Source organism: Juglans microcarpa x Juglans regia, chromosome 7D, assembly GCF_004785595.1.
Source record: "Juglans microcarpa x Juglans regia isolate MS1-56 chromosome 7D, Jm3101_v1.0, whole genome shotgun sequence".
In the NCBI taxonomy this organism is placed as follows: Eukaryota; Viridiplantae; Streptophyta; class Magnoliopsida; order Fagales; family Juglandaceae; genus Juglans; species Juglans microcarpa x Juglans regia.
Window position 1 is genome coordinate 22,231,725 of NC_054606.1, and position 72,089 is coordinate 22,303,813.

Consider the following 72,089-nt stretch of genomic DNA (forward strand, 5'->3'; position numbering starts at 1 on the left):
CTACTTTAATGCAAACTCGTGTGGAGAGTCACAGAAGAAAATTGGAACAAAGAGTACTATAGTGGATCATTTTTACTAAACTTAGGTTCATAGTGCTCAGATTGTAGTCACCTTGTATGTCGATTATGTACAATATTGAATATTCTAGGTTTTAGATGTCAAAAGATAAACAAACACACCTCCAAATAGTAATGAACATTCGCATCTCAAAACATGTCAACATTCTATTATAAATGTCAGCCAACGTAGATAGATTATACAAACCACTTACAATATACTAGTACTCCAACAATAACGAAGCAAGAAGATGATGAAGTAAAGAGGGGGGACCAACAAAAATAAATAATCCAAAACTGAAAGATAAAATACTGTTGATGAGTTGAGCCGATTGAAGATCTCTGTGTGAAGAAGAGAAGAGGGGAAGACCGATGGACTGGTACATCGTGAAGAGCTCTGTGAAGAAGAGCTTTGAGTTGAGCCGATTGAAAAGCTTTGTGTGAGGACGTCAATGGCCTGGGACTCCGTGAGCGTCTGAGACAGAGAGAGCTCTGGGACACCGATTGAAGAGCTCATAGTGAGGCTACTACTCGTGAGTCATGACTGAGGTGGCTAGTTGATGGGTACCTAGGGCGTAGGTTAGGGTTTTTTTTAATCTGAGATTTGAATGAGGGGGGTGGTGTGGGCAAAGTTTTGAATACCGTACTAAACACCGTACTAGTCAAGGTACTGGAACAAAATATTTCAGTACCTGTACCATTTCGTATATCGTTTCAGGATAGTCAATATATGAATAAATTATATATATAAATATATATATAAATTATATTCCAAAATAATAGTCTATATATAAATAAATTATATATAAATACATATATATATATTATAAATAGCCTAGTCTGAATTTTGGATAAAAAAATGAGCTTGTAGTTTAAAAAAATGAAAAAAATATATATTAAAGGCCGAAATATCTACCGGTACGAGCCAAAATACGGGCCAGTACAAGCCGAAATATCAGCCGATATGGCTGGTACGAAATATATGTAATACTTATATTGGACTAGTGGCCGACACGGCGTATATCGACCGTACTGGCCAGTATGGTATGGTATTTAAAACAATAGGCATGGGTGAAGAGTGAAGATTGAATTGGGAGTGGCTGTGTGTGGCCCATGCGACATGGGTTAGGATTTTTCAGTTTTAGATATAAGGGTATAAACGTAATTTTAAATTTTTCAACGGGTCAAAACGGGTGGACCCGTTATCGACCCGTTAAGTAATCGTGTTTTAACGGATCAACCCGTTTTGACCCGAATCCGTTAAGACTACAACCAAAACTGTTATTATCATATCGTGTTTATATTAGGTTAACAAGTCGTGTCACATATTGTCACCCCTAAGATTGATATTCCTTGTTCTAAAAAAAATTAGGACCTATTGGATCCACTTGAAAAAGCTCCTCTGTCTCTCCTTTCCCTTATTTTGTCCTGAAAAATGTTGCAACTGCTATCCATTTTTGTCTCTTGGTACATTTTCTCTCAATTAAATGTATAACAAAACCCAGCAATCTTTTACCCTTATTCACTCATTCTCGTTGATAGTTGATCTTTGGCAATTAAAATAGTTTTCTTTTTAATCGTAGTTCATGAGCAATGTAGGAGTAATTGAACCAACCTAATTGATGATTGATACAACAAAAACCAAGACTGTTGCTCAATACACATGAACTATCATTCTCTCGAATTGCTAGACTTTGGCCAACATCGATGCTGACCGTGTACTGAATTGTGGGCTGAAATCCCACACTTATTCTTGTTTTACTTTTTTGATGATATAGAATCTCCGAAACCACACAAATGGAAAATATTAGGAGTAATATCCGCATGGTCCATTGGGCCTGCAGGGGAAGGTTTTGGAACCCCACTCCAGTACCAGGGCCGAGGTGGATGAAGGGCCAGGGTCGAACATTTCATCCACCCCTCCCCCATCCAATCCAATGATAATCATGACCCATTAGGCCTAAAAATTATTTCTAATTTTAAAAAAATATTTTTCCAAATTATCGCATAATTAAAATTATAAATTAAAATTTATATTTATAACAAAAATTTAAAAACTAACAACATAGTTTTTAATCTCATTAGAATTGTATTCACTTCATTGAATTGCCTAATGAGTCTCACATTGTTAAGTATGATTATTGTATTACATTGTCCTCTTATATAAAAGTTAGCCTAAGAGGTGAGAATAATGCAATGACTTGAATACAACATCAAGTCTTCAACAAATTATATATATTTATATATAATTTATTTATATAAATATTTAAAAATACATTTTTTTTTACATAACAGGACGGAGGACGGAGCAGACAGGGGTTACACGCCCGCCCATGCGGGGGCAGGGTTGCGGGGTGCAGACCCCTGCTGCCCTCCCCTAGAAAATATATTTTACCAAGATAAACCCAAAATCCGTTAATCGCATATTTATCCCACAAATCAAGTAAATCATCACCATTTGACCAATGAGACGTGACCCGTAAAATCTGTTTCCATCCAAAAGTTTGAAGTTTAGATCTAGAGAGCATATCAAATACTAATCTCATCTAGAGAAACCAGCCCTTATCGCACCATTTGAGCCAACCCCTCTAAGGGTTAAGAACCCCATAAAAGGCCTTCTACTACTATTATATGTTTAATTTAAGAAAATATGATGCAAAAGAAAAGTGAAAAACAAACTAGCTCTCATTAGTCCAGGGATTCAGGAAAGTACAAGTCTGTGTTATTATGATGTTATGTTATAACCTCTAACCCAAAATATTATCCCAGCCGATTTCCTTGGAAATCCAAAAAATACGAGAAATGCATCATGGTAAAATATTATCCTGCTTTCAAAGAAGACCTCAAAATTGCATCACATGAACCATTTCCCATGCCGAGTGAGAACAAGGGGTAGTCAATTCTCATATTCACTGCATGCCATGAAAAGCAAGCTTCCGAAGTTAGAGACCATGAGTGAGCTTTTACAGCATTGCGAAGGAGATAAACCATGGGGAACTCAAGCAAATGCTTCAACTTATCACAAGCATCTAATTGCTTCTAGCCTTGCCCACGGCTAGCTTTTCCCAGGAAAGAGTAGTCTCCTGTGGAGGAAAGATGCAGTAGCACCATTTACTCATCCCCAATCTTCTTTCTCCAATCTTCATGTTCAAACAAGTCTTCAGGTGGGTCATAAACAACCATATCAGGAAACAGTTCTAAAAAGTCATCTTTTATCTTCTCTCTCAATTCTGGGTATGGAAGGAGCCCTTTCAATATCACTCGAAAAGGCAAAGAGATTGGAGGATCAGGGGATAGTCTCATTTCATCATATATGTCCATTGCCTCCGAGGGCAACTCGTTATCTAAAAAGGCTCTGATAATGTCCCCAAATGTATGCTGATCAAAGAGAACTTCCTCTTTCTTCAGGTCTTCCCAAACCTGCTTTGCTTCATCAACCTTTTTGTTTCGTGCAAGCATCATAAGCATGTCCCTGTAAAAGTACATGTCTGGCCGGTACCAAATTTCTTTACGAACCACATCGTATAACTGAGAAAGCAAACAATTTAAGATACTCAATCATTGCACACTGCACATTTGGTATGGCTGATTTAAAATTACAGTATCAAAGGGTAACAAAGTTATCAAGTAGCAGAGGAAGAGCCAGAATTCACGGGTTTCCATAAAGTAATTGTAAAAGGAAAAAGATTAGAAAAGAGCCAATAAACTCTCATATGAATGTCAACTTCACCCCTCAAGAAACTGACGTGAAGGGTGAAATCTAGAGTTCCAAACCCACCAAGAGTGGGTCCAACTTACCATTATGATGGGGGGAAAAAAAAAAGAACAGCACATAATGTACTCTGCTTCGTGTTAACAGGCCATATGTAAAAGCACCTAACCCTGGTGCTAAGGTAATACAACAAATAACATGAATGAAAATTGTACAACGTGCTTGCAAGGAAGGTTATTCTGTTAGAGAATTTGATTTGATATTATCATAATCAAGTTATTTGATTTACATAATATCAAATCAAGAGATTTGATTTTCATGATCAGAATATTTAGCTTACTTGATCTCCATGTAATTTCCCTATAAATAGGGACCTATGCTTCCTATTCAATCAAAATTGAGAATAGTAAAGATGTAGCCCATCAAAGTCTCTCTCCCTCATTCTCCTCCTTCTCTGCTCTATCTCAATTTATGTTATATTTTATATTTTCTATCATAGTAACATAAATAAGATGAACAGGAGCCCCTCCAATAAAGGTAGATTCACACTCAAAATGCTCTACCAAGTTCTAATGAGCCCAGGTATAACCACATTTTCATGGAAGAATATATGGAAGACAAAAGCTCCTCTAAAAGCAGTTTTTTTTGTTTGGACAGCCTCTAGCAAGATTCTTATCACAGATAATCTGACTAAACGTTGGGCAATGGTATTGCACTGGTTTTGCATGTGTAAGAAGAATGGTGAATCGGTAGATCACCTTCTTTTACATTGTGAGGTGGCCAGGACCATGTGGGATGATTTTTTTGTAGGAATTGAATTATCTTGGGTCATGCCTCTTAGTGCATGTTTGAGATTGCGGTTGGTAATATAGCTTTTAGCTTAAGGCTAAATAGTTGTAGAGCTTAAGCTATTAAAAAGTTATTAACTTTTTGGTAACCATATTTCTAAAGCACTTTCAAACATGTTACATTTGTTTGGAAATAAATTTAAAAAGTGCTTTTTGAGGCCTAAATAACATAAAAGGTCATAAGTTAAACAACAATACAATTACGCTCAATATTAATAGCATTTTCACTAGATATCTCTAGTTTTCCATCATGAGTTTCCACAAATAAGATCAAAGGGCAAAATAGTAATTATCTGAAAATTGTATGGGCATTTTCACCCATTGACAGTTTCATTTAAAATTTTAACTATATTTCGCATTACCCGAAAAATGACATTTCAGGAAAAACATCATTTTATCATTTTTTTTTATACAAGTAAGAAGAATTTATTAAACCACGTAATTAGGCAAGGCCCAAGTACACAGGAAGTATAAAGAAGATGAACCTAATTACAAGCTAAGCGCTGTCATTTTATCATTAAAGAGCAATACTTACTGGCAGCAATCTCAAACATAGTTTTTAGATTATTTGAGATTAAAAAGCATTTTAATATGCAACACCCAAACAGCCTAATTTTATCATTAAAGAGCTCTTAAGAATATTTAAGCACTTTTTTAAACTCCTAACCAAACCCCAAATAAGCCCTTAGGTTGGTGGATTTTGTAGCAAGCTGGAGAGGCCTCCAAGGTAATCCACAAGTGGCAGCAATCTGGAAAATGGCTCTTATATGTATGTGTTGATGGCATGCATTTGGTGGGAGAGAAATGATAGAAGCTTTGAGGACCCCGAGAGGACAATGGATGAACTTAAAGTTCTTTTTTGAAACCTTGTTCTTATGGGCGGGAGTCATTGATTTTAAAGGACTAAGGTCTCGTTTGTTTTCACAGATTAGATTTGATGAAATGAGATGAGCTGAAATTAAAATCAAAAGTTGAGTAAAATATTCTTAGAATATATTTTTTTAATATTATTTTGGCTTTGAGATTTGAAAAAGTTGAATTGTTTATTTTATTGTGTGGGAATTTAGAAAAATTGTAATGATTAGATGAGATTAGATGAATTGAGAAGAGTTGTGAAAACAAACGAGGCCTAAATGTCCATGATTGTCCACTTTCGATTGTATACCCTAGTTACTTACTTCCCATGTGTACTTCCTATGTACTTGAGCTATGTCTTTTTTATGAATAAAACTTCTTGATTACCTATCAAAAAAAATTCTATCATATTTCTCAATCACAAAGTGATGAGGTGTCAAACCCTATGACCTAAAGATATCAAAACCAAAAAATGTTAAATATATCAATTAACTCAGTGCATTTGTTCTTAGCACAGTACACTACATGCAAAGGGATTTATTAAATGAGTATTGATGCACTACTTTTTATAAGATTTTTTGTAGGTAGACCTAAATAATACTACAAGACTGCCAAAGAAATCCAGCAATTAATTTTTCTTACTATTTGTACACATAGAAGTGCTTGAAAATTGTAGTCAAGATCACTATATAGTGCAAGTAAGGTTGGGCAGCGGGGCCTCACCGCCTGTATGTCCGGCCCCCTGTTTAGGGGTGGGCAGCGGGCGCCCGCCACCCGCTGCACCGCCCTGTTCGCTCCGCCCCCGCCTGGGTGGGGCAGGGGATCCGCTCCGCACAGATGAGGGGCGGGGGCCCCCCGTCCATATGAAAGGGGACTTGCGGAGGCAGGGGACAGAGGGGGCTCAACCCCGCTCCGTAAATCCCCCGCCCCGCTCCCGCATGTCTAAGGCTGAGCCTTTGAGGCAAACCCCCCCCCCCCCCCCCCCCCCCCCCCCCCCCCCCCCCCCCCCGCGCAGGATTCCTCAGTTTCACTTTCTCTTTCTCGAACGCTCTCGTCCCAGACCCAGACTCCCAAACTCTCTCAATCTCTCTCGAACTCTCTCAATCTCTCTCGATCTAACTCTCTCGATCTCGTTTGCCATGGAAGTAGCAGACGCGGGCAGAGGACTCGATTGGGTTTGTTGTAACGGATGCCGCTTAGTTTGGGGGAGCCGAGGAGAGGAGGGGGGGTAGGGGGCGAACAGCAGACGGATGGAGGTCCACCCCCACACCCTGTGCAAAGGACAGGGTACCCTGCCCCCGTCCCCCCCCCCCCCCCCAACACCCTGTGCAGGGGGTGGGGGTCGGGGAGGGGGTGACCTCGCCCTGTAAGGGAAGGGTAGCACCCCTGCCCCTGTTGGCCCATGCGAGGGTATCCACCCCACCCAGGGGGCGAGGCCCAAGTTGGGCCCAAGCCAGCTCGAGGTTTACCCCAGCCTAGCCCGCACGAACATGCATGGATGCGCACACACACACACAAACACACACACATATATATATATAAATATATGATAGGTTTATAACGAAACAGTATCCAAAACGGCATCATTTCATTATAGGGTTACAAAACCATACCGTCTACCTATAATATCTCTCTCTCTCTCTCTCTCTCTCTCTCATTCCAGACTCCCAACTGCCTCCCTTCCCCCACCCCTCTTCTGAGCTTTCTCTCCGTCAAGCTTTCACGCCTTAATGCCAGTGGCCACGGCCCACAGCCACCATTCTAGGACCTTGACTTCTCTCTCATTTTTCTTCTCCTCCCTCTTCCCTCCTTCTCCTCCTCCTCAAAGCCAGCAAAGATGAGAGAACTTCTCTTCATAACGTTGTGATGGGTCATCGTAACTTCATTGTCGCATGTAACGGCTGGTGGTTGTGACAGTGGGTGACACCGGAGTTTGTGATGCTATGACAGATCTTCGAGTTTAATGACCCACGACCACAACCAAGGGCCATACAAATCTGTCCACAGACCTCTAAAGATCTGTGCACAAATCTGTATGACCCATGACATCGGTCGTAGCTTGTGGGTAAGTTGTTCGATTTGTTCGATTAGGTGTTTTGTTTGATATGTTCGATTTTCTGATCCGTAAGACCATAAGTTTGTTTGGTTGTAAGTTTAGTTTTGGTTTTTGTTTGGATTTGTAAGATCTGTAATGTTTTGTGCAATTTGGTTATAATTTTTTTTTATTTTGGTTGTATGTGTATTATGTAAGCCCGTGACACTGTGTAACATAGTGTTCAACGGGGTGGCAAACGGACTTGGGGGCCAATCCACCCCCCGGAATCCAGACGGGAGCAGGACAGGAGCACCCCCTGTTCCGGGGGTGCAGGTAGCACCCCTAAATGCAAGGAATCAACTAGGTTAGCAAATCCTGTCCTTTATTACTTTCAAAGTTCCACATGAGCCGAAAAGTAGTAGAAGACTCGCAGATTTGGATCATTGTCTATGACTTCGAAACTTTTCCAACAGCCTTTTACAACAATTTTAAATCCAACATCAAGCTACAGCTGAGTTCTTAGTGTATATCTAACGTACGCCATGTAATTGATACTAAAAATAAAAATCAAGTTTCTTTTTCCTTCCCACACTTTCTCATAGAGCAAAACAGAGGAAAAGTAATTCTTCAAAAATTAAGACATTATACATCAGCCTTCCAAAATTTGGAAATTCTAATAGCCAAGCGCGGCATATCAATTTTTTTTATTGTTCCAATGAAACAAACAAACCCAAAGCAATTGGAACTAAGCTAAGACGGTATACGAACCGAATTTTTTATCAACGAATTCGAGGATCGAATATCAGGAAATGTTGTTTACCCAACGTTCTCACGAACCAAATAGAACCATCGTTAATGAATATCTTTTTTTCTTTTACGCCATTTTTTCTCACCAACCAAACAGCGGATCAAATTTAGATTGAATAGAAATAACGAACCTTCATGCAGAGTAAGATCTGATCTTGTCTCTGGAACTCAGCGAGAACGGCGAGGAGATCGGATTTGAGCAAGCGGGACACATGAGACCGGATGAACCGGTCCAGGCGTACCTCGTTGAACCGGAGCCTCTTAAGCTCTTTGGCGACGATCAGACCCTCCTTTCCCATCTCCTTCTTTCTTCTCCATATCGACAAGCTGGGACTGGATGCCGACCCTGAAAGATAACGCAAAAACCATTTTTGCTGATGGTTTTTTGAGAAAGTGTCTTGCAAAAGCAAAGGGAAATTTGGGGAAAAGGGCGAGGAGGGCAGGCGGGTGGCGGTTGAGAATGAGGTTTTTCTGAAGAGATTTTTAGCTTGACGCAGCATTTAGCTTCGTTCAACACTCCCTCTCTTGTCCCTAGAGACTGAAATCCTGGGTTCTCGACAGAAATTGGAACATTTTTATTTTGAAAAATGCTGTTTGCACCCGGGAGGGTATCCGCTGGCTACCCGTGAGTCCACGTCAACTTATTGAAACGGTGCGTATCACACAATCGTTTCTTCTCCTTATCTTCTCGGTTCCTGAAACTCAGCAACCGAGCACCCCGTGACTTTGCAACTTTGTTTCGAAGAAACTCGAACCCCAGCAACCTACACGGTCATGGAACCCCGCACAGAACACAGCAACATTCCCAAGTAACCTGTAAAGACGATTCACGCAGGGAGTTCATCTTCTTCACCCCAAATAAGCTGCCCCACCGACGTGCAGAAGACGAAACACGAAGGGAGGTACTGGATTTTTGTCATCTTCTCGTTCGCATGCCCTAAACCAAATCTCTCATCGGCAAATAGAAGCAAAACCTTCATAAAACAGAGGCATAAACCAGTTTTCATACCCACGACGGCAAACGATACCCCACGGCTTGAGCCTGTAGCACTATTGGACGGCACTCTCTAACACAGAAATCTGATCTATCTGTGCAGATGAGGATTCGGTTCGACGGCACAGCGTTCGCACAACGACGATGTTTCTTCTAGGATGGGTTCGACGCGACGATGGATGACGACGATTTCACTTTCGTCGTGGTTCGTTCGACGGCGATTTCAACGCCACAATGCCGTTGGTTGGACGGCACTCGTGACTGGTGTAGACATGTAATTTTTAACATTTTGTTCTCAGTTGTATAAAAGAGCAACTATGAAAATATGAAATTTGTTATATGATTATATGAAAATTGTTTGGTTCTATTCAGTATTTTGTTATTATATAATGTTGCATCTTAAAACTTTTAGCATAACTTTTTGTTTATGCTTATGTCCCGATTTTATCACGGGTGTAAAATTATGGCCTCTATTATAATGTCAGTACCAACATCTCTATTTTTTGTGTACCCATTTGGAAAATAAAGTAATTTTTTACATGATCTTTTTTATGTGTACACTCAGGACTCTGAGAATAATAAGGGAAATATTCACATTCTGTTTCTGCTCGGTTGGCTGTTCGGATTTATACAATCCTACCATCGTGGTTAAACATGGAATACATTCTGTTATGATATTGTTCAATTATGTATATGCCAAATGATTTTATTTGTTTTAGTTCTGCAAATAAATGTTTTTCTGAAGTTCAATTTGATAATTTGTTTTGTTGTTCCTTCTGTATTGGCTTATGTTTACATATTAGTATATGTTCATTGCTTACGGACTTGTTGATAACTCACCCAATTGCATTCAATATTTTTAGATGATTCTGATGGTTAAGCCAGAATCAGAAATAGGAAGATTGGGCTGGATGACATGAGGATAGTGAATTTTGTACTTAAAGGTATTGTGATTATTCAAGGATTTTATTCAATAGATTGAACCTCATTATGTTGATATGATTTATTGGGATGTTGATAATTTCTCAGAGACTTGTGAAATTGTTGATTAATTATGTTGAGATCTTTGTAGAGGAACATCTATATTTAGTGTGAACAAATGAGTTTCTATTTTATAAGTAAAAGAGACCATCTAAGAATGAATAGTAAAATTATTTTAAAAAAAAAAAGAAGGAATAGTAAAATTTCGACCACTTCTTTATTTCATTTTTATCTCTCTGTTTTATTCATTTTTCATTTTTGTCCCTTTGCATGCCTCTGTCTGGGGTTGTTTTATTCGATGGGACAAAATGGTAAAAGCTGCATGCCCTAAAATCCTCATCTTTCTCTCTCTAAGCTCTCTCTGGAATTTTTTCAAGAACCCACAAAACCTAGAAAGTAGAGGAAGAAACTTTGCAACTAACAAGAAAATGAGTTTTTCTTATCGAAAATGAAGCAATAACTCTCATTCATTTCGGCTCAAAGTACCGATTCAAAGTTTATTTACTTAGCTTTTATTGTTGTTGCATTTTGTGGACTTTCTTCCTCAGTTACCCGCTGGTTAAGGTACGAATGGAGGTTTTCTTCAGTTTTTGTATTTTCTTCTTCTTCATTCTTATTCTCTCATTTTTTGGTCTAATCTATGAGTTAAGGAGGTTGAAGTTTCTGTGAATAGATGGCTTAGATTAAGGGTTGTGTTTTGGTCAATTAAAATTGGGGGTTTATTGTATTAGGTTTAATTTGTTGACAAATCATTGAATCGAGAAATGAACCAACATCACTTTTTAAGTTCATATTAATGCAAAAGTGTCTTGAATCTCTTGAGATGTTATCAAAGGTCGTTACCAATGATATCATGTGTTGTTTTGTTGTAGAGAAAAAAAAAAAAAAAAAAAAACATCACTTTCTCTTCTTCTCCATTGCTGAGATAATCTATTGAACTGTATCCTTACATGCTTTTGCAAATGTGACTGGCACAAGTATTAATACTATCAAAGGATAACTTTAATTCTAATTTTTATAATTACTATCATGACTTTCAAAGATCTACTACATGCAAAATTTTTTGGTGGATTTTTTCTTTCTTTCTTGTACTTCCTTTTTTGTTTTTCTTGGAATATCTTGTTATAATTTTTAAATTCTCATACTATTGTAATTCTTGTGGCAGCAAAGTTCCTTCTTGGCTTACTACTTTTGCACCAGCAGATGCTCTCACCATGAAAGAGGAAGCCTGGAATGCATTCTCAGAATGCAAATCAGGTTTGCCTAGCCACTAACAATTGACAGTTAAAGAAAGTTCAAGAGAAATTTCTTTTTTTCCCTTCTTCAATTAGATCATTATTTGCTTATCTTTGTCTATTTTTTGTTGTAGTTGAAGTTGTCCTGTCATGAAAATATGTTGGCTGATTAGACATTGCATTTGATAGGTTACCGGTTTAAATTTGTTGCTCGAGGTGATTTTTTCTTAACTGCCTCAGCAGACAAGGTAAGCATTTGCTTTCCAAATTTGTAGTTATGAATCATGAATGTTGACATGCACCAGTTGTTCTTAAGAAAAGGAAACTCTTTTTTTTTCAGAAATTTATTGTTATGTTTTTTTGGACAATAATATTTCCTTGACCATCAGATTAAGTGTGTATGGGTGATTTTGCAAATCTTCTTGACCATTTGATTAAATATATGTAGAGAACCTGAATTGCAAATATTAATTTGGGTGCAACCCAGAGGAAATCATTAGGTATTGGTTTAAGCTCTGATGTCATTTTAAGCTGCAAGTGAAGATTTAAGCATTATTATCAAAGGTAAGTACTCTATGTCTAACACAGTTCTACCAAATTTTTGATCCAATCCAAAATTAATTACAATAAAAAATTACGCTAGACACACCATAAACTCCTGCAGCTAAAGATGGCAAAACTCTAATAAGATGTAACTCTAATTAAAATTTGTATACGTAATAGAAACACTACCTGGTGCTGTGATTCCATGGAAGTTGAAATCACCCACGAGTTTCCATAAGTTATCCTCCTAAACCAAGAAATACAATTATATTTAAACAAGAAGGGAGGTCATAACCATGAAAAGAGCATGAGTCCTACATTACGTAGAAATGTTAAGAGATAACACCTCTCATGATGGCTTGTCATTTTTGTCTATGGCATGATCACACTCAACCAGCCATAATAGTTAATTGGACTCTAATTTTTCCTTTTGGGTTGGTTTCCTTCTTCTTTTTTCCAGCAAAGTGAAATCTCCATTTATTATTTGCTCTAAATATGTAGTAGCATGCTTTTTGGCTGAAATTTCTGACAAACAGAAAAGTTGATGCACTCTATCTAATATCTAAAAAAGAATATCTTATTTCTGTTTTGATGCCTTTGCAGGTATATGAACACATAACATTTGAAATGAGAAACATATATCCCTTGGGTGTTTTTGTTAACCAGCCTCTATTAGTAAAACAATGTTATAATTTTTATTATTTTGTCATCCTCTAATCAGAGTGTTTTTGTTAAGAACTCGAGAAACTTTGGTGGCTTGTTCAATTTATGTAAAGAATGTGTTTAATTTGGTGTTGTTTAGAATGTATCTTTGAAGAGCTTCCGTCTTGGTTTTTGTCATCAATTCAATGTTTTCAACTTAATTTTCATGAATCTATTCTAAGTTTTAGTGCATGTTGTTATGAAATGATAATGTATTCTTCCATTTTGAAGATTTTAATTAATTTTGGCACTTTTTGAATGAATTGTTACTGTTATAGCTTTGGCAAAAATATTTTCTACAGAGCTATTTTATTCTTCCAATTGGGCGCTACGTCCAGGGTTACTAGAATATTTATAAAGCTTTCGGAGTATATTATGCTGAGGTCGTTGTAGAAGAACATCAATATTTAGTGTGAACAAATTACAGTTCCGCTTCTAAGAGTATTAGCATTGGTCTATGCATATGTATATGCAAAATCACCTCTTTTGCATATCCACTTTACCATTCAAGCAAAATTCTCACATTGGCTTATGTATATTTGAAACAAAATAATAATAATAAAATATTATTATTTTATTATTATTAATTTTTTGCTAAAATCAATTTTTTTATATATATTTTATAATTAGCATCCACTACATACATTTGACATTAATAATACAAATGCAATAATAAAAAATATAAGTTTTTGTATATATTATATTAAAAATATAATAAAATGAAAAAAATACATATAATATATTATAATAATAAAATGAATGTGCAAGTGAAGGTTTGTTGTGCTGTTGAAGAATGGAGAAAAGAAAAGGATTGTGAGAGAGAGAGTGGGAGGAGAGAGAAATAATGATTAAAATATGATTTGTAGGGTGAATAGTGGTTATCCAAATTTGGATAAACACTATTTATAGGTCACTAAATATTTGGATATGCATAAGTCAATATAGAAGATTTTAGGGCCATATTATGCAAATATGACTTTGAATATGCATATGCATAGACCAATGCTAATGCTATGTCCGACCGTTTATCTCTAATAAACAGCCCTCCTATCAGAATCAGTCACGTCAGAATTTACACCAAAAGAGAGATAATCTCAGCCACAAAAGATTAGCTTTGCCCCTTTCAGAATCTCTTTGTCCCTGCCGTTCGAATCACACAAAACTATCCTGCCCCTTTCAAAATTCATCTCACCGAGACACAATTCACATGAGGGTCATCATAGTCAAACGCCCCAGCCGAAATACCCCATGCGAAGTACATCTCTTCTTCAGATGCCTTAATCCAGTCGAATGCCCCTCACAAATTTCAGATTCGTCAGCCACCAGTTTCAGCGCCACCATCTCCGTTGCACCCATCATCTCCGTGGCCCACCATCTTCTTTATTTGATTAATGCATTTCTTTCTCTGTTTGAATGTCTTGGAATCCTTTATTTCAGTCCAAACATTATAATATTTATCATTTGACTTACTTTTTTTTTTCAAGTGAGGCAGTAGTTGGAGGAGGTAAGCAGTAGAAAAAGAATGATGTTGTAAGAAGAATGATGAAGCCGAAGCAAGAAACCGTAGAACACTCGGTGATATTGGGAATCTGGTAACCGTCCGAGGAAGCGAGGCAGATCAACTATGAATTTTATCCCAAGACCAGCACCGCATCAAATACCTATAGTCTGCCATTTCTGGCACAAACCAAAGACGCAAACATAAAGAACAATCTGTACCCATTTGTTTTTCTTAATGTTGATGGGAATTTATTCATCTTCTTGAATAATCAAGCTGTTTTATTGGACTATGAAAGAACAAAATCGTGAAGACGGACCCAGCAATAGCAAGAAGCGATCCAATGCGATAGACGAAAACAAAGATGAAAGGGAAACACCAAAAGCTAGTAGTCCTTCTAATCGGGTGAGGTGTGGTCACACGAAAATAAAGATGAAATGCAAACGTGTCCAAATACTATTGGTGGGCTGTTTTTAGTAGGTTATAAGCCCAACCGGTCGTTTTCTCAATAAATTAATGAGTTTATGTTTATAATACCTTTGAAGTATATATTATATTGTACCGATGGGAGATAATTTTAAGTAACTTGAACTAACTTCCTAGACCTCCTTCCCAATTACAATATCTTTTAGATATCAGGAAATAGAGGAAATTACGTACCTAGCTATATATAATTCCCTCAAACTACCAGCTGATTTTGCAATCATCTCATTAAATTATCGATTTCGACATTTACCCTACCCTAAACAAATAGCAACTTGAAATAAAGTCTATTTCCTATAAACAAAACAAAAAAACAAATAGCAACTCTCTAGTTAGTAGTTACTTCTATGTAAGCTAGTATCCAAAGAACCCTTCATTAAAAAATTAAAACATGAAAAATATCTAAAAATGATTATTTTTGCTTCGTTACTTCTTTTTTTTTCCCCAATGAGTCCAATCACTCTTTCCACGTACACCCAATAAAAATGTGCGTTGAAAACTTATCAATCTAAACCCATCTTTCACAAAACTTTAAAAAAAAAAAAAAAAAAAAAAAAAAAAAAAGAACATAGGAGAAATAATTGAATTAAAAAATTATGGAAAATCTTCAATCGAATTAATAAATTATGACAAATATTCAGATTTTCAGACTATCTTATATTAATTAAGGCCCAATTTGTTAGATTATGTAATAAAGTTTTAAATTTTTGTGTCGTTATGGCCAAGATTTTGATAAGAGAATGCCTCCCACGAATCATGCTCCAGCTCATGTCAAGACAATGCCTCCCACGAATCATGCATAAGCTAGCATTCACTTATACTTTTAATACTTTTAATACCATTAATATATTAATTTTACCAATTTTAAATTGGATTTTGGTTGGCTTCCACCTTATAATTCAGTAGCCACACGACAGCTATAGTTTGAATAGTCCCGTTTTGATAGAGAAAGTGTCTCATCTTATCTCATTAATATAATTTTTTTAAATTTTCACATAAAATATAATAAACAATTCAACTTTTTTAAATTTTAAAATAATAATAATAATAATAATTAATATTATAATAATATTTTATTCAACTTTTAACTTTTTATCTCAATTTATTTTATTTTAACTCACTATTAAAACCGTACCTAAGAAACAAATATACATGAATTTCTTTCCTTTTCCTTTAAAAGCAAAGGTGATACGATAATAATATTTGTCGATATAGAATGCACACATTTTTTTTAAGAAAAGTGAATAAATATAGATGTTATATAAAAAAATTAATTTTTTAATAATAAATTTTATTATTTTTTAAAGAGAGTGGGTAGTGCTTTTAGAATTCATTTGACTGTATATATCTAAATTACTCAATCCCATTATTCTTGGATGCTTGCGGCCTAGCCTACTTTACATATGGCAATAAGACGGAAAGCTAGCTAGAAGTTCGGTGTAATTGCCACTATTCTTCGCATGGTCATTTGTGACCGACACAAGGAAAAAAAAGAAAAAAAAAAAGGAAGACAACGATGCAAAACATCTTTTTTTTTATCAAACGAACAATTGCATTCAAATCAACTAAAGAGGTTACAAACGGCTATCAAACCAAATGGCTTGAGAGATAAAGTCTGAAACCCATTTCACCACATCATGATAGAATTTACAACCCAAGCGTGTCTAGCTAGGCCATGAGCTTCCTCATTGCCTAGTCTATTCACATGACAAACTTTTACATCAACAAAATTTCTCAACAAGAACCTAATCTCATTGATGATAGACCCCCATGGTGACTGGTCTGCCGATACATCATTCAACTCCTTTACTACCAGCAAGCAGTCTGATTCCAAAATCAGATTCGTGATCCCCGTGTGCGAAATAATTTGAAGGCCACGTAGAGTAGCCAAGAACTCTATCGTCTCTGGTTGTTCCACTTCCCACTCAACCTTACTGGCTGCCATGATGACCTTCTCAAGTGCATCCCTTAGAATAGCGCCAACCCCTGCTTTCTGAAGATGATGGAAGACCTCTCCATCTATATTGAAAAGTGATAAAGAGAACTTGATGAATTTCCAGTTCGGTGTAATTGCCACTATTCTTGGCATGATTTGTGGTCGACACAAGAAAAAATAAAAAAGAAAAGAAGGAAGACTACGATGCAAAAATCTTGAAAAGTGATAGAGATAACTTGAACGAATTTCTAAAAAGCAGGAGGCAAAGCATCTTCAACAGTAACGAGACTTTTCTTGTGTAACAGGCGGCAGTTTAGATTCGTTTAATAATTATAATTTTTTTAAATTCTTATATAAAATATAATAAATAATTTATTTTTTTAAATTTTTAAAATAATAATAATATTAAAAAATATTATTGTCAAAATATTATATTCAACTTAAAATAGTTAAAATATATACTGCAAAATATAAATTTTATCCATTGAAGCCCAAAGAAAATAAAAATAAATATATTCACATTATTCTTGGATACTTGCCTGCTTTACAAATGGTAAGAAGATACACGAAAGCTAGTTGGAATTTAGACTCCCGCCCGTCGAGCTTTGTCTCCTGCACTTAGTGTGGTCGAGTTCAGACTCTCGTTAGAGCAGTGCGGTCAAGCTCTACCTCCATCGGAGCGGGGCGGTTGAGTTCAAACCCCCGCTGGAGTTAAGGGTGAAAATTTTTCGGTCCGAATCCAAAAAATCGACCGGACCGAAAGGTTAGCCCAAACCAGGTCAAACCAAATTCACCCCTACTCGGTTTCGGTCCATGTTGTCTCCATTACTCAATTTTCATTCCGGTCCCGGGATATGGTTTTTTTGCATCAGATAGGATCAAAACCGACCTAATCACTTACATATATATATATATATATAATTTTTAAATATTATATATATAATATATTATTTTTTATAGATAGTTGTATAAGTTAATTATGTAATTTTCTCTAATTTATCACCATTGACCATATAAAATGTAAAATACTATATACTATTAACTAACTAATACATCATACAAATAAATTATACGATAATATATGTTGTTATATGTACATACGTACTTTACTAAAGTACTAATTTATTAACCATTAACATCATAAATATAATTATAATTAATTATTTTTTAATGAATTAGTTACATAATTCATATTAAAGAGCTCACTTAATTTTAATTTTACTAATTTAATTAATTTTTTGTATTAATTTATCTACCAAAAAAAAAAAAGAGGAAAAAAAAGTTTTCAACTCATATGGATTGAATCGGACTGAATTGGATTGATTGGACCATGCGGATTGATAGCTAACAGTCCGGTCTGATCCTTAGGGGTAATTAGTTAGGTTCGGTCTAGAAAAAGGGTGGGTCAAAATTTTCAGTCAATGAACCCAGATCAGACTAGACTAATTACACCCCTAGCTGGAGCAAAGCGGTCCGTTAGCTATCGGTCTGGTCGATCTAATCAATCCAGCTCCATCTCCCGCACCACGCGTGGTCAATTCCATATCCCGCCTATACTTCAGTAGTGCGGTCGAGCTCAGTCTTTCACCGCACTCAACAATTAGTGGAGAAATACCTCTCCCAAATGTTCCAATCCCTCTTAAGAAAACATGCCCATACTATATATCCCACAAGCATTGCTTATGGTATCTATATGGCAATATCTAGCTGTACAAGTCTTTCGCCACACTCAACGTTTAGATTCTTCCTTTAGGAATAGGCACCTAATGAGTTCTTTTCAATAACTGATATTAATTTTAAAAAAGCCCCAAACCAGGAACATAAACGATAAATTTTCCTAATATTAACAACAGCAAGGATTATATTTTTTTCGATCCATGAAGAGTAATATTAGGTATAAGTTTCAAATAAACAAATCTCATATAAATTTTTTGTAAAATACCTCAACAGTAATTATACAACATAGTGTATGGGAATGATGAGTAGTAAAGTTCCAAACAAATAGAGAAAATAGAGTATCCCAACAGTAATTATACAACGTAGTGTATGTGAATGATGAGTAACAATGTTACAAACAAATAGAAAAAACAGAGTACCCAACTGTAATTATACAACTCAAGCCAACAAGAAGAACCAACAAAGGCGCGCAACTGCCCAAAAGGTACTGGCATAGTAGCATCTTCACTTCAAAATCTAGTCTTGCAGAGCCTCACTTTCTACATGAAGACAGAAACACAGACACAAAAACATTATCTATATAGATAAGATGGACTGAATTCATTAAAAAAATATTTATTTATTTATCTTTTTGGTACCACTATAAGTTATTTCGAGGAGCATTGTTGTTAAGCTTACCAAAACCTAAGCCCGTGTTTAGTTGCATGGATTTTTTTTTTATTAAATTCCTCAATTTTTTTTTTTAAAAAAAAATAAACCAAACATAGTTCAATCTAAATAATAATAAAAAAAAATCTATTTCAAATTTTCATCAAATCATGATCTCAATATAAAAATCAATACCGTTTTTACAATCTCTAAAATAAAATTTAAAAAACTGTATTCAAACAACTTTTCACTCTACCTATCCACTTTCACAAAATCTAATCCAAAATTAATTAAAAAAATCAATCAAGTTTTCTCTCTCAATCTCCAAAACCATCTCATTCTCAAAATCTTTCGTTACCACACATAAACATGCCCTTTAGCAATTAATTGGCAAAAAAAATGTTTTAACTGAGTGTTTTTATAAGACAGAACTAGCTAGTACTAATGACAGGTAAAAGAAGAAAGTACTAACCTTTACAACACACAAAATGGTGGAACCAAATTGGTTTCTTCTTAGGCAAAATTGAGGTTTTAGGGACTTCAGGGCAATCAATTTGCAGGTCAGGTATGTAGGCAACCTTCGACCAATCTGGACCTCCTCCATCTTCCTTTTGCAAGCGCTTTGCCAACAGTGGACATGATTGAATTTTCAAATGAGAAAGAGATTCAGGAAGCCCATCCTCAGGCAAAGACTGAAGCCTATGGCAATCCTCAATGTAAAGGTCTTTGAGTGAATGGAGGTTCTTGAGTATCTCCTTGGGGCCTAGGGACTGAAGAAGAGGGCATGAGCCAATTATAAGACACTCCAATGTAATGGGTAGCTGCTCTTTAATTGTCTCCAACATTGGACAGTTTCGGATAGAAAGTAGTTTGAGAGAGGTCAAGGTTCGTAGCGACCCTTCTTCAGACTCAGATATAGACACCAGATCTTTGATATCAGAAATGTAAAGCGCCTTGAGCCCAGGAAGATGGGGCCATTTCGGAATTGAGGTTAGGTTTGAGATGCTAGAAATAACCAACGAGTATAGAGAGTTGGTATCTGGTATTGCCCTCACTAGTGCTCCATCATGGCATGCATTTAATGCTAGATGCTGAAGACGTGCACAACATGGTGATGGTGGGAGAGTAGTCAATAACTCACAGTTAACGATCTCCAACTTTTGTGGAAAGAAGATCTGTGGTAGTGCATGAAGCTTGGGGCAGCTTATTACCTTCAGTTCTAACAGGTTAGAGAAAGAATGATGATGACGTTGACCAGCTTGGTCAATATTATTGCCTACCAATCGCATCACTAGTAGTATTACTTCTTGCCATTCCTCCAGCATAAGATTGTCTACGAGTATTAAAAACATCAAAGATGGGCCACTGGAAGACTCCTCAAGGAGTTGCAACCTTGATCTTCATGACATTCAGACTTGGAAAGATGCTGGGCAACTCCCGTAGATTGGGGCAGTTGGAAAACTTTAGGCGACGAAGGGAATGGCAATCAACCTCCGGCCATTTCTCTAACTCCAGCATACGTTTCATGTAGAGTTCTTTTAGATTTGGTAGTCGATCGCCTATAGTGAGGGTTTTGCATTTTACGCAACCATCCAAGGTAACCTTGACCAAGTTCTGGAGTCGCCCTTCACTCATCCAAGTCGGGAATTCATTGCCACCGTAACGAAAAACTTGGAGCTCTTTGAGATCTGGGTGAGGTTGTAGGTCTTCGAGTACACTCCTTTCAGCTGCTTCATCTTGTGTGTTGGGAACCCTGTCACTCCATTCAAATGTCAACTTGTCAAGGTTTTTCTTCTCGTTCAACTTAGCCTCCCCTGCATTAACTGCATTCTCTAGGTTTGAGATATGCAATGTTTTTGAAAGGTGCTCCATGTTCTTCAATTCTTCAATTCTATACCCGTTCTCATTGCCAACGCGAAATGCATGCAAGTTATGCAGATTGGTTAAATTCCCCATTCTTGGTGGCAACTTGGAGGAGTACTTGAACCAGAACATATCTTCAAGATCAAGATGTCGCAGATTAACCAAGTTCCCAAGGTTCTTGGGCAATCCAGAAAGCCAAAGGCACCCTTGGAGTTTCAATGCTTGCAAATTGTAGAGATTGCAAATTGAGTCAGGGAGAACTTTGATTTCTGTTCTGGAGAGGTCGAGGTACCGCAACAACTTCAATTCCTCAATTGAGTCAGGCAATACCAAGATGACACTTGAACTAAGATCCAACAACCGCAGGTATTTCAATGTACGAAATAGGTTTTCAAGAACCTGATTACTGAAGCTTTTCAAGCCCTCACTAGGAAATAAAAGGGATCGCAACTTCTGATCATTTTTGACAATCTGTAGCATAGGCTGCTCGAGATCTTTACCTAGTAATGACAGATGACGAGGCTGTTTGGAGAAATTCCATGAGTCGTTATCCTTCACCTGACAACAATTGGGGCTTGAAATCGATAGAGCCAAGTCATGCATAAGATCGTGCATGATGTATATATCCTTATCATCAGTGTTTGAAAGTTGAAAGAATGACCTTGTTGTGAGCTCATGAAAATGTGCAATTCCAGTCTCCTCCATTGTATCTCTTCCTCTAGATTGTATAATCCCTTGTGCAATCCAATATTTTACCAACTCTTTCTTGTTGAAAGCATAGGCCTTGGGAAAAATGGAACAGTATGCAAAACAATGCTTTAGATAATAAGGTAGGTGGTCATAGCTGAATTTCAGAATAGCCATAATCTTGAACCTGTCAAATCCAGATTCCTGCTCTTGCTCTTCTATTTCCCATATTTCGTGATTTTGAATTTGCTTCCATTTGTTTACATCATCAGTGTGATTGAGCAAGATACCTGCCATTGCCTTGACTGCCAATGGGAGGCCTTTGCACTTTCCAATGATCGTTCTACCAATACGTTCCAAATTCTCGGGCAAACTACCATTCCTGCATACAATCCTCGAGAATAAGGACCAGCAATCATCTTCAGACAAATAGCTTAGATTGTATGGAGGTAGTGTGGCTATGACAACCCTGGTATTTCGACTAGTTACCAAAACTCTGCTTCCCTTCGCTCCATTTCTCAATAGACCTAGCAAGGATTGATCCCATCTATTGTAATCCTCCAACCAAAAATCATCCAGAACAAGTAAGAACCGTTGTTCTCTCAAGAACTCTAGAAGTCGAGAATGAAGGTGGCTTTCAGAGCTTTCGTCAAGTTTCACCTTAGAATGGAACTGAATCATTTCTTTGAGGATCCTCGTCGGGTTAAAGTCGACTGTGACACAAATCCACATTCTAGATTCAAAATGATGAGCTATCTTCTCGTCGTTGAAGATAAATTGAGCAAGAGTTGTTTTGCCCAGGCCTCCCATTCCTATGATGGGAATCACAGAGACATCGCCTTCTCTATCGTATTCATTTGAAAGCATCATGTTTATGATATTTTCTTTATCGGCATCCCTTCCAACTACATCTGATTGGACCATATGAAACACCGTGTGGTTTGGGGTCTCGAGCTTTCCGACATCAACTTGGCTATTGAGATGGAATCTTTCTTTTTCTGTAGAAATGACATCAAATCTTCTTGAAATAACTTTGATCTTATTTGCGACATCATGTTTGTAGGCTGTGTTACTTAAAGGAGTTTGGAATCTTCTGCGCACCTTTGCGTCAGTTGCAAAAGTATCTAATACGTCTTCAGCATCAAAAACAACCTCCTGAAGCTTTTCGAGCCAATCTTTCAAGTGTTGCTGGTTGAGTTGCTTCTTCTCCGCATCTTCAAGCACAGCTTTGATAGAAGTCAGATGGCTTGAAAGCCTCTCCAAATCTTCTTTCACGCCATGGATCAAAGAATACTCCCCACTGATTAAGGATGAAACAATACGAAAGATCTCACTTAAAAAAGGCCTTGCTACTAATGAAATAGGATCGGCCATAGATGGGTAATGCTTTTTGATATATGTTCTATATATATCTCAAAAGGAAGAATAACTGGAAGTTACTTTGTTCATGTGGTTCCTTATATATAGAGTAATTCTTCATACATATCAAGTATGATGTGTATTGCATATGAATGAAAAGAAGAGGAATTTGCCAATGTAACATCAAAATAAATTTAAATTTTCTAGTTCTCACTTTATTCAAATCTCCAATGCATTTAACACGGTCAACTCAAACACACACAAGACAACACATTAACTAAAAGATAAAATTGAATATTTAAAATAAAATTAATCAATTTATTATAGTGACGGCTAACAACTTCATCATCACAAAAGGCTTTACAAATTAATGCGAAGAAATATTAATGATCTCAATTTGAATAGGTTTCTAAAAATAAAATAATATTGATTCTAAATGGATACTAATTTTTTTTATATCTGTTTTATATATTACCAAATGAAGAATAATTGGATGCATAGTTTACGTTGTTTCTATAGTTCTATATATTTAAAGAGAGTAATTCATAATATACATATCATATTTGATGTGTATCGTATGTTGACGAAAAAATGAAGAAATTATAATTGTAACATCAAAATGAATTCAATTTTCCTTGCCCCCACTTTATTCAAACCTCCAATACATTCAACACGATCAACTCACACACAAGATAACACATTGAATAAAAGACAAAATTGAATATTAAGAACAAAATTAATCTATTTTTATAGTGACGGCTAACAACTTTATAATCGTAAAAGTATTCATTAATTAAGGACCAAGCAATATGAATGATCTTAATTTGAATAGGTTTTTCTACAAGTGAAAAAAGATCGGTCATAAATGGATACTACTTTTTTGTATTTATTCTATTATCACCAAAGGAAGAATAACCTATGCATAGCTTACTTTGTTTCAATGGTCCCTTATATATATATAGAGTAATTCTTAATAAATATCATGTATGATGTGTATTGTATGTGTACGAAAAGAAGAGAAAATTTTCGTTGTAACATCAAAATAAATTCAAATTTTCTAGTCTCCACTTTAGTCAAATCTCCAATGCCTGCAACATGGCCAGCTCAACACACACACAAGACAACAACATATTGAATATTTAGAAAAAATTTCATCGATTTCTATTAGTGGCGGCTAACAACTTCATCATCACAAAAAATTTTATTGATTAAGGATGAAACAGTATGAATTATCTCAGTTAGAATAAGTTTTGCTACAAGTGATATTAATCGTACGTAAAATGGTACTACTTTTTTATATCTATTCTACATATGTCTAAAGGAAGAATAATTGGATGCATGGCTAACTTTATTCCTATGGTTCCTTATATATAGATAGAGTAATTCTTGATACATATCATATATGATGTGTATTGCATGTGGACGAAAAGAAGAGGAATTTATCACTGTAACATCAAAATAAATTCAAGTTTTATAGTCCTCCCTTTATTCAAATCTCCAATTCCTGCAACATGGCCATCTCAACACATACACAAGACAACACATTGAATATTTAGAAAAAATTTCATCTATTTCTATTAGTAACGGCTAGCAACTTCGTCATTACAAAAGTTTTCATTGATTAAGGATTAAGCAATATGAATTATCTCAATTAAAATAAGTTTTGCTACAAGTGACATTAATCGTAGTAAAAGGGTACTACTTTTTTATATCTATTCTATATATGCTTAAAGGAAGAATAATTGGATGCATGACTAACTTTATTCCTATAGTTCCTTATATATAGATAAAGTAATTCTTGATACATATCATGTATAATATGTATTGCATTGGATGAAAAGAAGAAGAATTTGCTACTGTAACATCAAAATAAATTCAAGTTTTCTAGTCCTCACTTTATTCAAACCTTCAACGCATTTAACACGGTCAACTCAAACACACACAAGACAACCCATTAAATAAAATATAAAATTGAATATTTAAAATAAAATTAATCTATTTGTTATATCATTGCAAAAGGTTTCATTAATTAATACAAATCAATTTTAATAGGGTTCTAATAGTGAAATAATATCGATTCTAAATGGATACTATTTTTTTTATATCTATTTTATATATCACCAAATAAAGAATAATTGGATGCATGGCTTATGTTGTTCCTATGGTTCTATATATTTAGATAAAGTAATTCTTAATATATATATATATATATATATATCATGTTTGACGTGTATTGTATGTTAACGAAAAAATGAAGAAACTGCAATTGTAACATCAAAATGAATTCAATTTTCTTTGTCCACACTTTATTCAAACTTCCAATGCATTCAACACGTTCAACTCACACACACGCAAGATAACACATTGAATAAAAGATAAAATTGAATATTAAGAACAAAATTCATCTATTTTTTTATAGTGATGGCTAACAACTTCATAATCGTAAAAGTCTTCATTAATTAAGGACCAAGCAATATGAATGATCTAAATTTGAATAGGTTTTTCTATAAGTGAAATAAGATTGGTCATAAATTGGTACTACCTTTTTGTATTTATTCTATTATCACCAAAGAAAGAATAACTGTATGCATAGTTTACTTTGTTCCTATAGTCCCTTATATATAGATAGAGTAAATCTTGATAAATATCATGTATGATTTGTATTGCATGTATACGAGAAGAAGAGGAAATTTTTATTGTAACATCAAAATAAATTCAAATTTTCTAGTCCCCACTTTAGTCAAACCTCTAATGCTTGCAACATGGCCAGCTCAACACACACACAAGACAACACATTGAATATTTAGAAAAAATTTCATCGATTTCTATTAGTGGCAGCTAACAACTTCATCATCACAAAAGTTTTTATTGATTAAGGATGAAGCAGTATGAATTATCTTAGTTAGAATAAGTTTTGCCCCAAGTGATATTAATCGAACGTAAAATGGTACTACTTTTTTATATCTATTCTACATATGCCTAAAAGAAGAATAATTGGATGTATGGCTAACTTTATTCTTATGGTTCCTTATATATAGATAAAGTAATTCTTGATACATATCATGTATGATGTGTATTGCATGTGGACGAAAAGAAGAGGAATTTGTCACTGTAACATCAAAATAAATTGAAGTTTTCTAGTCCTCACTTTATTCAAATCTCCAATGCCTGCAACATGGCCAGCTCAACACACACACAAGACAACACATTGAATATTTAGAAAAAATTTCATCGATTTCTATTAGTGACAGCTAGCAACTTCATCATTGCAAAAGTTTTCATTCATTAAGAATTAAGCAATATGAATTATCTCAGTTAAAATAAGTTTTGCTACAAGTGACATTAATCGTAGTAAAAGGGTACTACTTTTTTATATCTATTCTATATATGCTTAAAGGAAGAATAATTGGATGCATGGCTAACTTTATTTCTATGGTTCCTTATATATAGATAAAGTAATTCTTGATACATATCATGTATAATGTGTATTCCATGTGGATGAAAAGAAGAACAATTTGCCACTGTAACATCAAAATAAATTCAAGTTTTTTACTCCTCACTTTATTCAAACTTCCAACGCATTTAACACGGTCAACTCAAACACACACAAAACAACCCATTAAATAAAAGATAAAATTGAATATTTAAAATAAAATTAATCTATTTGTTATAGTGACGGCTAACAAATTCTTCATCGCAAAAGGTTTCATTAATTAATACGAAGCAATTTTAATGATGTCAATTTTAATAGGTTTCTAATAGTGAAATAATGTCGATTCTAAATGGATACTATTTATTTTTATATATGTTTTATATATCACCAAATGAAGAATAATTGGATGCATGGCTTACGTTGTTCCTATATTTCTATATATTTAGACAGAGTAATTCTTAATATATATATATATATATATATATATATATATCATATTTGACATGTATCGTATGTTGACGAATAAATAAAGAAACTGTAACTGTAACATCAAAATGAATTCAATTTTCTTTGTCCACACTTTATTCAAACTTCCAATGCATTCAACACGGTCAACTCATACACACGCACAAGATAACAAATTGAATAAAAGATAAAATTGAATATTAAAAACAAAATTCATCTATTTTTTATAGTGACGGCTAACAACTTCATAATCGTAAAAGTTTTCATTAATTTAGGACCAAGCAATATGAATAATCTTAATTTGAATAGGTTTTTCTACAAGTGAAATAAGATCGGTCATAATGGGGTACTACTTTTCTATATTTATTCTATTATCACCAAAGGTAGAATAATTGTATGCATGGCTTACTTTGTTCCTATGATCCCTTATATATAGATAGAGTAATTCTTGATAAATATCATATATGATGTGTGTTGTATGTGTACGAGAAGAAGAGGAAATTTCTGTCGTAACATCAAAATAAATTCAAGTTTCTTAATCTCCACTTTAGTCAAACCTTCAATGCCTGCAGCATGGCCAGCTCAACACACACACACAAGATAACATTTTGAATATTTAGAAAAAATTTCATCAATTTCTATTAGTGACTTCTAACAACTTCATCATCGCAAAAGTTTTCATTGATTAAGGATGAAGTAGTATAAATTATCTCAATTAGAATAAATTTTGCTACAAATGACATTAATCGTACGTAATAAGGTACTATTTTTTTATATATATTATATACATGCTTAAAGGAAGAATAATTGAATGCATGGCTAATTTTATTCTTATGGTTCCTATATATAGATACATGCCCAGCAGATGGACCTATGAACTTGTAATAACCTTCTGGGGTGGGGTGTAATGCCCCTTCCCAAAAATGGTTGGGAGGGCATGTTGAGATTTGCCCATTGCTCCTTGTGTGTGGTGGGTCAATCTTCTTGTTCCCTTCTCAATCGAACAATGAACCCCGATGCAATCTGTGCCAAAAAAATAGAAAATCTTTCCCAAATTTTTTATGGGTAATCCAGGGTCCTTAGGTGTGGTGGGAGTTATTCGTGATTTAAAATGGGAGTTTCTTTGTGGTTTTGTTGTTTCTACTGGCCATAACTCGAATACCTATGCGGAAATGATGGGCTTTTTACATGGTCTTCGGCATATTTGCAGCTTGGGTTACACAGATGTAGAAATTGAACTTGATTCTATGCTTGTTATTCACTGGCTTAAGATGAAGAGATGTGGGATTTGGTATATGGAGGATTTTTGGGAGAAAATTCAAAGGAGTTTAATGGGCCTCAATTACTCTTTTTCTCATTCTTTTAGAGAAACTAATATAGCAGCGGACGGCTTAGCAAAAAAAGGTGCTCGAGGTGTTAATGGGTCTGGGTTCTCAATTTCGAATCTCCCTTCTTTCATTAGAGGAATCATTAGATTAGATAGGGGAGGTTTCCCTTATGTTCGGAGAAATAGGATATGATATTTAGTTTTGGGATGGTTTTTAGTTTTATTTCGCTTGTTATTCATTATTTGTTCTTTTGTGTTGCGGGGTAACAAAATCTTGGATATTACCACAGTATTCATCTGCCATAAGTGATGATTTTTAATAAAATAGAAAGGGGGTCACTCTTGGACATGTGAACTTTTTCCCCAAAAAAAAAAAAACATAGAGCAATTCTTAATACATATCATGTATGATGTGTATTGTATGTGGATGAAAAGAAGATGAAACTGTAAATGTACTGTCAAACTTCCAATGTATTCAATGTAAGAATGAAGCAGTATGAATTATTTCAGTTAAACTAAGTTTTGCTACAAGTGACATTAATCGTACAAAAAATGGTCCTACTTTTTTATATTTATTCTATATATGCTTAAAGGAAGAATAATTGAATGCATGGCTAACTTTATTCATATGGTTCCTTATATATAGATAAAATAATTCTTGATACATATCATGTATAATGTGTACTGCATGTGGACAAAAAGAAGAGGAATTTGCCACTATAACATCAAAATAAATTCAAGTTTTCTAGTCTTCACTTTATCCAAATCTCCAATGCATTTAACACGGTCAACTCAAATACACACAAGACAATACATTAAATAAAAGATAAAATTGAATATTTAAAATAAAATTAATCTATTTGTTATAGTGAAGGCTAACAACTTCATCATCACAAAAGGCTTCATTACTTAATGTGAAGCAATTGTAATGATCTCAATTTGAATAGGTTTCTAAAAGTGAATAATATGAATTCTAAATGGATACTATTTTTTTTTTATATCTGTTTTATATATCACCAAATGAAGAATAATTGGATGCATAGCTTACGTTATTTCTATAGTTCTATTCATTTAGATAGAATAAATCTTAATATACATATCATGTTTGATGTGTATTGTATGTTGACAAAAAAATGAAGAAACTACAATTGTAACATCAAAATGAATTTAATTTTCCTTGTCCCCACTTAATTCAAACATTCAATGCATTCAACACGATCAACTCACACACACAAAAGATAACACATTGAATAAAAGCCAAAATTGAATATTAAGAACAAAATTCATCTAATTTTTATAGTGACGGCTAACAACTTCATAATCGTAAAGTCTTCATTAATTAAGGACCAAGCAATATGAATGATCTTAATTTGAATAGAGTTTTCTACAAGTGAAATAAGATCGGTCATAAATGGGTACTACTTTTTTATATTTATTTTATTATCATCAAAGGAAGAATAATTGTATGCATTGCTTATTTTATTCATGTGGTTCCTTATATATAAATAGAGTAATTCTTGATAAATATTGTGTATGATGTGTATTCTATGTGTACGAAAGGAAGAAGAAATTTCCATTGTAATATCAAAATAAATTCAAGTTTCCTAGTCCTCACTTTAGTTAAACCTTCAATGCCCGCAACATAGCCAGCTCAAAACACACACATGACAACATATTGAATATATAGAAAATATTTCATCTATTTCGTTTAGTGATGACAGCTAACAACTTAATCATCGCAAAAATTTTCATTGATTAAGGATGAAGCTGTATGAATTATCTCAATTAGAATAAGTTTTGTTACAAAAAACATTAATCGTACATAAAAGGGTACTAACTTTTTATTTATATTCTATATATCCTTAAAGGAAGAATAATTAGATGCATGACTAACTTTATTCCTATGGTTCCTTATATATAAATAGAGTAATTCTTGATATATATCATGTATTATGTGTATTGTTTGTGGACGAAAAGAAGAGGAAACTGTCATTGTAACGTCGAAATGAATTCAAGTTTTCTAATCCTCATTTTATTCAAACCTCCAATGCATTTAACGCAGTCAACAAAAATATACACAAGACAACAGATTAAATAAAAAATAAAATTGAATATTAAAAATAAAATTCATCTATTTGTTATAGTGACGGCTAACAACTTCATCTTCGCAAAAGTTTTCATTAATTAAGGCGAAACAATATGAATAATCTCAGTTTGAATAAGTTGCTACATTTGAAATAAAATCTATTCTAAAGGGATACTATTTTTTTTTATATCAATTCCATATATCCCCAAATGAAGAATAATTGGTTGCATGGCTTATTTTGTTCTTATGGTTCTTTATATATAGATAGAGTAATTCTTAATACATATCATGTTTGATGTGTATCATATCATGTGGACAAAAAAATGAAGACACTGTAATTGTGACATCAAAATGGATTCAATTTTCCTTGTCCCAACTTTATTCAAACTGTAAATGTGTTCAACACGGTCAACTCAAACACAAACAAGATAATACATCAAATAAAAGACAAAATTGAATATTAAGAATAAAATCCATCTATTGTTTGTATTGACGGCTAAAAATTTATAATTGTAAAAGTCTTCATCAATGAAGAACCAAGTAATATGAATGTTCTCAATTTGAATAAGCTTTTCTACAAGTGAAATAAGATCGGTTATAAATGGGTACTATTTTTTATATTTATTCTATATATCACCAAACGAAGAATAACTATATGCATGGCTTACTTTGTTACTATGGTTCCATAGAGTAATTCTTAATGAATATCATGTATGATGTGTATCGTATGTGTACCAAAATAGGAGAAAATTTACGTCGCAACATCAAAATAAATTCAAGTTTTCTAGTCCCCACTTTAATCAAACCTCCAATGCCTGTAACATGGCCAGTTCAACACATACACAAGAAAACACATTGAATATTTAGAAAAAAATTCATCTATTTCTTATAGTGAACGCTGACAACTTCATCATCGTAAAAGTTTTCATTGATTAAAGATAAAACAATATGAATTATCTCAGTTAGAATAAGTTTTGCTACAAGTGACATTAATCGTACGAAAAAGGGTCCTACTTTTTTATATCTATTCTATATATGCTTAAAGGAAGAATAATTAAATGCATGACTAACTTTATTCCTATGGTTCCTTATATATAGATAGAGTAATTATTGATACATATCATGTATAATGTGTATTGTATGCGGACGAAAAGAAGAGAAAATTGCCATTGTAACATTAAAATGAATTCAAGTTTTCTAGTCCTCACTTTATTCAAACTTCCAATACATTTAATACGGTTAACTCAAATACACACAAGACAACACATTAAATAAAAAATAAGTTGAATATTTAAAATAAAATTAATCTATTTATTATATTGATGGCTAACAACTTAATCATCGCAAAAGTCTTCATTAATTATGGCAAACCAATATGAATGATCTCAATTTGAACAGGTTGCTACAAGTGAAATAAGATCGATTCTAAATGGATTTTATTTTATTTTTTATATCTGTTTTATATATCCCAGAATAAGGAATAATTGGATGCATGACTTATATTGTTCCGATGGTTCTTTATATATAGATAGTGTAATTCTTAACATACATATCATGTTTGATATATATCCTATGTTCACGAAAAAATGAAGAAACTGCAATTGTAACATTAAAATGAATTCAATTTTTCCTGTCCCAACTTTATTCAAACTTCCAATGCATTCAACATGGTAAACTCAAACACAAAAAAATAACACATTAGATAAAAGATAAAATTGAATATTAAGAACAAAATTGATCTATTTTTTATAGTGATGGATAACAACTTCATAATCGTAAAAGTTTTCATTAGTTAAGGACCAAGCAATATGAATGATCTTAATTTGAATTGACTTTTCTACAAGTGAAATAAGATCGGTCATAAATGGGTACTACTTTTTTATATTTATTCTATCACCAAATGAAGAATAACTATATGCAAGGCTTACTTTGTATTAATTAATTTGACCTTTGGCCATGATACATACTATATGCTACTTGTGATAAGTACAGTTTACTATTAATGTTGTTCATTTTATTAACAGTTATTATTATTTTGATTCTAAAGTTAATCATTTGGTGTAACAACGTAAACCTAAATTAGACTATATAATAAGTTTTATTTATTTAATTATATTTTAAAACGTTATCAAAAATATTTTATTTTTAATATATTACTAATGAAATAGGATCAGCCATGAATGGGTAATACTTTTTTAGATATGTTCTATATATCTCAAAAGGAAGAATAACCGAATGTTACTCTGTTCTTATAGTTTCTTATATATAGATATTAGATAGAGTAATTCTTAATACACATCAGTGAGGGAAAAGACGAGGAAACTGCCATTGTAATATCCAAATGAATTCAAGTTTTGTAGTCCTCACTTTATTCAAGCATCGAATACATTCAATATGGCGAAATTAAACATATACAAGACAACACATTAAATAAAGTAATAAATTGATTATTAAAAATGAAATTCATCTATTTCTTATAGTGACGGCTAACAACTTCATCTTCGTAAACGACGAAGCACTACAACATAATTTGTCTTTTGTGATTGAGGAAACAATCACAAAAAATAACCAAAACATCACAAAGACATTTGGTGACGGTTTCAGTCACCTAATGTGCGTCAAAGAAAACAATTGGTAACGGTTTACTATTGAACCGTCATTAAAAATAATTTTAGTAACGGTTGGAGGTATTTCGTTTGGTGTAACGTTCGAACGTTTTTTTTTTTTTTTTTGTGAAGATTGAGATTTGTCACAAAAAACAACGCTTGGACGTCCAATCTAACGTTCAAACGTCAACCCGACCAATTGGCATTCAAATGACAGAAGTTGATATTCATTAATTATAGTTCAAACGTATCATATTTACGTTCGAACATTTATACATCCAAACGTTAACTGCAATAAACGTTCAAATTTTTGTTAAATAAACGTTCGAATTTCCATTTCTTATAGTGACGGCTAACAATTTAATCATCACAAAAGTCTTCATTGATTAAGACTGAAGAAGTATGAATAGTCTCAATTAGAATATGTTTTGCTACAAGTAAAATAAAATAGCCATAGATGGGTACTACTTTTTTATATTTGTTCTAAATATCCCTAAATGAACAATAACTGAATATATGGTTTACTTTGTTGTCCATTTGGTTCCTTATATATAGATAAAGTAATTCTTGATTCATATCATGTATGATATGTATTGTATGTGAATAAAAAGATGAGGAAGCTATCATTATAACATCAAAATGAATTTAAGTTTCCTAATCCTCACTTTAGTCAAACCTCCAATGCTTGCAACATTTCCAACTCAAACACACACAAGACAATGTATTGAATAAGTGAACATTGAAAATTAAGAACAAAATTCATTTATTTCTTATAGTGATGGCTCCATCACAATATAACAAAATTCATTTATTTTCTATATTGATGGCTAACAACTCCATCACACTAGCAAATATATATCTTTTATAATTGAAATTTGTATCTATAACAATTATGCCTAATCTTTTTCTATTATTCTATTATTTCTATTTTTAGGCTTTCCATTATTTACCTAAAAAAGTGTTCTAATTTCTTGAGATTTAAACAAATTAGTTTCCAAATTGTTCGTACAAAAAAAAAAATGTAACAATTAACCATCATTCTCTACCACAAGTTAATTGTAATTTCATTGATATTATGATGTTATATAAAGATCAAATGTAACATCTCATTCTCTAGCGTTAGGGATATTCCCACTTTATTCAAATTCTCAATGCATTCAACATGGACAACTCAAACACACACAAGACAAAATAGAATATTAAGAACAAAATTCTTCTATATCTTATAATGACGGCTAACAATTTCAACATCACAAGGTTGCTCATTGATTAAGGACGAAGGAAGAAGCAGTATGAATGATCTCAGTTATAATAGATTTTGCCACAAATGAAAATAGATCGATCATAAATGGGTACTATTTTTTTATATATGTTCTATATATCCCAAAAAGAAGAATAATTGGATGCATTGCTTACTTTGTTCATATGGCTCCTTATATACAGATAGATTAATTCTTAATACATATGGATAAAAAGTCGAGGAAACTGTCATTGTAACATCAATATAAATTCAAGTTTACTCGTTCCCACTTTCAGTTTAAATAGGTTTTGCTACAAGTGAAATAAGATCTATCATAAATGGGTACTACTTTTTTTTGTATTTGTTATATATATCCCAAATGAAGAATAACTGGATGCATGACTTACTCAATTCCTTTGGTTTCTTATATATAGATAAAGTAATTTCTAATATATATAATGTATGATGTGTATTATATGTGGACAAAAAGACGAAGAAACTGTCATTGTAACTTCAAAATGAATCCTAGCTTTCTAGTTCCTACTTTATTCAAATCATTAATGTATTCAACAAGGCCAACTCAAACACACACAAGACAACACATTGAATAAAAGACATAATTGAATATTAAGAAAAAAATTCATCTATTTCTTATCAATCCCGCTACGTACAGGAGACTTTGAATAGGAGAGCTGCGCAGGGATGCCATATCAGCATGTATTAAAAAAAACTAAAAAAAAAAGGAAAAAGCAAATAAAGATGAAAAAGAAAAGGAAAACTCTGCACACACAGAAACTTCAAACATTTTCCGACTCAATAACCTTCGAAACTGCAGTTTTCCATCACTATAATCCATCTCCTGCGCAAAAGGTCTAGCATTTTCCTACTCAAGAACCTCCACCTGACACAGATTACAACATTATTACTTAGCACTAAATTTGTCTTACATTAATCTAGAAAAGGCCCGTTCATCATTGCACTGTCTTTGGCTCTCAGCAGCCATTGTATTCTCCAATCCAATCTTTTCATTTATCGTATAATTGCAGTTACTTAGCATGACACAAAAAAGCAAGAACTGAGAAGGGGAGCACGAGACGGGATTTAAAAATTGGAAAACTGTGATAAAACATACCATTTAGGAAAATTCCTAAATGCACCGTATTAATTTCCACGTACTCCCGCATTTGTTCGTGCGCATCTCCTTCGCCAACTCTCTTGCATAGAGAGTTTTCATTTCTTATAGTGACGGCTAACAATTTAATCATCGCAAAAGTCTTTATTGATTAAGGACGAAGAAGTATGAATAGTCTCAATTAGAATATGTTTTGCTATAAGTAAAATAAAATAGCCATAAATGGGTATTACTTTTTTATAAATGTTCTAAATATCCCCAAATGAAGAATAACTAGATGCATGGTTTACTTTGTTGCCCATTTGGTTCCTTATATATAGATAAAATAATTTTTGATTCATATAATGTATTATATGTATTGTATGTGAATGAAAAGATGAGAATGCTATCATTATACCATCAAAATGAATTTAAGTTTCCTAGTCCTTACTTTAGTCAAACCTCTAATGCCCCCAACATGTCCAACTCAAACACACACAAGCCAATGTATTGAATAAGCGAACATTGAAATTTAAGAACAAAATTCATTTATTTCTTATAGTGATGGCTAACAACTCTATCACACTAGCAAATATATACCTTTTTGAATTAAAATTTGTATCTATAACAATTATTCCTAGTCTTTTTCTATTATTCTATTATTTCTATTTTCAGGCTTCCCGTTATTTACCTAAAAAAGTGTTCTAGTTTCTTGGGATTTAAACAAGTTAGTTTCCTAATTGTTCATACAAAAAAAAAAATGTACCAATTAACCATCATTCTCTACCACAAGTTAATTATAATTTCATTGATATTATGATGTTATATAAAGATCAAATGTCACATTCCATTCTCTAGCGTTAGGGATGTCCCCACTTTATTCAAATTCTCAATGCATTCAACATGGCCAACTCAAACACACACAAGACAAAATGGAATATTAAGAACAAAATTCATCTATATCTTATAATGATGGCTAACAATTTCAGCATCAAAGGTTGCTCATTGATTAAGGACGAAGGAATAAGCAATATGAATGATCTCAGTTAGAATAGATTTTGTTACTAGTGAAATAGAATCTATCATAAATGAGTACTATTTTTTTATATATGTTCTATATATCCCCAAAGAAAAAATAACTGGATGCATGGCATACTTTGTTCCTATGATTCCTTATATATAGATAGAATCATTCTTAATCCAAATCATGTATAATGTGTATTGTATGTGGACAAAAAGACTAGAAAACTGTCATTGTAACATCAAAATGAATTCAAGTTTGCTACCCACTTTATTCAAACCTCCAATGCATTCAACACAACCAACTCAAACACACACCAGATAACAAATTGAATAAAAAACAAAATTGAATATTAAGAGTAAAATTCATATATTTCTTATAATGACGGCTAACAACTTCATCATCACAAAAATCTTCTTTGATTAAGGATGAAACAATATGAATAATCTCAGTTAGAATAGATTTTGCCACAAATGAAATAAGATTGGTTATAAATGGGGACAATTTTTTTAGATATGTTCTATATATCCTAAAAAGAAGAATAATTGGATGCATTGCTTACTTTGTTCATATGGTTCCTTATATACAGATAGATTAATTCTTAATACATATAGATAAAAAGTCGAGGAAACTGCCATTGTAACATCGAAATGAATTCAAGTTTACTCGTTCCCACTTTTAGTTTGAATAGGTTTTGTTACAAGTGAAATAAGATCTGTCATAAATGGGTACTAATTTTTTTATATTTGTTATATATATCGCAAATGAAAAATAACTGGATGCATGACTTACTCTATTCCTCTGGTTTCTTATATATAGATAAAGTAATTTTTAATATATACAATATATGATGTGTATTGTATGTGGACAAAAAGACGAGGAAACTGTCATTGTAACTTCAAAATGAATCTTAGCTTTCTAATTCCTACTTTATTCAAATCCTTAATGTATTCAACACGTCCAACTCAAACACACACAAGATAACACATTGAATAAAAGATAAAATTGAATATTAAGAAAAAAATTCATCTATTTCTTATCAATTTTGTTACGTACAGGAGATTTTGAACAGGAGAGTTGCGCAAGGATGCCATATCTGCATGTATTAAAAATTAAAAAACTAAATAAAAAAAGGAAAAAGCAAATAAAGATGAAAAAGAAAAGGAAAACTCTGCACACACAAAAACTTCAAACATTTTCTGACTCGGGAACCTTTGAAACTGCAATTCTCTATTGCTGTAATCCATCTCCTGCACAAAGTGTCTAGCATTTTCCTACTAAAGAACCTCCACCTGACACAGATTACAACATTATTACTTAGCACTGAATTTGTCTTACATTAATCTAGAAGTGGCAACTTTTTCATTGCACTGTCTTTGGCTCTCATCAACCATTATATTCTCCAAATTAACCTTTTCTGTTACCGTATAATAGCAGTTACTTAGCAGGACACAAAAGATTAAAAAATGAGAAGGGGAGCATGAGATGGGTTTTAAAAATTGGAAAACTGAGATGAAACACACCGTTTAGGAAAATTCCTAAATGCACTGTATTAATTTCCACGTATTCCTGCATTTGTTCGTGCGCATCTCCTGGGCCAACTCTCTTGCATAGAGAGTTTTCTATTTCTTAGAATGACGACTAACAATTTAATCATCGCAAAAGTTTTCATTGATTAAAGACGAAAAAGTATGAATAGTCTTAATTAGAATATGTTTTGCTACAAGTAAAATAAAATAGTCGTAAATGGGTATTACTTTTTTATATATGTTCTAAATATCCCCAAATGAAGAATAACTGGATACATGGTTTACTTTGTTGCCCATTTGGTTCCTTATATATAGATAAAGTAATTTTTTATTCATATAATATATGATATGTATTGTATGTGAATGAAAAGATGAGGATGCTATCATTATAACATCAAAATGAATTTAACTTTCTTAGTCCCCACTTTAGTCAAACCTCCAATGCCTACAACATGTCCAACTCAAACACACACAAGACAACGTATTGAATAAGAGAACATTGAAAATTACGAACAAAATTCTTTTATTTCATATAGTGATGGCTAACAACTCCATCATACTATCAAATATATATCTTTTTAAATTTAAATTTGTATCTTTAACAATTATTTCTAGTCTTTTTCTATTATTCTATTATTTCTATTTTTAGGCTTCCCGTTATTTACCTAAAAAAGTGTTCTAGTTTTTTGATATTTAAACAAGTTAGATTCCTAATTGTTCATACAAAAAAAAAAGTAGCAATTAAGCATCATTCTCTACCATAAGTTAATTGTAATTTCATTGATATTATGATGTTATATAAAGATCAAATGTAACATCCCATTCTCTAGCGTTAGGGATGTCACTTATTTTCATAAATAAAGCTTGGAAAGAGAATTCATAATTAAATAAAAACAAGTATTTATTCCATAAAAAAGATTAGTAAATAAATCGTGTCTCAAATACTATTAAATCAAAGTCTTCAAATAATTGAATAAAATATCTATTATAAAATAAATTAATACAATGAGCCTGGAATTAAGAATGAACCGAATTATCTAAGTCTGACCCGTCTACTTGTACTTATCATCATCCTCACCTAGGTGGTTAAAAATATTAAATAAAACTAAAATGAGTCAAAATTCAATAAGAAACCTATCGCAATAGAAACATAATAAAAGTAACGTTTTTTTTTTAATATTTTATGCTGAGAATTTAAAATCATGATCATTCATATATATGATTATGACATGCATGACTTTTCTTGAATTATTTGACTTATTTGATTTGCCAACACACTTAACAATGTATGCAAGATTATGCACCGGCTCTCATCCTGTGGCCACAAGGCAAACCGCTAATAGTATTCTAGCATACTATGATGGACTACGCTTAGGTTTGTGGCTTGCACATCCACCCATAAATTGCATTGGTACCAACATCTGAATGATTTTCTTATAAAACTAATTCTATCTTACACTTGATCTTATGAAAGCCTACATGTCTTATGCAACATGAGATGTAAGACATACATAATAAGTATATAACTATAAAATTTGGAATTTGAATATGATGTAGAATTAACATGATAGTATGATGAATGACATTCTTGCACATATCATGACATACATGTTACATAAAAAATGGCTATCAAAGAATTCGCTTTAATAATAATCTATCTAAAATAACTAGCGTGTGCTAATCCTAATTTATGATCAAGCTACTTACCTCGTAGCGCTATTTCTGAATTCTCATTTTGTAGCTCGTCACCTATGTGAAATACTATATTGCAAAAAATAATTTAATGTTCTTATGATTAACATAATTATTAAATTTTACAAAAAATCTAATAAATATTAATATCTTTTAAATACTCTTAACATATTTCTTTATTTTCAAATTTCAACTTAGTAAATAATAATATCAAAATCTATTAAAGTAAATAGTAGAATTTCGTTTAATAAAATAGACTTAATCAGATTTAAAGTGTTAAAAATAAACTGAAATATTATTATTTACTATTGGAATTTATTTTTAAAAACTAATACTTAATAACGTAATTTAAACCCCTAGATATTTTATGTAAAAAAAAAGTTTTTGGGTTAGTATTTTTATCCAAGTAAAACAAAGCCCAACTCAAAATAGTTTTTGTAACAAATAATTTAAGCCCATACTGAATTTGGTAATAATCTCAAACTAAAACAAAAGCCCACGTGAAATCAGCCCAACTAAAAGGGCATTTTGGAAAATATAAATAAATCTATGGGTATAATTTGGAAAGCCGGTGGCAATTTGCCAAAGAAAATGGTGAGATACTAGACCAAGAAACAGAGGGCTTAAAGCTCACAATCCGACAGCAAGGATGACGAAAGTGGTGCGACGAGGCTTGTGAGGGAAGGTCCATCCCGGAAGGGCCCAAGCCGAGGAAGGCCAGGTTATGGAACCCATGCTGAAGGGAAGAAGCTAGAGACCTTGGGCCAGGAGATCGAATACCGAGGGCGTGGCCCATCCTATAAGGGCTCGATCCTAAGAAGGTCGAGCTATGGGACTCCAAGCCCAAAGGAGGTAGCTGGATACCCCGGGCCGGGAGGATCAGGTAACAAACTCGAACCAGCCTAGGATGGCTTACCGACACCAAACTCGGAGGTACCAAGGAGAACGTTCCGGGGCTCGGTAGGTCTGACACCTGACACACCATGATCCCCTTCGACAGTGGAACCGGATCAGGTATAAATGAGGGAGAACCCTCCTATGGGACTCATGCTCTGTCTGATAACCCTTACTCTCATCCTGCATTTCTGTGTTTTCTCCATAGAACTATCAATTGACTTAGGCATCAGAGTGACCCCGGAAGTCACCAGAGCCTCTTCTTCCTCTTAGTTGAAGGCAACGTGAAGCTTGGGCTTTGCGGTACTGCTCGGGCTGCGAAACACGACATCAACAAGGGAGGAAGAGTGCGATGGATCTGGATGGCCGAGTCGAAAATCACGGTGGCGCGACTGAGGTTTCTTGGAGTAATGGAGGATGAACGTGCAGTGAGTTGTCCACGGAGGTGCCGAGCGTGGTTGAGCTTTGCTGAGGGAGAAACCGCTCACTCCTAATGTAAGGCTTCAATCACAGTGCACTTTGGTTGGTTCTCAGCTGGGTGTGGCTAAACAGTCATTGGTGGCTGTGCAACACGACGTTGTGTGGTGTATGTATAATTATTGTTGGAAGGGCTTTATGGTACAAAGTTGTTGCCTTTTATCGTGTAGTGGCAGTGGCCTATAGTGGATGCTTGGTGCTCAGTATTTCACGTGGGTGGCATCCAGTGATTCACGATGTGTTTTATAAGGGAATGACAATGCTCTGTTTTTTGTGGTGTAACAACAGAGGTGTTTCGTGGCTTTACGGCAATGCATGAACCGCGTGCAATCGAGCTAGCCATGAGTTGGTAGGTGTGATGGGAGCTTTGATGCGTGCTAGATATGGGCATGGGGCTATTGCACGATGGGGCTGCTTTTGATTTTTGTTGCACTGGTTTCCACGTTGTAAACAGGAGTTAGAATGAGAGAGGGAGGTAGTTGCCAGATGTGTGAGTTTGTAATATTACGAATATATATAGATATAAGTAGGTTTCTGAACACACACACACATATGTATATATAATAGTGAACGTGCTAGGCACGTATGCTCCTTGCATGTAGCACCCAGTTAGAAAAAAGAAAAAGAAGTTCCCTGATCGAGGAGTTTGCATGGCTGAGTCTGGGCAAGGAGTTTGCATGACCGAGTAGCAGTGGCACACCACGGGTGAGGAGTTCGTGACAGAAGGATCTACCCCCTGGGCAAGGACTCAAGGGTCGTGGTACATAGTCGTGGGCGAGTACTCAAGGGTCGTGGTGCATGGTCATGGGCGAGGGCTCAATGGCCGTGAGCATGGCCGTAGGCGAGGGGACCACTGGCAGTGATGCATGGCCGTGGGCAAGGTAACCTCTAGCCGTGGTGCCTGGGCGGTCCTCCAATGGACAAGGGGTGACCTCGACCGTGATCTGGCCGAGGAGTCCAGTGCACGATTCGTGCACTAGGTGCATGGCTTCAAGCCACTGTTGCCAGCCACATGTCGGGGCACAACGGTGGCATTCAGGCAGGACAGACCACATCGACGATCCATATCGTGGCCGTCGCCATCCCTACTATGCCACGGTGGGACTGGATTGAAGAGTATGGGTCATATGTAGACTTGTGTCCATGGCTGGTGCGGAGAGGATCTTCGTCAGAGGGAGGTGCTCGGGGACTACTCTAGGAACATCAGACGACGCCGGCGAGCCCATGCAGCTTGTGACGTGCTCCTGCGAGTACTTGGTGTGCCTCACTAGGTGGCAGTGGGTCGCCCTCAGCCCACCGAGGAGGTCTACGATGCCTTTCGAGCCGATGGAGCACGACGGCGAGTCAAAGGGGGTCACGGGTGTCCTTGTTGGCACCCTCGCCAGTGGGTAAGGTGCATCTCGGTACACTATGACGTGCACCTGCGGACCAGAGCATGCAAGGGCCTCCGTGGTCGGAGGCCTGTGTGGTGGGGATAGACAGAGCTGATGGTCCAAATGGGGGGCCGCTGGTGAATCCGAAGGACCAGCAGCCAGTGGGCGAGGAGATGCCCTGGGTGCACATTCACCCCTTTTGCTATGCATAGCACCATCCACAGTCGTGTCTCCCAGTGCACACAGTGCACTGTGCACTAAAGTGTAAGGCATTAATCCATGCATCCCCCTCTTTCTGCACCGTCCACTCAAAGTACACCCAGTATTTGCAGGTGGTCGATGATGAGCTCTGCGTCGAAGGGGGAAATGAGATCGGAGGAAGCATATAAGAGTCAGAAGGGCGCAGAAAAGAGACAGGCAGCACTTTTAGACAAATCCCAAGGAAAAAATAGATAAATACACGAGGGATAAAAAGGTAAACATGCAACAAAACAAAGGGACAAAGAAGGAAAAGTAAAATCGTTGAAAAACCACTTTTCAAGATTATGAGGGACAAAAAAGTAAAATCGGAATAAAAGTAAAACAAAATGAGAGACAAAAAGGGAAAGCAAACTAAATAGGGGGCCAAAAACGTAAACACCGAGTAGATGAAGGAAAATCGAGGGATAAAAATGGGATATGTGAAAAACGTTGGGGCAAAATGAGAAGAAAATGTGAGACGAAAAAATATTGTTCCCTTTAAGATAGACGCTTTTATAGATAAGAAGATATGGTAACACCCAGATGCAAGGAGAAGGAGATGAACGTGTGTGGGGCTAAACGTGAGTTTGGTGGTTTGTTGCAAATTAATAATAATAATAACGAGGGTGGCACTACAACAGTCGATTTTAGGTCCCAATTTGAGTCCTGATTAGTATAATTTATTTTTTTATGCATTTTTTTAATAATCTTAAATATTTTTAAAAAATCAACATCATTAAAAAAAATTTCTTAATCACTATGTAAAAAAAAATAAAAAATAAAAAATGTGTCGGGAGACTTCTCGAGAGAAAGTATCGGGACACAAAGCATTTCCCTACATATATTATTTATAAAAAGATTAAGTCAATATATAAATGTTATGGTATAAGTATATAATAATATCCAACTACAAGTTATAAGTTATAGTCATAAATCACAATATACGTATACAAGAATCCAGCGATTTTAAGATCGCCGCAATAAAAATCGCCGCAAAAAGTTCTTATTTGCAGCAATTTCTCAGTCGCCGCTGAATTCCAGCGCAACTTTGAGAAATGTTGGAGGAGAATTTACTGTTGACTTTTTGAGACAAATTTTTGTACCTTTTGCGGCGATTTTTGTCGTCACAATCAAATGTTGTAACTGTAGCGGCTTTTATTTCCATCGAATTTGAAAATCGCCACAACAGCTACTTTTCCTAGCAAATATTGTCACCGTAAAAGTCATTATCTTATTAGCGGCGAATCAATAATGCCAGAAAAATTCTTAATTGTTTACAGAGTAGCAATTGTTAATAGGAAAATAGCTTTTATCTCCAATTAAGCGAAATTCTTAATTGGTTTGGAGAAGTTCTTAATTGTTTACGGAGTTTGTATCTCCCATTTTACTCAAGTTGTTGATAGCAAGTGATGATTGATATTGTCGTGGAAACAGGCTTGGTTTTCTCTTTCAATTTTTTTATAAATTGCCTATGCATGTGTTTGTGTATGTATAATGTAACTGCGGCCATATAGTGTAAATTAAAAGATCTAGCTTCTCACTTTATTTCCTTCATTGCTTTCCTAGATCTTCTTTTGTTTTGTTTAGAGGAAAGCATGCAAGGAAAGAACATAACAAGTACTAGGATCATTAACGATAAACACATTGTTTTCCGTGCACTCGACCTAGCTAGGTAAACATATAGGGTAAAAAGTTTGGAGAATTGAAGTGCTATGGAAATTTTAATTTCTTGTGCCAACTGTGTTAATAAAACTACTTGGGGATGTGATTAGAAACATTACACATTTAGAGAGGTCAAGTGTAAGAACAAAAAAAGTAATATAGGATATTTTACCTGTGATACCCCATAAGATATGGATAAAGGTAAGAGTGGTATATGGGATCCCACACTGCTTGGGAATGAGAAGTTCTTATTCTTTATAAGGTTCTAATGGGGCTCCAGTTGTATCATTGACTAGTTCTTTTGGAGTATAGGCCATGTGGTTTAGGCCTTCCATTAGGGCGTTACAAATAGTATCAGAGACTATCCCAACCAGAAATGTGGGACTTGAACCGTGCTACCTACAATGGATAGGCCCGACGAGGACGTCGGAAATTTAAAGGGGGTAGATTGTGATATTCCATAAGATATGGATAAAGGTAGGTGGTGTATGGGATCCCACATTGCTTGGGAAGGAGAAGTTCTTGCTCTTTATAAGATTCTAATGGGGCTCCAATTGTATCATTGACTAGTCATTTTGGAGTATAGGCCATGTGGTTTGGGCCTTCCATTGGAGTATTACATTACCCTTCTATACATATATATATATATATATATATATACATGTGTATATGTGTGTGGTTTGACTATCCGTGGCATGCAGGCAACAATGGTGGTGATCGTGCGTGCATATAGTTCAAACTATAGTATTATTTCTTTGGAGTTTGTAATTTTTTTTTTTTCCTTTTGGAGCTATATATATATACATATATATATATATATATATATATATTTAGGATGTCTAAGATGTTTTCCATGCACAAAGAGTTTCTTCTTGACTATATTAACCTTGTTGCTATAGTTGTTTCCTCATGTTGGATTTTATTACAAAGAGTGCTCCAACTATACATCAAAGACTCACCATTTAAAGAGCCACAATTACTGCCTTAGCTCCAGACATCTTGAGTTCCTTCACAATTCAGAATGGCATGACCAAATTGCTACTGGATGTACTCTGCAAATAGGACATAACTCACTAAACCCTACTAGATGTTCCTTTGGCAGGCCCTCCAAATGAACACTAACACAGCATTTTTTCAATTTCAGCTACCAATATTTTTTTCCAACCAGCTTCTTCTTTCTTATCATCAGACCAACTCCCTTGATATCTTAGCATAAATTTTGATGTAGGGTATTTATATGATTTAGCTTTTAAAGTGATTTCCCATTGGTGCACGTACTCATGGATAATTTGGGCATGATGGATGATAGAACTTATATTTAAATGTTGCACTGCTTTCTTGTATCGACAATATTTTTGTGTTTATGCTGCCGTAACAAAAAGTTAGTATTGATTTAAATAATTTTTTCATTGTTTCTCTGTTTATTACTTTATTAGACAACTCGGAATACTATTTGTCAAAGATGAGCATTATAATTCATCAATAATTTTTCCCAGATATATATGTGCATCAATCCTATACTCATTTACTTCATATGATAAAGCTCTACTTGTTTTTTGCTGTGCCTGTTTAGTGGAGTTCGTGAGATATATGTTTCACTGCTTCCCTGCTCATTCAATTGGTTGTTAGCAGGACTTCGAGTTAGAGAGAAAATGGAAACTGGCTCAAGCAAAGAGGGTTGCTTTAAGAGCAAGTAGGGGCACCATAGATCAGGCTACTAGGGGAAAAAAGAAAATGAAGGTTTGGTTTTTTGCTTCCTTGTGTTAATGAATCTTTTATTGCATCACCAGTAGTAGACAGAATTATTTTGTTTTGTACAACACCGTGATATCATGATTATGAGTATATCAGAATAACTAAAAATTTTAAGAGGAAGAGGAGCAGCGGTTAAGAAAAGTTGCACTTAATATCTCAAAGGACTTGAAGAAATTCTGGATGAAAATAGAAAAACTGGTTAGTTTATCTATGATATTTATTCTTCAAATAACTTATCAAAATATTTATCTATTCTTAAAAGCTTATTTAATCCCTCTGTAATTTCTTTTGAGTCCACTTTGTTCAAATAGTTATCTAATTTCTTCAAATAACTCAAGGAACTTGATAAGCAACTTGAGTTTCTTTTGGGCCAAACCGAGAGGTATAATTATTTCTCTCATTGTTTTTGTTACTGCCTTAATTCTTTGTTATGTATTGGATTGTGAGAAGTTATTGTTATGCGTCCACAGGTAAAGTGAAATGACATTATTGTGTTGGATATGCAGGTACTCAACAATGTTAGCAGAAAGTCTCATTGATACTCATAAACCAGTGCAACGCTGAAGCAAGATGCTAATGTGGGACTATGTGAGTGAGATAAACATGCAGCCTTGATCTTGTGAATATTTAGAGAGAACTATCGGGCATTTTTCTTGTCCTATATTGTGTGATATCAGTCGTGGAGCTGTTTACTGTTTAGACTTTACAGTTTTTCTGTGCATCTGAGTTGTGGGTCTTTTTTATGCATCTGTGTTGTGGGTCTGTTTTGTGCATGAGTTGTGGTTCTAGATTGGTAAAATTGGGTTTCTTTAGGATTCAAAAGTAGTCATGTATTGCTTTAAAATTTGGGTCATGCTGCGACATTGTGTTGTCTTCTTTTAACTAGGTAGAGATGCTGGGATTTACATAAGATTGAAAATTGTATTGGATAGTTCATATATTAATTATATCTTACAGATATATATACATATATTATATATAAGGGTCTCTAATATGAAGTATAACTTAGGTATAGTTCATCAGGATTAATTTTGTGGATTTTTTTTATTTTGTGAAATATCTTTTCCGACGAGTAAAATTCGCCAGAAATATTATTTTTCGCATATTAAACTTATTTCCGACGATCGTATATTGTTGGAGAATTATAGTATTTGCAGCGAGTACTATTCCCCGCAAAAAAGTTTTCCCAGCAATTTAATAGGCAAACCGAATGCGTATTTGTAGCGTTTTATTTAGAATTTGCAGCAAAAAAAAATCGTCGGAAAAGATAACCTTTAAGCAGTAATTTTTTCGCTTTCGTTGGGATTGATCAGAAGTAGAGGAATAATATCAGCGAACATACACTGAGGTGTAAATCACTAGAAAAAGTCAATAGTGGCTATTTATAGGACTTTTTCCAATGAAAATAATCACTGGAAAAAGTCACTTCCCTTATACTGTACGTTGGTAACACTTGTGTACGTAGAATACATAGTAGAAACAATATAATTATATGTAAATTCAATAATATGCAAGTTATATTGTAGTACTATTTTAAGTCATGATAGGTACTACATGTACAAGTTATAGTTAATTGGTTAAAGTCTATTAATTATATTTCTATTGTTAAACCATAGTTATATATATTAATTAATTTGACCTTTGGCCATGATACATACTATATGCTACTTGAGATAAGTACAGTCTACTATTAATGTTGTTCATTTTATTAACAGTTATTATTATTTTGATTATAAAGTCAATCATTTGGTGTAACAACCTAAACCTAAATTAGACCACATAATAAGTTTTATTTATTTAATTATATTTTAAAATATTATCAAAAATATTTTATTGTTAATATATTACTATTATGAATTTTGTCATATTCTATTAATAACATATTTGATTTTAATTTACGTTATCATTATTGTTATTAGGGTGGGTCTACGCCTATCGCTAGGAGCTCCAGCTAATGCATTCTATGTTTTTTTTTTTTTTTTTTTTTTTTTTTTGCTTTTTTTTACATGATATTTTTAATATCTTTAAACATGTTTTAAAAAAATTCACAATATTATTAAAAAAACACTTACTTAATCACGAAATTAAAAAAAAAAAAAAAATCCTAGCAGGAGCCCCCAGCAGGAAGCATAGCTTTTTCCAATGTTTAATAATTGAAGAGTTTTCGGAAAAACCAATAGACAGCACCTCAGACATTATGATGGAAAATATAGTTTATATCTTTAGGGCCTATAACTTATAGTTTTAGACTTTTAGTAATAAGTTTTATTATTAAAAAGTTATTTACTTTCAGTCACCATATGTTTAAAACAATTTGAAACATATTATATTTATTTGGGAACAAATTAAAAAGTGATTTTATGAGATAAATATGACGTTCATTTAATGTTTTAAAAATTATAATCATATCCTTAAAAGTTTGAAAGTTGTAATTATCTGAAAATTATATGAAAATTTTTGCTCATTGGCAGTCTTTTTAAAGTTAAAACTACATTCTACATTATCCAAAAAAGCACGTACAATATTTTTCTCCAAACGTACTTTTTATCTTATTTGAGATTAAAAAGTACTTTAATATGTAACAGTCAAACAACTTAATTTTTTCATTAAAAAGCTTTCATAACTATTTAAACACTTTTTAAGACTCATAACGTAACTCCAAATAAACCCTTAGCTCTTTTACAATGAAAAAGGTTTTAGATAGTGTTAAAGTATACAAGTATTGTACACTTGGTGGCATTAAAGGACCTGTGTCATAGCTTTTCTAACACAAAATTAGATATCAAGGCTCAAAAATATTCTATAACTATATGTAATTATCATGAAATATCCAAGAACAGTCAATATTCATAATAGAAAGATCTAATTACGATGAAGCACAACATGACAGAGCGCACGTACGTCTCTTGTTAATAATAACAACGATCGATCGAGCATGCATTTGCATTATTATATCTTCCATATATAATTGACTCAGAGATCAGTACTACTCATCCTCTGAGATGGCCTAAGGATGGCACCCCTAATTATAAGTCCACTTTTCCAATGTCCTCCATGCTCCATAATATCGAACCCCACTTCTCCTGATTCTCCATTCTTGAGCTTGAAGCAGCCGACACTCAGCTCTATCCATTCTCCTCTTGGCTTCTCCAAAAGACTAACGTGTCGTTGTTGAATTCTTCCATCTGGTAGTGAAAGTTTAAGTATTATGGGAAGCTCCCAACCAGAAGCACCTCTTTTCAACTTTACTTCATACACAACTTCATACAAAACCTCCGGCGACAGCTCCGACATGTTCACCTTCCCTCTCACGTCCAACCAACAAACAGCCTCAAGTTTGGCTACTTCAATGTTTTCATCACTGCAAATCACCACAAGTACCATATATTAATTGGAATTTCTGGCCGAAAAATACATTAAAAACACTTGACTTCACCTTGTTTCCTTGAAACAGTTCCAAGCCCAGTTTTCGCTTTTAGCACCCCAAGTGACATAGAGTGACCTTGCATACAACATGAAGCAAATAGAGCCAGTCTTCTGATCTACCCATTTCTTCTGCTTGGTGATTGAAAATGATCGATAGAAGATATATATATAAACCAAAATACAAATTGTTAGATTGTGGGAAAACTATTAAATTCCTTTAAATTTGAAAAGAAATTAGTCTGCATATCTAAGATTTTACTTGGATTATGATTGGTCTTCATATCTCTTTACATTGATCTTCTCCTAGCTCTTTTTTTTAGTATGTAATAATTGAAAAATTATTGATACCACTTAAAAATATGTGATTTTATTATTTTATCCTCATATTTAATGAATATGTATTATAAATTTTGAAAATAAAAAAATAAAATCACATATTTTAAACAGTATGCAGTACTAGACTTCTGAATAGTACCAACCATACTAATTATCACTGCTATTATAAATATTTTACTAATCTAACTACGATCTCAATTAAAATCACTCCTAATTGCAACCACCTATTGATTGAGTTTGGTCACCATAGTTGGGGAGAAATTAAGTAGGTTAAGAAGATCAGAACAAAAGTAAATGAAAGATCATCCCTTTAAAGTTCAATTACATGCATGTTTCACCTGTTTGTTTGGTAAAATATCAAGAGCGAGTCTTCTGTTCCCATCTCTAGGAGCAGAATAGGAAGGTGATCAATCTTGAAAATATATATATATATATATATATAGAGAGAGAGAGAGAGAGAGAGAGAGAGAGAGAGAGAGCCAGAAGCAGATTTTAGGACTGACTGTGACTGACCTTCCTCTTGTGCTCAAGGAAGCCTAACTGAGAGTTGTTAAGATCTGCTCTCGCCTTCTTCGTCATCTTCGATCTTTTTCTGGCTAAGTTTACAAGGAATTGTTGTGTAATCTTTAGTGTCCTCTCTTCTTTCCTTTGATCTACTGTTTCATGGCCTTTAATCATATATAAACTCAAGCTTCTACGCTTCTAGCTGCTCTCTCAGAGGCAAAAATGCTTTGTGGAAGACTGGAAGTTCTTCTCAAAAAAGATTTATAAAAACGCGTGGACCTAATAACTCTCTCATACCGCTGGTTGCTTTTCTAATAATTTTTTTTTTTCTTTTCTATTCGTATTTTATTAATATATTTAAATATTTTTAAAAAATAATAATATTTCAATACACTTAAAATGATTTCTCAGATAATAAATAAAAAAAATATTAAAATAAAATTATTTTCTCAAACGGTCAAGCTTGGTGGGCATAATACTTTTTTCCAATAATTAACTATTTCCTTTTAGTATTGACTTTTCTCATTAATATTGGTACGAGCCTGGAAAGTCTTCTTGTAGCTATGCTGTACGGATTATCGAGAAGCGAGGAGAGGTTTGATATTGGGTTTGATTATTGTTTTAAGGAAAAAGTTATGCTTACCGTTGGGTTCCGCTTGGAACTCTCGCTGGACTGTGTTTATTTTTTTTTTAATTTTTTTTTTTTGTGATTAAGCAGATATTTTTTAACAATATTATAATTTTTTTTAAAAATATTTAAAGATATATTTTATTGAAAATTTTAAAAAAATTATAATAATTAATTAAGATGAAATAAAATGTATTGATACGAATAAAATATTATAAAAACTATGCTTAACAAATAAGAAAGAGTCATGTTAGGCTGCCACTCAGCAATAATCGTTAAGCGTGCTGTCTAGTACAAATTTATAATTTTATTTTATTTTTTTTATTTTCGTATTTTTTTAATATATATAAATATTTTTAAAAAATAAAAAATATATCAATACATTAAAAGTTACTTTCTTAATTATTAGATAAAAAAATAAATATATAAATAGTTAAAATGAGGAGACAAACTCAAACGACAAATTACCATTTTTTAAAAAGAAAATAGAATATTAAAAATCGTTGAAAGATATAACTTTTCAAATAAACAAAGAAATATGTGGTTAAAGTGTCGCTTTTCTTAGCACGATGGCATGTACACGTAGATGTTGATGACCCATTTTAAAGAAAATGATTAATGCGGAACCTTTTCTCTGATTGGTTACAGAAATTTTGAGAATTTTGATTTCAGAATATGGGTTATTCATAGGGATGATAATATGTGATACAATCTGTGAATTTAATATGAACATAATACGAAATTAGCGAATTTAAATTTAATATAAATAAGTTCGGATCAAAATGGATTGACCCGTTAAAGCATTGGCAATGGTCTGATCAAAGCCAAAGTCAAAATTTGTCTAAAATTACATGTTTTGCCTAAATCCTTTGTCATTCAAGATATAACCCCATATTAGATTATCCATTTATTAATCAAAACAATAATATAATAATATTCTTTTATTAAATTTTTTCTTTCATATTTTGAAATTGTACTAACCATATATTAATTAATAATTTAATTTTTACTTTAATAGTTGTTTTCCGACTATTTTTTTTCTCAGTCAAATTATCTAACAAATATGATTATTTGTACTGCTTCTATTATTTAAGATTTTCTTTTTTATTGCAAAAATAAACATTAATTATCTTATTTATAAGCTATTGAAAAACTTTCATTATCTTCTAACAATCCTGTCTAATACATGCACAAAACTGTCCAATCCTGTCCAACAAATTTTCCGAACTAATTATCGTTTGGTTGCTGCAATTTTCTGACAAAATTCTGAACATTCCAAGCCATGCACATTTTAAGTTACTCTGTTATTGTAAAAGAAAAGGACCAGAAATTAAACCAACTATAAAAGAGATGCCTTTCAACATTAGAATGCCAAAAATCAGAAGTCTAGTAGATGCAACTTGACCATACACAAACCATACACAAGTTAAGTTTGGGAATTAAATCCAAATCATACACAAACAAGCCCACAATCCAAAAACAAAGCATATTGGAAATTAAATCCAACCCACCAGACCTGCCAACAAAAGAATAACATCCATTTTCAGCATTTTCAGCTGCCAAAGTTTGAAAGACTTGCCAAGCAAGCAATGTTCAACCAAAAATAAAAAATCATAGTTGCTGCCCAGCCACTAAAATCAGAATTTTGCAAATCTGCCCAATAATTACAAACCTCCATGAGGTGTGGATGGGGATGTAGATGTAGCTCTAGAATTATTCTTCAATGCCTCATAAATTTCCCTCTAAAGATTAAGGAAATAGTTTTGCTACATGACCTTTATGCTAGCAAGATCCAATCTCATAATCTTAGCCTCAAACTTTTTCTTCTCAAATTCCAGTTGTTGACTTCTATCACGATCTGCCTTCATCACCGATGCTCTCCTCTCTACTATGTACAAGTGTCTATCCTCAATCATTCGAGCTAAGGCCATGTTGAACTCAACATCATTAGATTCTCGAGACTTCCGCTTTCTTTCCCTTTTTTTCTCAACATTTTTGCCTGGAGATATCTCACCAAGAACCTCCACGTTCTCCTCCACAATGTCGCCAATAACTTGAATTGAGTACTCAATGGTTGGACGTTTATCGTGTGGCCTTCTCCTCGTATTCAATATCATCATGTGTTGCTGCCATTTGGGTTGAGACACCAATAATGCTCCATTGTGAAGTCCACCTTCTCCATATCTTTGTACATAAGTTTTGCCTTCTCAATCTATAAAGCAAAGGAATATTGTTAGTTAATAAATAAGCTTTACACATATGCATAATTGAAGGAAAAGAAACGTACCTTCTCAATCTATACTGGGTGCAATGATTCTACCTGTAGTACAAATGTACAAAATTTATTTGTACATTTTTAGATCAAGGACCAACGATTCATCAATAACACTACAGAACGGTTCATAATGTTTAGTTTTTTATACTCATGATAATCAGAAATTATGTCCCACATTTGAGTGGATTTTTTTATCAATACCCCGTATAGTATCAATGCTAACGTTAAGCCAAGTGGACAAGGAGGTTGTCCTCCTCTACAGTGAAAGATGCACATTTTTGAATTTTTTTAGTGGGTGGCCTCTTTTCACCATCAAAGGGTTTTGCTTAGACCATAACATTAAAATTTTGCGTGTACGTTGGGGTGCTATTACAACATTCTCCTCCACTTTGTAAGAGAGTGGTGAAGAAGGAATCATAATCGAATAGGGTGTCCATCCTTAAAGAAATTGTAATTGTTAAGGAGTCAAACAACTTGAATACCAACTAACAAGCAATGTATAAAACTGTCCAGCCATAAGCATATACACAAGTAATTAAACTATCCAGCTAGAATCATGAGCAATGAGGAGCAGTAGAATGTATGAGTTATAGGCAAATGCTGGAGGTTAATGTACACACAGAAATTGAGACGTAGAACTGAAAAAGCAATTGGAGATAGAACTCGTAGAACACCAAGATGCAAACACATATTATGGTTTGGTTTATAACTTTTAAATGAGATAAGATAACTCCACTTTGAGCAATTATGCAAACAACATTCCCAAGATTTTGTGCAAATCTGGTTCTGTTTTAGTTTCCTTTTTAACCCTAAGAAAAATGATCATGGTCTCTAAAAGCACTAATATATAGTATTTCCAAGGAAAGAGGGGCTGGAAAAACACTCATATATACTAGTAATATAGGTATAGTTAGTGAGCCACTAAGAAAAATGATCATGATCTCTAAAAGTTTTTTTATGGTCATTAGGAGATTCATGACTGATTTGAAGTATAATTTTTGGACCAAGAATAATATTTATAATAAGGTAAGAAAGAATAAGTTAATAAAGTTGATCTAGTAGTACTCTGCATGCATGTTGTAAAGACATGAACATGGGGGGGGGGGGGGGGGGGGGGGGGGGGGGGGGGGGGGGGGGGGGGGGGGGGGGGGGGGGGGGTTTGGGGGGTGGGGGGATAGTATTACAACTTCTATTCTTCACATTCAAAATATTGTGAGGAATTTTAGTAATAACCTTGCTGGTGCAATGACTATATCTGCTCTTACAAATCGAATTAATTATCTTGTTTACAATAGAGCATCCAAGAACAACATAGAATGTTTATTATTTACACCAGAGTAGTCAAATTATCTTGTTTACACATATATTCACATGCTAATTTGTGTCTAATTTGTGTATGATAAGAACGAAGCCTACACATAAAGAAATTGAACCAAGCCTACATAGAATGCTAGTCAACCAAGCCTACACAGATCAAGCACACGTTTTTATAGACCAAGCAACTTTAGCACACACATAGCAGACCGCAGAGCAAGCACCAATTTGAGCAATATGTTTTCCCCACCACCACAAATCAGACCAGTTCCTAAAACAACCAAACAATAGAAATAGAAATCGAAAAAAATAATAATGGTCATGAATTTTTACCCTTGTGAAGCACAATAGAAATCGAAATAGAGAGACTTGGAGAGGCAGCCTAAGGCAAAACGCTCATGTCCTTTCCCAGCGTTCATGGTAGTATTTGATGTCAATTTCCTCTTACAAACCGACTGTCATTGCCAATTGTTCCTTAGCTAAATCGAGAGAGAAGAGTTTGACAACCCTGGGACAATGAAAGAAGCAAGGAAACTGGAAAAAAAAAAAAAAAAGGGAGAGAGGGAGTGTCGGGCCAATCTAGAGGGAAGAGAAAAAAAGAAGGGAAGAGAGAAAATGAAAAGGGGGTGTTCGACGAGGGAGAAAGGGTGGGAAAGTGATAGGGGGTGTTGGGTAACCGATTCAAGAGGGAAAAGATTTCCTGCAGTTGGACAGAGTGATTTTAGAATAAAATATGCCTTTTGGTTATGAACAGTATCACACCAAAGATGAACATGAGTTTGGATATACTATAACTTAACGGCTGACAGCACTAGCCATTGCCAGAGTCCAAGTCTAAATTTTAATCTTTACTGAGATAAAATCCCTGCATTGGAATAGGCAAAGCTATATTTTTCTAATTTGTGCTACAGTAAATCTCTTTTTCTAGTCATTGTCGGCAAGTTCCTGTAGAAGGATCAAAGATATATTTTATGACTATCCGTCCAACTGCCCCTCTCTTTTTCCCTCGTATTTCCCTCGTCTCTCGTCTCTCGTCTTTCCCTCTTTCTCTTATCATTTTTTTTTCTGAAACCCTTCTCCCTCTTCTCTCCCTCGCTCGTCTCTCCCTCTTCTCTCCATCCACCATTTTTCTTTTTTGAAATTCCTCTCCCTCTTCTCTCCCTTGCTCGTCTATCCCTCTTCTCTCTTTCTCAATCGATTTTATCTCCATTCCTGGGTCGATCTTCCACAGTTGTGCAATTTCCTCTCTCTCTATCGGCTTGGCTCAAGAACACAACACTCTCTCTCGGTTTGGGTTGGTAAAACTACCGACACTTTATTTGGGTAAGCTTTGTATTGAGTATTTTGAGTATGAATTTGTGAATTTCTGAAATGGGTATGAATTTGTTTGGGTAAGCTGGTTATTATCATTGCTGATTTTCTACAGTTGGTGTTGTTGATTTTTCTGAAGTTGGTGTTGCTGATTTTTCTTTAGTTGTTTATTATCACGTCCAGCCAAACCTCCTCTCAGAGTCTTAGAGTTGAGCCCCCATATTTTTTTTTTGTTTTCTGTTTTCGGTAACTACAATCCGTTGTTTCTGATTTGTTGTTTTTGGGTTTGTTTGCTTTTCGTGTATGGCCATTTTCTCATGTCTCACTCTGTTATTTTACTAGTCATTTTGGTGGTCGAAAAGCTCATTCGGTCTCTTGGCTTTCTTTACTTTGCACAACTTTGTTTTTTGGAAAAATATATATTATCATCCCTCACTTTGCACAACTTGAAAATCTAGGATTGTTCTTCATGGGATAAATCCAAGCTAACACGATCTTTGACTGCATGTGCTCCATTGCCTATTTGAAGGCAAATGGTTTCTGGTGGATAAGGGATTATGCAAATTGAGTTGTTGTTTTCCAGTATAATTTTAACATACATTCTTAAATTTATTAAGTGTTAGAAATAGGACCATATACCCAAATTGAGTTGAGGATAAAAAGCTCTTTCCATAAGCTTTTTATCTTGCTAAGTTTTTTTCAGTTCTTTTTTTTTTCTGTTTGCTATACAATATTTGGTTTTGTATTATTTACTGTTATTGTTTTTGTATTAATTCAGGGTTTTGATTTGGACCTCTTGGAGTAATTGTCAATCTTTGATGAGCTATTATTTTTAATTTTCATGCTAAACTTCTTACTGCAACCTCATGTGCATCTAGTAACATATTACATACCCTATACAGTTAAGAATGTGGTGGTCCAAAAGTTCTTTTCATAAGCTTTTTATCTTGCTGAGTTTTTTTCTATTCTTTTTTTTTCTGTTTGTTATACAATACTTGGTCTTGTATTGTTTGTTGTTATTGTTTTTATTAATTCAGGGATTTCATTTGGACCTCTTGGAGTAATTGTCAATCTTTGATAAGCTATTGTTTTTAATTTTCTTGCTAGTCTTCTTACTGCAACCTCATGTGCATCTAGTAACATATTACATACCCTATACAGTTAAGAATGTGGTGGTCCAAAAGCTCTTTCCATAAGCTTTTTATCTTGCTGAGTATTTTTCTATTCTTTTTTCTTTTTTGCTATACAATACTTGGTTTTGTATTGTTTGTTGTTATTGTTTGCTCTCTCCTTTCATGTAAGCATGCTTTAGGGTGTATTTATGTGTGTATGTAGTAGTATATATATGTGGGTAATGGCTTGGACGCTATATATAACATTTGTGGCTATCCCGATCGATGGTTTCTTTCAATGCCATTTGATCCCAGAAACGCCACATATATTATTTGTTATCATCGTTAAGACACTTTTCTGACTCCTTGAATGCCTATTATTTATTATTTCTTTCAATGCCTATTATTGTTTAGATAATATTAATTTAGATTGATTAGAATATTAACATCAACACATCCAACCAAAAACAGAGTTTACTTTGCTGTTCTTTGCAAAATAGATGAGGAATAAAATGTGTTTGCTGTTCTTCTTTGCAAAATAGAACAAGAAGTTTATTTATTTGCTGTTTTGGAAAGTTGTTGCTTTTCTTTGAGAAACAGAACATAAAGTTGATTTCTTTGCTGTTTTTTCGCATATTTTTCTACATATTTCTTTGCATACCAGCTTATCCAAACAAATTGATGATGTAATATTTGTTGTTTTGTGGGACTTGAAAATTTCTAAACTTTTCTAACTCCTTGAAAATGTAATATTTTTCAAGGATGGATACATAAATTGATGATGATCCATTCTTCACCACTCTATTACAAAGTGGAGGAGAGGGTTGTAATAGCACCCCAACGCAACATTCTAATGTTGTGCTCCAAGCAACATTCAATGACGGTGAAAATAGACATCCTCTAAAAAAAGTTTAAAGGGATGCATCTTTCACTGCAGAGGAGGATAACCTCCTCCTTTCAGCTTGGCTCAACATTAGTATCAATGCAATAAAGGGTACTGATCAAAAGTCCACTCAAATGTGGGAAAGAATTTCAGAATTTTATCATGAATATAAAAAAAGAACAATGTGAACCGTTATGTAGTTTCTTGGATGAATCGGTGGTCATCGATTTAGAAATGCACAAATAAGTTTTGTGCATTTTTAACACAAGTAGAGTCATTACATCCGAGTGGTGCAACGGAGCAAGACAAGGTATGTAACATTTTCCTTTAATTTTCACAAACATGTAGGATTGATTTATGAACTAACAATATTCCTATGGATTTGTAGATTGAGAAGGTAAAAATTTTGTACAAAGAGATGGAGAAGAGTAACTTCACAATGGAGTACTGTTGGTGTCTTCTGAGACACTAACCAAAATGGCAACAACACATCTCCACCCTTGGGATGAGGAGAAGGCCACAAGGTGAAGCTGCTATTGACACGGTGGAGGAGAACATGGAGGTTTTTGCTGAGATACCTCTAGGCAAAAGAGTTGAGAAAGAAAGGGAGAGGAAGCGGAAGTCTATGGAAGGCAAAGAGTCTGAGATCAACATTTTCTTAGCTAAAATGAACGAGGATAGAGCCGCGACCATGGAAGAGCAGAGAAATGTTGCGTTGAAGGTAGACCAAAAAAATGAGAAAATATTTGAACTAAAGAAGAATAAGTTTGAACTAGAGAAGAAGAAATTTGAAGGCAAGCTGATGATGCTAGATCTATGTGGCATGAATGCCATGCAACAAGAATATTTCTGTAATATTCAACTAGCAATTTTTGAGGATTCGAAGTCTCATTCCGGAGGTAGATCTAACTCTCATTCGACATCTTATTATGTAGATATCTAACTTCTAATATTTATATAACTAATTTTTTTAGAATTTAGTGACTGCCCAGCCACATGTGGGCTAGATAAATATGTGGCTGGGTAGCAACTAAATTCGTGGACTGTGGATATTATCTTTGTTGGTAATTTGTGGACTGTTTTGATAACTTTTCTGACTTTTTTGGTATATAATTTGTGGACTGTTGGTAATTTCTGACTTGAATGTGACTGTGTTGTTGGACTTCAATGGGACTGTGTTAGTATTTATTTGTGGGACTCTTTTGTATTTGTATTTGCACTTAGTTTGGGATTGTGTTGCTAGACTATTTATGGGACTGTGTTGCTAAATTTGAATGAGACTCTTTTGTATTTGCACTAGTTTGTATATGATTTGTGTGTGGCTTGTGTATGATTATGTTTTAGCATAGAAGGACACACATACTCCATTGATGTAGTATTATGCAGATTCATAATATGGTTATGTTTTGGACTAAGTTTCGACTCTGGCATGACAACCTTGTTGGTTGTTTTTTTTTTTTACTTCGCGTTTCTCTCATTAGTTTAATAATTTCAGGTTCTTCTATATATGATGATTGGAACTTCGACATTGTTTGTAGATGAAAAATAATAGGTTGAGGAAAAAAATTAGTTAGGAAACAATAATTTAAGTATCAAATTAAATTATTAATTAACATATAATTAGTGTAATTGTAAAATATGAAAAAAATAAATTAAAAATATTATTATTAAAAAATAATATTATATTATTATTTTGACTAATCTAATAGCTAGTCCAATGTGGATTCACCTAGCCAAAGATGAATGCTATAGCTAAAACTTGAAATTCTAGCTAAAATTTGGATTAGCAGGCCATTGCTAATGCTCTGAGCTCTCATGTTTTAACTAGTCCAACGCAACGGGTAGGTATATTCTTAGATGCATTGGCATTGGCTGCTCTTAAGAAACGATTAATAAACGAGTTAATAACAGGTCAACATGTTTAATCCAAAATTATATTGCGATAACTCGTTTAAATTTTATTATTGTTGGATGAGTATGTTGGTATTATAGTGATATGAGATATAAGAGTAGTTAATTTGGTGGAGGAGTATGTTGATGAATTTTGGTGGCTTGTTAGTTTTTGGTGGGATTTTGCTGGCGTATACAGACCTAAAGATGACAATAATAAAATACTTTTTTGGGATGAGATTGTTGGTTTGTACAGTTGGTGAGATAGCCCGTGGTGTATTCGAGGGGATTTTAAAAGGTCGGGGGCATGGCTGACTTCTCAGCTCTAATTTTTTAGTTGGATTTGATTGATCTACCTTTAGTGACGCTGGACAGAATTTAGATTAATTATGACGGCTAGTTCCAATTGATGATCAACACGGAGAAGAAAAGAGATTTGCCCAAAAAATACAGAGAAAACAACTCTGATGTTCAATTGAAAATTATCAAAACTCAAGAATGTGGAAATTAACCCAATTGATATGGGGTATCTAGGTTCAGATTCTACGTTAATTGCGTTGAAGTACTACCTTAAGAAGATCAATCTGTACAAATATGAAAAAAGAAACTTAATATCTTCCTTGGACTATGATAATATTAGTTATTTTCCATCAAATCATATATTTATGATCTTTTTTGCCATGTAGTAAATATTTGGTTTCAAGTTTTGGAAGTAATTTTGATTTTATTTTGGCCAAATTTTTTGAAGGATTATTGTTTATTTATGTGTCTGTTTCTCATACAATAATTTAAATTTTTCTATTTTTGAAAAAAAAATTCATAATTTCAAATTTTGCAGCTATTTAAGTCCGAGTTGTAGGTTTCATAAAATAATTTTGAATTTACTATTAATTGATATTATTATGGCTTTTTGATTGAAAGCAGAGTTGTTTTTCCTTTGTTTTAGGCAATTCTCTTGTCTTTTCCGCCTTGATTATCTGTTAAAATTAGCTTTCAGAACTAATCTAAATTATGTCCGGCGTCATTTAGTTGGGGGAGACTTCACTTGGTCTAATGGGAGAGTTTGATCTAGGTTTAACAGATTTAGTGTCTCTTCTTATTGGGAGGCTCACTTTTTTAACGTATACAAAAAAAGCCTTCTTAGAGCATTAGCATTGGATTCATCATTTTCATCTTCAAAATTTGATGAAAAGTACATGTTTTTCATAAATCTAAAACCTCTCTATATATAACCCCACATTGGATTAACTATTGAATTTATCAAAATAATAATATAATATTATTTTGTTAATAATAATATTTTTAATTTATTTTTTTCTTATTTTACAATTACACTAATTATATGTTAATTAATAATTTAATTTGATACTTAAATTATTATTTCTTAACTTAAATATATTGTGGCTCAAAATAAAAGCTTGACATTTGAGCATATGGTAAATGCAATGCCAAGATTTTAAAGCTAAAATCATTAAATTTTGAAGATTGGACTCATTTGATGAGTCCAATGCTAGTGCTTATATGCTATGAACATTTTCTCTCTTATTGGATTGTGGGGTCTTCATGAGGGGTAGAGATCTCTAAATTCAAGAATATGTGGTTGAAGGTAGATGGGTTTATGAAAAATAGGTTGATGTAGGGGTGGCAAATCATGTTTTCAGGTCGTTTCAAGTTATAAACATTTAACCATACAGGTTAATCCGAACCCAGCCCGCTAAGTTAAATGTGTCAAATTTTCAAACCCTAACACAACCCATTTAGATAATAGGTTGTGTCGTGTCACCCATTTTGACTCGTTTAATAATTTATTAAAAATATGTAAACACGACACGACTCATTTAAACCTGTTTGTTTCATGTAAATGAATTAAACTAAAACGTATAACTCATTTAATCTGATTAATATAATTTCACATAAAAATTAAAATCAATATTTATTAATAACCACAATATTTTAAAAAACATATATCAATAATTTTAAGTTTTAACATATAATAAAATCAATCTTACAAAAGATACAATAACAAATACGAGTGTAGGTCTAAAATTACAATCGCAACAATAAAAATATAAGCATACTGAGAAATACCGATATTACAAATTATTAATAATAAAATTTTAATTTTGGAATAATTTCTAAACTAGTCAAAATAGGTTGATTTCGTGTTAAGTAGGTTAACCCGTTATTGACCCGTTTATAAATCGTGCATTAATGGGTCAACCCGTTTTAACTCAAACTCGTTAACATCAAATTAAAACCCGCTAATTTTGTGTTGTATTCGTGTTGAGTTCACGGGTCGTGTCATATACTGCTACCCCTAGGTTGATGGGGCCCTCTCGGTTGAAGACAAGACAAGAAAAATAGTTATTGTGATTGAGCTAAAAAAATACTCTTATGGAGGAGATTTTGTAATGTCCCGTTCCCAGAGGTCTGGAGAGTTAATTCCTATAATCTAAAATCATCTCTCATAACATATTTATATATTCCAAATTTCCCATAAAATATAAACTTATTTTTTCAAAACCAAAAATGTATGTTCTTTCATCAAGACACCAAATAAATATCTTAATGAAATAAGTTAAAAATTCCACAAAGACTCAGAATATTCATGACTCAAAGTACCAAAATAACATAAAATCATAAACCTACTAAATAAGACTACCCAATAAATACTTGTACCCCTTTGGCACATATTCCTCTACGATCATTAAACCTTGCTAACACTTCTCACTCTTGACTTACAGTTGATGCATCAAAATTATCTGAAAAATGTTGTGAAGATAAGTGGTGAGTTATCAACAACTTAGTAAGCAAAGAACATATATTAGTATGTAAATATGAGCATTTACAGAGTTCAAAATGCAGAACAAAATATTTACTTTTTCAGAATACATAATCATTATATTTACTTTCAAAATGTAGAAACAATACTTGTTACAAAACATCAGAGAGAAACTTTCAGAAAACATTCTTATTAAAAAAAAAAAAAGTCTTTGGCATATCAAAATCTAAAATCTCATCTTCATCATATCAGAGCATCACATTGGGACAGATACCATGTTTAACCCCCGTGGTAGGGTTATAAACCACAATTATAATCCATGAAAGGGTCGTATGCCACTATTATCACCCATGGTTGGGTTGTAGATCATGTTTAACCACGTGGTAGGGTTATAAACCACAATTCTAACTCATTGAAGGGTCGTATCCACTATTATAACCCATGGTTGGGTCGTATCCACTATTATCACCCATGGTTAGGCCGTATCCACTATTATCACCCGTAATTGAGTTGTATCCACTATTACCCGTGGTTGGATCATATCCACTATTATCACCCATGGCAGGGCTGTATGCCATTATTATTATCCATGGGGGGGCCCTTATCTGAATATAACAGAAACATCATAGTCAGACTTTAATCAAAATACAGCTTCAAAAAATCATGCCAAGGTTTTCAGATGCCACAACACATCAAAACAAAGTACTGAACAAATTCAGATCATTTCACATCTTAAAAAAAGATTCAGAACATTTTCGCGTTACATGCAAAAATTATCAAATTTTCATATTCGCTAATTTTTCTCAGTTCAGAAAACAGAATGCACAATATTTAACTCATGTCTGCACCAATCATAACAAAAATATTATTCTCTTTCATACGAATCTTATGAGTAATACAAAACAAATAACGAAGGTTATTTTCACATTTCTTTTCAAAAACATATCATGCACATTTTAATAAACCAACCTCAGTTCATTTTATTTTATGCAAAGTCTAGCATATGGACCCTGCTTACTTGGACTTCTTAGCTTTTTAGGAATTTTCCTCAACAATGATGATCAATTATTAATCGCCACCTATAAAACAGTCACGTAATTCTCATAAATTTTCAATCGAACACGTATTTCAATATTTAACTTGAAATACTAAATTAACCTATTTTAATTTCTCAAAAACCTAAACTTCTCATAACCCTAAAATACCATCACTTTCCAAATTTCTCAATCCACTTAATTTCTCCAACTATTAAACTCTAAATTATTTCTAATAATGCATCCTAATATTTTTACTAATTACAACTATGCCCATATAAAATATATAGCCAGTTTAAAAATTCTCTTAACATAATTATAAAAAAATCGATTAAAATAGGAAAGCAACATTTCGTTTAATAGAAAAATCGACTTAATTAGTTTTGCTTTAAAGAGTTCAAAAATAAGAATTTTCACTCACTATTCACTTCAAAAATTCATATTTTAAAAATATATTATTACTAAATAATATAATTCAAATCTTTGTTTATTTTCTTTATAAGTTATATATTTAAAAATAAAAATCTCATAAAATAAAAACTAGACTTAATATAAAACTCACCTAAAAGCAAGGTGTTTTAGGAAAAAAAAACATAAGGTATATGGGCTCTTTGGGGAAAAGACATGAAAAAAAGGGAAAATTATGCTTTTGAAAACCTCCAGACCAACCATGCGACAGAAGATTCCATACTCACCGAGAAAGGAGGTGTGGTGAAAAGAGTAGGGAGGTGGGCGGCAGTTTAAGGTGTTTGGCGTGACAACACAGCATGAGAGAGAGAGCGGTGGCTTGGGGAGTGTGAAGTGTCTGACAGTATTTTTCTATGTAGGTACTGACGAAGTGGAGGGGGCTGGCACCGTGGGGTGGCTTGGTTATGGCTCACAGTGGGGGAATGGTTACTTTGTTTCGGTGGTGCAAAACAGAGTGCTACTTGCAGTGATTTACGGTGGCTGGGTGAGGGTGTTATAGAGGTTTGGCTTGGAGAGTGGCTGACAGCAGCAAGGAGCCTTGGGCAATTTCTCTAAGTAGAAGAAAAATACATCTGCTTTTGTATATAGGTAAGGTGGTTGAAAAAACCCTAGAGGAGAAAAATGAGAGGGAGAAAAAAATACATGGGACGTGCATGGAGTGCCCTGGCTTCTCAGGGGCTGGCTTTTTGGGCTTATTTCAAAATATTTGGGCCTACATGTTGGTTATTGTAGAATGTAAATTGGACTGGTTAGAGCGGTTAAAAAAATCTTTGGCTTGTCCATAATCCTTCTCATAGGTCGAATATATTATAAATACTATTGGGCATCGACTCACCTTCCAAACTAGCCTAACTCGTTCCATAATTTGTTAGGCCAAATACCCAATAAAATAAATCACACTTGATCCATAAAATATTAACTGAATTTAACCTAATTAACCTAGAATTTAACCTAATTATCAAGCTCAATAAAAATCCATATTCGATCAATATTTTGGGGCCCGTAACCTATTCCCAAAATTACTCATTAAAACTCAAATGGGCTTTTCATCCATATTAAACAAAATTCGGTCGCAAATTTCATGCTGGGCCCAAGTGTTACAGATTTCTTGGAGACAAAAATTTTGGGCTCTTTAGTTGAAGGAAGGGGACATAAGCATAAAGTTTTTACATATAGTAGCTAATTCCCATCAAAGAAATAAGGTCATTGAGGTTCTTCATTTGAAAGATAGGGTACCTACGGACAACATTGAAATTGAGGACCAAATTGTTTACTTTTATGATAAGCTTTTCACAAAGCAATGCCATTGGAGGCCTAACATTAACGAGCTAGTTTTTTATTCGATTGATCAGTCAAGCATGACTTGGTTGGAGAGATCATTTGAAGAGGATGAGATGCTTAGTATGTTAAAAAGAATGGACAAAGACAAAGCACTGGGCAGATGGCTTCAAATGGCTTTCTTTCAAGCTTGTTAGGCATTGTGAGGGAAGACATCATGATAGTTTTTCTTAGATTTCACTTGTTAATGAAATTTGAGAAAACTCTTAATGCTTCATTCATTGCCATTATTCTAAAAAGGGCAAGGTTGGTAGAGGTGAAAGACTTCTGTCCCATAAGTCTGGTGAGTGGGGAATACAAGATCTTTTCAAAATTTCTAGCTAATTGGTTGAGTGAAGTTATGGGGAAGATCATCTTGAAGGAAAACAAATCCTTGACTCGATCCTCATTGCAAATAAATGCTTAGATAATAGAGTCAGAGTCGGCGCCCTAGGTATTCTATGTAAATTGGATATAGAGAAGGCTTTTGATCACATATACTTTATAGGTATGTTTTTGGGAGAGATGGTGCTACTGGATGAAACATTGCATCACAACCATTAGATTCTCGATTCTAGTTAATGGCACTTCTGAAGGTTTCTTTAATAGCTTTCGAGGCTTGAGACAAATAAACCATTTATCTCATTTTCTGTTCATTTTAGTAATGGATGCATTGAGTAGAATGTTAAAGGTGATGGAGGATAGGGGCTTTAACTCGGGTTTCTCAGTGGGCAGCTCATCGAATGGTAGCTTAAATCTCTCATCTTCTCTTTACTGACAACATGCTGATTCTTTGTGAGCCGGATCCTAACCAGATTCATTCCTTGAGGGCTCTTTTACTTTGCTTTAAAGCTGCCTCCAATCTTGTGAATTTATCAAAATTTAAAATGGTTCTTGTTGGCTTGGTTAATAATTTAGTCGAATTAGCAACTATCTTGGGCTGCAAGGTGTCATCCTTGTCTATAAAGTATCTCGACCTTCCCTTGGGGGCTCATCATAAATCCAAGACAATGAGGGATGAGACTACTGAAAATATCGAATATAGATTGACGGGTTGGAAGAGGATTTATTTGTCCAAGGGTGATAGAATCACCTTAATCAAGAGCACATTATCTAACCTCCCAATATACTTACGGCAAAAAGATTGGAGAAGGTTTTTCATTATTTCTTATGGAAAGGTTTAGAGGGTGAGAAAAAATTCCACTTGATTACATGGCATAAGATCTGTAACCCTTTATCTTGCGCGGATTAAGAGTTAGAAAGTTAAAAGAACCTTCAATAATGCCTTAAGGGAAATGGTTATAGCAGTATCATCGGGAAGGGGATGCTCTTTGGAGAAATGTTGTTAATGTTAAATATGAGAGTATTTGATGAGGTTGTGCTCAAATGAAGTAAGAGTGGCATATGTTGTGGAAGTGGAGAAATTTATCTGGAATGGATGAAAAGATTTCTTTAGTAATTTTAGATTCGAGGTGAGAAATGGAACACGAATCAAATTGTAGTACGATATTTGATGTGGTGATGTTGCCTTGAAGAATGCTTTCCCTTCTCTTTACAGGATTGTGTTGGATAATGGGTGCTTGAGTGGTTGACAACATAGACATTTATATTGGTTCTCTTCAATGGTTTGTAAGGTTTATTAAAGTTGTTCAAGATTGAGATGTAAGGGATATTATTAAATTTTATAGTTCATTATATGCGTTGAATTTAAAGGCGGGAGGGGATGATAGGTTGCTTTGGAATCATTCGGAGAATAAGAGATTCTCGGTCAGATCCTATTATAAGGTTATGTCGATCCATTCTTTCATTACTTTCCCTTAGAAGTGCATTTGGAGGAGTGATATTCCTCTCAAAGTTGTTTTCTTCTGCTGAGTGGCCTCCCATAAGAAAATATTGACTATCGATAAGCTGAGAAAGCGTGGCCTCTATATAATAGATTGGTGTTTGATCATCTTCTTTTTCATGGTAAAGTAGTTAAGACTTTATGGGATAAAATCTTCACTAGGCTTGGTGTTGTATGTGTAATGCTTAGGAGGGTGGTAGACTCAATATCATGTTGGAGAGGAATTTAGGACAATCGCCATATTGCAACTGCTTAAAAGATGGTGCCTCTATGTTTAATGTGGTGTAACGAGAGGAATGATCGTTGTTTCAACGATAGGGAAAACTCATCAGGAGGGTTTATGGATGTAACGACCTGGCCCAATAATTTTAAGGTCGAAAGATTGATAATTTTTATCGGGCTTAAATTATATTTAATGGGTCATATTAGATAAGCCCACAAGAGATAAATTAATGAGGCTGATTATGAGTTTTAATTAGGCTCAATAACTAGGTTAAATCCTAATTATTATTTATTACACAAGTTAGACCCATTTTAGAATTTAAAGATTGCTCATTAGAAATTTATTGCAATTTAAAATATCATTGATTGAAGTCCCCTACGCAGTCTCAATCACTGTCAATCCTACATTGAATGAACTGCTAGATCATGTTTTTAAATTCAAACTTTCTTTTTAGATTATCACGACTGAGTTTTCATTAGATTAGTGTCACTACATGTATTACCCAAATTTCTTTTCTCTATAAATATATTTCCCTATGTGTGTTATTTTAACAAATCATAAACTTCCGTAAGTGTAGCGACCGAATCCAAGATACCTAATCCAACACCATGTGTGTCCCTCCTTCCTCTCCTAGCATCCCTTATGTTTTTTCCCTCATTCTCTCTCACGTTTGCTTTCTCTCAAGCTCTCGATTAATCTATTTATCTCTCTAGCCAGCGCCTAGCCTGTCGCACGGGCTCATCCTCTCTCGGTAACTAGCTACGAAGTGAAATTTTGAAAGCAGCACTACGAGGTAATTAGATTGATCATAAATTAGGATTAACATAGGTTAGCTAGTTATATATATTATAATTAAAGACAGTTCTTTTGAAACTAATGTTTATTTACCATGCATGTCGTGATATTTACAAGCATGTTATTCATCATATTTCATTCTACATATTATAGTTATATATGTATTATACATCTCGTATTGTATAAAATACGTAAACTTTCATAAGATGAGATGTAAGATAATTTTAGAGTAGTTAATAAGGTGACCATTTAGATGCATGGTACCAATGTAATTTTATGGGTGGATGTGCAAACCACGGACCTAAACGTAGTCTACCATAGTATGCTAGAATATTATTAGCAGCTCCCCATATGGTCACAAGAGGTGATGTCGGTGCACAACCTTACGCACATGGTTAAGTGTGTGAGCCAATATAATAAGTCAGATAAGTTAAGATAAGTCATGCATGTTATAAGCATATATATGAATAGTCATAATTATAACTTCTCAGTATGAAATATTTTATTGAAAATGTTATATTAAATATATTTACGTTATAATGGATTTCTTATTGAGTTATCAACTCATTTTAATTTTATTTCATTTTTTCAAACCACCCCATGTCAGAATATTTATAAAGGTAGAGCTGTAGAATTGGACTTGGTCCAGGTAGGCATGACAGAGGCCTATATCATGTACATAAATTCTAAGTTATAATTTTTATAGCACCCACTTTGAGAAATTTTAATAAATACTTTAATACACCCTCTTTTATAATTTCAGTATTTTTAATAAAGATGAGTTTAATTTTTTGGAATTTTTGTATCTGGTGCTTCTTTAGGATTAAAATATTTTTAAGTCAAATTCGGTAGTAACACTCTAGCTCTCGTGATTTTCCAAACAAAAAAAAAAAAATAATGTCTTTCTTAAATGTGGGGAGCGGGGTGTCACAATGAACTTTTTCTTTCATACATTGTTATTTTGGGTTTCGGCTATTGTATTGAATGAGACTAACTTTAATGACCTTTATTCTATTTTTTACAACACTTAACTTGTAATTAGGTTCATCTCCTGTATACTTTCTATATACTTGAGCCTTGCCTAATTATGTGGATTAATAAATTCTTCTTACTTATCAATTTTTTTTATTATTATTGGGTTGTAATATTAATATTTCTCAATATGTCTATGTTTTTATTGTTGAGATTATAATTCTAGACCTATACTCATATTTGTTATTGTTGTGTTTGTAGTATTGATTTTATTATAGGTTAAAATCTAAAAAATATTGATATTTCTTTTAGTAGGTATTATTATTTTTTTTTTTAAAAATATTATGGCTACTAATAGATATAGATTTAACTTTTATATAAAATTGTGTTAATCTGGGTTATCATTTATATGAAATAAGTTAAAATGAGTCGTGTTATAACAAATTTATAATTAATTATTAAACGGGTTAAAACGGGTGACACGACATGATCCATTATTTAAATAGGTCATGCTAGGGTTTGTCCCATTTAACTTAACGGGTCAGGCTCAAATTGATCTATCTAGTCGAATATCTATAACTTGACACGATACAAACACAACTTGCAAACTTGAACTACCATTTCTAACTATTCACTGCAACTAAAATGAACACTAAAAAATTTACATTACTTCCTACAAACTCAGTAAAACAAAGCCTGAGAGTGTATAGATAAACTTTTTTAAACACAATAATACTAAATTTATTTCTAAAAAAATCTTCTAATTATTCTCCTAATTTCCATGATAAAATATATATATCTTCCTAATACTTAAAAGCATGTATAATGTGAATAGTAATAAATAGTTCTAAACAGTGAGCAGTGTCCAGCGTCTTCTTTTTGGTCTCTCGTTCCTTTGCATGATATTTTTTTCCTTTCAGTCACAATTTTACTTCTTCTTCATTGAGTCTCAAACATCTGGTTAGTATTATTGTATTGTAGTGTGACAGTAAAAAATATCCGGCCTGTTGATAGAAGGGATGGAGTGCAGAGATGTCTTGTGATTTTCCAACATCTACAGAGCTTTCAGACTCAAGTGGAGGAAGAAAAAAATTCTTCCGTGTTGTTTGAGGATTCTTCTTCTCGCCGTTGGTATGCAATATTCTTCTAATTTCACTTCTGCATCTTGTTTTTGTTTTTCTCTTTCTCGCATGTTTGCTTCTTTCTACGGCTTAACAACAGAAATATATTTCTTCTTCATTTCCCTTTTTTCCCGTACGGTTTCTTCTTCGTTTCAGATTTATTTTTGCATCTTTGTTTTTTTTTTTCTTCGTTTCTTTTTGGTTTGAAGAGAGAGAGAGAGTTGCCATGAGAAATGAGTTCGTGCGTGTAAATGCCAGTGTGCAACGGAGAGGGAAAGGGAGGTTTGTGGTGGCTGGATCTGCTAGAGATTGTCGCCGGTGTGAAGTGGTGGAGGTGCGGTGGCTTGGGTGGCCGCGTACGGCTGCGCAACTGGACACAAATGGGTGAAATCCATTTCGGTTGGGTTTTTGTGGGGGAGAGAGAGGGCTGTGCGTGTGGGACATCGATGGTGGCTGGATTGTCGCCGACGTGAGGGGAAGTCGCCAATGGTGGTCGTGAAGGTGGCTGCCTATGGCGGCGCAGGTTGAGAGAAATGAGAGAAACCCATTTCGGTTGGGTTACTGCAGGGGAGAGAGAGGGCGGAGCATGGGAGACATCGGTAGTGGCTGGGTTGGTCGTCGGCTTGAGGGGGACTCGCCGGTGGGGTGATGAGGCTGGCCGGCGCATGGCAGCGCCGGGCTGGGCTGAAGAAGAATGGGTCGTGGGGAAGAATCCAGCCAGAGGAGAGAGACAGAGTGAGGAAAAAAAATAGTATAATATTGAAGTTTTTTTGTTCAAATAATCTATCAATTAATATTCCATTTATACAACTTATCAGCGAAAATAGAAAACTTAGTTTAAAAAGATTTTTCTTCAGAAAGAGTATGTCTAAAATATCAATTTTTTATAAGAATCAGTATAAAGAGATTTATTGGGAAAAAGATCTAGCTACTTGTTATTAATAAATAATAGTAAATTTTTTTTTTGGGGGGGGGGTAAAAATGAATAGAATAAAAAGTAAGAAAATATTATATAAAATCAAATTGGGAAAAATATATTTAATTATATATATCCCCTTATATTTAAAAATCGTTATAAACGTGAACAGTAATAAATAATGACAGGAATGGTACTGAACAGTGATACATGTTTTATGCTTTTCTTCTTCCACCTTACATCCCTCTCTGCATCCTTACAGTAAAATTACGGCAAAATCACTACAAAATCACAGCAAAATCATCACAAAAATATCACAAAATCGCAAAATCACTACAAAATCACAGCAAAATACCACAAAATCACAGCAAAATACCACAAAATCACAGCAAAATACCACAAAATCACAAAATCTCCACAAAAATACCACAAAGTCAAAAAATACCACACAAATCACCAAATCAACACACAGGTTTCCACACAAATCACAAATCAGGGTCGTCGGCGAAGAACGAGGCTAGTGGTGGTGGTGTGGTGCGGTGCCGTAGGAGTGGCTAACGGCTGCGCTACGGGGAGAAACTTGTGCGTGTAGAGGAAGAGAGAGGGCTACGGACTTCAGCCTGTTCCGGTGTGAGAGAGAGGTTTGTGGGGACGAGCTCGGCAGGCTACTAGTGGTGGTGCGGTGCTGTAGGGGTGGCTAACGGCGGCGCTACGGGGAGAAACCCGTGCGTGTAGAGGAAGAGAGGGGTCTACGGGCTTCAGCCTGTTGCGGGGGAGAGAGAGAGGTCTGTGGGGACGAGATCGGCGTGGGAAACGTCTCCGGTGACTAGGCTTTGTGGTGGCACGATAGCGGCGGCTGGTTGCGCTGGGCGGAGCCGAGGAGAAGAGATCGAAAGGGAAATGGGCGTGCGACTGGAGGGAGGGAGGAGAGAGAGGGAAGAGGGAAAAATGAAAGAAAAAGTTAGGGTTTGAGATTTTAAATCTCAACCCTTTATCTTGAATCTCCAGAATTAATCCAACAGTGGAAGTTAAAACATTAAAAATAAACTAACTTAAAATAGATAATTAAAATATAGATTAAACTTTAATTTATAAAATATTAATATTTC

General features: G+C 34.0%; 3 protein-coding genes, 2 long non-coding RNA genes and 1 other non-coding gene across 6 annotated transcripts; 3 read left to right on the top strand and 3 right to left on the bottom strand.

Moving 5' to 3' along the window:
* Positions 1–2,723: 2,723 nt before the first annotated feature.
* On the bottom strand, positions 2,724–8,889 carry LOC121239738 (pentatricopeptide repeat-containing protein At1g62350). Its single transcript, XM_041137043.1, has 2 exons — positions 8,445–8,889; positions 2,724–3,584 (listed from the first exon to the last, which is right to left on the bottom strand). Exons 1-2 carry the CDS (start codon positions 8,811–8,813, stop codon positions 3,168–3,170), a joined length of 786 nt encoding a protein of 261 aa, XP_040992977.1. The 5' UTR covers positions 8,814–8,889; the 3' UTR covers positions 2,724–3,167.
* A 1,938-nt stretch (positions 8,890–10,827) lies between these two features.
* LOC121239739 lies at positions 10,828–12,146 on the top strand. The gene is made up of 3 exons (XR_005935353.1): positions 10,828–10,852; positions 11,454–11,545; positions 11,713–12,146. It is a non-coding gene; the product is annotated as an uncharacterized LOC121239739 (long non-coding RNA).
* An 8,241-nt stretch (positions 12,147–20,387) lies between these two features.
* Positions 20,388–22,934, bottom strand: LOC121238201 (putative disease resistance protein RGA3). Its single transcript, XM_041135040.1, has one exon. The coding sequence runs from the start codon at positions 22,932–22,934 to the stop codon at positions 20,388–20,390; it is 2,547 nt and encodes an 848-aa protein (XP_040990974.1).
* Positions 22,935–45,682: 22,748 nt separating this feature from the next.
* Positions 45,683–46,389, top strand: LOC121239991. The gene is made up of 4 exons (XR_005935424.1): positions 45,683–45,815; positions 45,948–46,028; positions 46,124–46,212; positions 46,337–46,389. It is a non-coding gene; the product is annotated as an uncharacterized LOC121239991 (long non-coding RNA).
* A 2,285-nt stretch (positions 46,390–48,674) lies between these two features.
* LOC121239976 (lectin-like) lies at positions 48,675–50,382 on the bottom strand. The gene is made up of 3 exons (XM_041137394.1): positions 50,106–50,382; positions 49,267–49,385; positions 48,675–49,191 (listed from the first exon to the last, which is right to left on the bottom strand). Exons 1-3 carry the CDS (start codon positions 50,268–50,270, stop codon positions 48,804–48,806), a joined length of 672 nt encoding a protein of 223 aa, XP_040993328.1. The 5' UTR covers positions 50,271–50,382; the 3' UTR covers positions 48,675–48,803.
* Positions 50,383–56,938: 6,556 nt separating this feature from the next.
* On the top strand, positions 56,939–57,068 carry LOC121240150. Its single transcript, XR_005935477.1, has one exon. It is a non-coding gene; the product is annotated as a small nucleolar RNA snoR80 (small nucleolar RNA).
* Positions 57,069–72,089: the final 15,021 nt, after the last annotated feature.

Bases quoted from the DNA above. Each gene is read 5' to 3' on its own strand.
- LOC121238201 (XM_041135040.1), bottom strand. From the start codon at position 22,934: ATGGCCGATCCTATTTCATTAGTAGCAAGGCCTTTTTTAAGTGAGATC.
- LOC121239738 (XM_041137043.1), bottom strand. From the start codon at position 8,813: ATGCTGCGTCAAGCTAAAAATCTCTTCAGAAAAACCTCATTCTCAACC. The intron at 3,585-8,444 runs GTTCGTTATTTC...TTGCTTTCTCAG, and splicing joins AGATCTTACTCTGCATGAAG to TTATACGATGTGGTTCGTAA.
- LOC121239976 (XM_041137394.1), bottom strand. From the start codon at position 50,270: ATGATTAAAGGCCATGAAACAGTAGATCAAAGGAAAGAAGAGAGGACA. The intron at 49,386-50,105 runs GTCAGTCACAGT...ATCACCAAGCAG, and splicing joins TCCTTGAGCACAAGAGGAAG to AAGAAATGGGTAGATCAGAA. The intron at 49,192-49,266 runs GTGAAGTCAAGT...GGTGATTTGCAG, and splicing joins AACTGTTTCAAGGAAACAAG to TGATGAAAACATTGAAGTAG.